Genomic DNA, 69,160 nt, shown 5'->3' with positions numbered 1-69,160 from the left:
TTATTGTTAATAATTGAGAATAAAGTGGTTTATTCGCGAGAAAACTTCAAAATAACAATCTACGAATGAAGTCTGATATGTTATTGACGATATTCGATTGAAAATATCTTAGTTACTCGCTTGAATTAGCCGATGGAAATTCTTGAGTCACTCGGCATTGAACAAGAGCATAAAATGGTGGCCCGATTAGCCTACTTTAAAAGGATTTTGGGAGTAGAGTGTAGCACTTACCTGGTATTTCTTGAACCATCTAAATGTACTTGCGTAGAGGTACACTGTGGGCGGTCCTAGTCTGCCAGCGTTCTACAAAACACATACGCTGAGTGAAACAGCTGGCGTAGGATAGAAAAGCAACGGAGGGGGTGTTACCTCAGAAGGATCAATGGCCGTTTCGAGGGAAAGGTTAAGACTCAAGTTCTGGGACCTGAAGAGCGCGTAAGAGTCGTGTGCCTAGAAGGAAATCACAGCTTTAAATAGTTGTATAAAGATGCGGTTTGGGGCTGGTACAATTTTGGGATGTTAAAATGTAGATTAATTAAGTCTTTCAAACTCTGAAGAAAAAAATCCCAACCCGACCTAAACCTGGATTAAACACGGGATCTCTGGCTTAAAAAAACAAAGTTTGCATATTAGACTTTTTTCGCCATAAAAAAACTAAAAGTTCACAGTTACAGTTACTTGGTTTGGCGCCAATTCCGGTATTTTTTCGGGTGCGCAAGGCATGACGGTGTGGTGATCGTTTGGGTCCCCAGAGCATAACCACTTCATGTCGGCGCTAGAGGGTTAAAAGGAAAACGCCTGTTAATTGAATGCGGGTGAAGAATGGGCTGCCTGTGGTAAATTTACATTAAAGGCATGGGCTGCCTGTGGTCTACTCACCAGACTTTAAAGGCAGGAAGATGAAGGACACGTCGATCGTCGTACTTGGAGGCTGTGCGCGTCTGAAGGTCAAAATCCCCATCTATCACAAGACGACCTGAAGGTAAAACAAAGTATGCGTATAGACCTATTCCAAATAAGGTTACCGTATTTACTCGAATAAGCTCCTCCACTGAATAAGCGCCCCCCTTTGAACGAAAGATATTAATTAGCGCCTCCCCCGAATAAGCGCCCTATAAGTTTTTATGTGACTGAGGAAAATAAGTATTATACATGTGATTCTAAGAAAGCCCTGGGAATTTATTTTCTATAGCCACTGCTATCTATCACCCTTCATAATTACCAACCCACACCGCCCTCACCCGGCCACTACGTATTGGTAAGAATACACGATCTATGAGTAGTCATCAACCAATCATGACGCAGTACTATCCCCTCCCCTCCCCTCCCCATGACGCCAAAAAGGTCCATAATATGATACTGCGATGCAGCCATCTTGTGCCATAACTGCATACCATTGGTCCACAGAATATCGCAGTTCGTCCAGTCAACCTCGAGTCTCTCCGTGATGTCGTACGGATTGCGTGTGGCGCTGAAATACATGAGCCACTCTTTGACGACTAAGTGGAGTCGGCCGTGCATCAGGAGTCGTACCTGGAATACAACCCGGATTCGACTTGCGTGAAATAACTTTTTGAAGATTAAAATACCTTACCATTTTGCAAATATAATAAATACGTTCATTGAAGTTTAAACAATTCAAATGGATTCTTTTTGTTACTTTGCCTTTAAAATAAAACATTCGTTTCATAATTCCTCACCCTATCCTTAAGATGCTAATTGCGCCACCTGCTTCCATAAGGGTCTTGACTTGGGCGATTTTATATTTTGACAGAGATTTTCTGGCTGATTCGTAAGCGCATAATAAGTTCTTTTTGTTGATATTATTTTTCCGCCAAAAAACAAAGCGCGCGCCAGTTTACCACCCAAAGTCACGAGATTCTTCAGTGCAAGTCGTATTATCTTATCAAACCATGATAGAGACTGACCTTATCAAACCATGGTAGAGGCTTACTGGGGTCAGCACTTGCTTTACTGATGTTGTCTGTGAAAAAAGAACAAACAAATTAAAAGTGCAACCAGGCCAAAATCGGGAGAAAATAGAGAACATAATAGAGAGAACATATTCAATCGTAGGCTGTGGGGCAAAGCCGAGAAGTCAGAGACAGACAAAAATTTACAAATGGGTCTGAGCCATAGCCTTTTCGGCCTTTCATAGGGTCCATTTGCTGTGATAGTTTTGATTTGGAGTGACATGTACCAAGGCTAGCGTTAAACTATGATAGTAGTTGTGATGGCAGTGGGTTGGGTGGATTAGGAGTATGGTTCTTTGGCTGTGTGCGTGTGTGACACGTACCAAAGGCAAGCGTGACCATTGTTGTAGCAGGGTCCGTGTCCACGCCCCAGGCCATCTCCAGCGTGTCTACATCTGAAGAAAGCAAGTATACATGGGTATTTAGTCAGCGATAAGCGGGAATAAGAAGTGAGCAATTGTGATTGCATCCTAAGAATCTGGTCATTCTGTATTGAAGTGAGACGACACCTGTCTTGGTGTGCACATACCGAAGTCCAGATCGTAGTAAAACTTAAATGCTGTTAAACTTCGCTGAACTGTCATATGTCCCCAAGGCTTGTCAATCTCGATAATCGCCTCACGCTTAGCTATAGGAACAGAGAAGCAAGTAAGTACTGAGTAGTAGTTGTGTATAGTACCTGTTAAATAATAATAATCACTACTGCAACACGTGACCTACACATTTGTTTACCTTTTCTTTAACCCCAAGAGATTTCTCTCTCTAGAAAGAGTAAACTACGCGGAAATATTAAAAACTGATCAGATTACAAATAAATTAAAAAAGATAAAAAAAGTGTTACTGAAATTGTTCTTTTAAGCGAAGTTATCAAAACCTCGGTCTATCTTTTTTCGGGTTGGAGGGTGGGGGGAGGGGGTGGTGGAGGTTTCAGTACCGTTATTCCAATCCTCATATTTTCTATTGCAGTCTGTCGTACCTCTATCAGCAGCCGTTTGTTCTGCTCCCACCACCGTCCCACTCAGCTTGACACAGGTAGAAGAGAAGATGGGTCTCGGGTAGTCCCTCAGACGATACTGATCAGATCAAAGGTATGAGTCAATATGGCAATTATACCACCTATGGGCCTACCAAGTCCTTCAGACTTTATTAGAGACAAATAAAAGGTGTTAGAGTAGACGTGCATGCATGCCCTGGGCAATCGAATAGCGAGTGGACTAAACCCCTTCCCCTATATACGTTAATGGCCACAAATCAAAGGTGATAGTCTGAAGACAAGATGTGCCTGTCCTGGGCAATCGAAGCGAGTGGACTTAACCCTCTCTCATACACGTTACCGGCCACAAATCAAAGGTGATAGTCTCAAGACAAGATGCGCGAGACCTGAACAATCGAAGCGAGGGAGCTTAAACTCTCCCTTGTACGTTACTAGCCACAATCACAAATCAAAGATGTTAAATTTAAGAAAAGATGTGCGACCCACAAAGGCAATCGAAGCGAGTGAACTTTACCCCACATTATCGAAAAAGGTATTAAGGTAGGGGCGGATCCTGGATTTCTAAATGGGGGGTGGATGATCGCCGGATAGACGGTTTATAACTGATCCAGTGGTTATAAACGCTGAATTGGATTTGTCGCGTCAGCAAAGGCGAAGGAAAATGGACACTACCTTCCGTCCCTCAGACATTTATTTTTTCCCTGTATCCGCCCCAAGGAGTTTGTGATAGTTATATAACTTACGCAGTGAGATGTGAGGGTCCCCAGCACAGTGCGACACCATAACGTGCTAAACTCCAGCCCGCCGGATGGGTACGGGCTATTGAAAATAAAAATGGGGTTAGACATTGATGCCATGGTAATTTGCCGCTGCTTCTACTTCACTGCTTTATCAAGATACGTTTACAAGTGATATGATTGGTTCATTTAGACGTAGCGCTGTGATAGGATTGGTTCGTTTAGACGTGACGTGCAACGTTTTGGGTGTTTACTTGTTTCGACTGAGCATGTTCATCACGTTCACAGCCCTTCTTTTCTTGTGATATGATTGGTTCGTTTAGACGTGACGTGTGACGTTTTGGGTGTTTACTTGTTTCGACTGAGCATGTTCATCACGTGCACAGCCCTTCTTTTCTTGTGATATGATTGGTTCGTTTAGACGTGACGTGTGACGTTTTGGGTGTTTACTTGTTTCGACTGAGCATGTTCATCACGTGCACAGCCCTTCTTTTCTTGTGATATGATTGGTTCGTTTAGACGTGACGTGCGACGTTTTGGGTGTTTACTTGTTTCGACTGAGCATGTTCATCACGTGCACAGCCCTTCTTTTCTTGTGATATGATTGGTTCATTTAGACGTGACGTGCGACGTTTTGGGTGTTTACTTGTTGTGACTGACGGTGTTCGTCACGTGCACACCCTGTCCTTTGTGGGATATAATTGTTTTTTTTAGACTTGACATGCGACGTTTTGAGTTTTTACTTGTTGTGAGTGAGCGTGTTCGTTACGTGCCATCCCTTTCTTAGCAATGAAACGATTGGTTAATACACACGTGACGTGTGGTATTTTGGCTCTTTACCTGTTTTGATTGAGCGTGCTCATGGCGCAAACAGCCCTTTCTTTGCCGTGATATGATTGGTCCGCTAACACCTTCAAATCCAAGCCCCGGAATTCCCATCTCAGTAGGTTTTTTCGCATCGGTGTCTCCTCGTACAATGCCTGGCGAGATACAAAAAGAGTAACCAATGAGTTGGTGTGTTAGTTAATAAATGATAAAATAAGACTGTATGTAAAGGGCCGTAGCAGGGGGTGGGGCACTAGGGGTACGTGCCCCCCAATATTTTCAAAATTATCAGGAAATCACCAGTAGGGGCGTGGCTGTGCCCCCCCCCAATGTTTTCTTAATGTTCTCTTAATGTTATTTCGAGGCCTGCTACGGCCCTGATGTAAATCTGGCATGCTCACCTTAGACCGTTGTATGTAGATCTGAGCATTCTTCTCCTCAAGCTTGCTGTAAAGCTCGTCTTCCCTCTTAACTAATAAAATAGTTAAGTTAGGTTGTTGTTGTTGCTGATGTTGTCACATTTATCTGTGCTGTTTTTTTGTTGATGCTGCAGTTATCATCGCTGTTGCTGCGTTTAAAATAGTTTTGTTGTTGTTGTCAATGTTTTTATTTTAATTCCTATCAGCATTATTGTTATTCTTGCTGTTATTGTTGTTGTTGTTGCTGCTGAAATTGTTTTTTTGTTGTCATTGTTAATGACGTTATTGGTATTGTTACTGTTGTCGTTGTTGTTGTCGTTCCTGTAGGTTGGCGCTACCTGTGAGTAGATTCCCAGGAGTCTTTCTAATCTCGCTCAGTCGGGTTTCTAGTGTGGCCCTTCTCTCGCTCCAATGGCGTGCTTCATCCAACAACAGCTGTAGAAAGGAACAGAAACAGTGGAGTTAGTTTATGGGTAGCCTGTGGTTAAAAATATGTATTTTTTCATGCTTCCGGTTGACAAAATATTTGTTCGACCGTTGTTATCATCAGAATTATTTTCCGTAAATGATTACAAAATAAAGGTCCAATAAAATCTTTTAAAGTTGTCTTTGATGTCAATAAATCGTAAAAAAAATCGAATCTTACGGATTTCAAGGGAAAAAGAAAGGGGGAAAATCTATTAGATTTCGATTTATTTACGATTTATTGATTTCAAAGGCAACTTTAAGAGATTTCATTTGACCATTACTTTGTAATTATTTACGGGAAATAATTCTAATGATAACAACGGGAGAATGGTAAGCCTGGAGGGGGGGGGGGGGGGGGGGGGATATAAATGCGAAAGTCGAATGTGATATTCAAATGAGGCAGCGCACTGCGTAAAGGATGATGGTACGTGACAACAGTAAACAAAGATGGCCGCATAAAACGCAAGACGCGTCCGTATAAGAACTCGCAAAATACTGCACAAGTTCTACCTCTTCCCGCCATATTATCATGGCTAATACCTACAGACTCAGTTCATAATCTTATTTCGCAAGATCTAAGCTAGTTTCTGTGGCAATTTGGTGAAAGGATGCCGAAGAAAGCTGCAAAAGGAAAGAAGAAGAAAAAAAAGAGCAAGCCCATCGAGAATGTCAGTACGGAGCTTGGCAAAGTTCCAAACCGAATTATGGTGCAGCAAATGGCTTCTCCTACACTCAGCCCAGCGGCTAGCAGAGCTGGAACTGCCAGAGAGCGGGTAAAGTCCAAAAAGAAGAAATGAAACCGTTCTACAGTAAATGGACAATGGACTTCGCAGAGAACTCTTTTAAAAAGTTGTGGCTGTTTATGAAAAGAGCAACAAACGTGTCAAAGAGACGTGTTTAAAACATTTTACTTAAATTTAATGCAGAGGCTGCTTTAATTAGTTTATCGTGTGAATTTTGTTATCAAGAGATTGTGAAGAGTTGTGATTTAGAGAGTGTAAAAAGAGTTGATTAAGTTTTATCATCATAAAATATTATATTAAAAAAGCAAATTAATAATATTTGCAGAGTGCTAATATCAGTTGAAAATTAATATGTAAATTTTTATCTATATTCTACTGATTTAGACAAATTGTATGTTTATTACTTGAACACAGCCAAAAAGGTCAAATTTTACTGTAAATTTGTATTACAAAGAAATATTCTCCCCTAGGATGCCAATATCAAATTACCAGACAGATCCCAATGCAAACAACACGTGTGGTACATATCTTATCTAGGCAAATAAAATTTCCAAAGACCTGAGTTTTGTGTTTTTCATTTAGCTTGCAGAGGCCCTTCACGAAGCAGAAATGAGAAAGCAAAGGAGGTTTATGCAGGGCAAGGTTGGCGCGAGAGCATACCAGCATCTAACGCCACAAGAGATCAGAGACCTCAAGCTAGTTTTTGACACGTTTGATACTGACAAAAGCGGGTAAGCTGTCAATATGAGGTGCTATGGGAGTAGTTATAATTAGGATTGTGCCAATGAGTTGAGTTGATGCCTCGAAAGCATCAAATCTCTCCTTCAAACATTCTAGTAGAGGTGTAAAATAGGTTAGTGGATTGGTGGTTTTGTGTCTAAATAATACACAGATCAACTTTAAGAAAAAAATCAAGGAGATTCATGATATGAATGTGCTTGCAGGATCATAGATCTAGTGGTCTGTTCAAATTTTTTTTGAAAGAAATTACAAGAAGCTAGGGGGTTTGAGGACTCTCATTCACCCCCTATTACCAATATATAATAATGTCTTACAAGCAACTAGATTTATACTAATCAAGAGAGTATTTGTCAGTGAAATTGGAATCGTCACATAATTAATTTCAGCCTATACTTGTTGATTGCCTCAACATTATTATTTACTCAACAAGCATATGCTTCAAACAGCCCAATACTGTAAAACACTAAATTTCTACAAAACCTCTCTCAAAACCTCTCTCAAAACCTCTCTCAAAACCTCTCATTGTTTCCAGGTCTATAGATGGCAGAGAGCTGCGGAAGGCAATGCGCACACTTGGGTTCAAGATTTCCAAGGAAGGCATCGCTGGCATGATAGCTGACCTTGATGCAGATCAGTCTGGTCGTATTGAGTTTGACGAGTTCTTGGATTTTATTATTTCTAAGCAGAGTGACGGGCGTGATGTTCATGATGAAATAGTCCAGGTGAGAGTGTTTAGCCTGTGGGGGATTCAGGGGCAGGGGGTGGGGGGTTCGACTCTAAAGACTCTTTTCGTAAAGAGATGACATTAAACAGAGTATCTCTCCAGGCCTGTACCCAGGGTGGTGCAGGGGGTTCAAACGCACCCCCCACAACGACCGAAGGTCCACTTTTGGTTCTTAATAGACTTGCTATCTGTAGACAAAACTGTAAAGCACAAGCTAGATCTGTACCAGACCCGAAATGATCCCAGGACCTGAAACGATCCCAAGCCCCGAAATGATCCCCAAAAGTACCCCAACTGATCCTCGGACCCGAGACGATACCGAGGAGTCCCCAAAATCAACCCCAAGGAATTGCGGTAATGGACAAAGGGAAAGCAGAAGAAATACTTGCAATTCTTGAAGCATAATAAAGGTTAACAGCGACTAAATTACTAAACAACGACTAAATTACTAAACAACGTGACTTAAAAATATTAAATTCCAACACAATACTTCTATTTATTACATTGCCCGGCGTTAAACCCATAAACAGAGTCCAAAACAAATACACAACTTTAAATTGCTACTGAAAGGAATACAGCATAAACATAGCACAGCTTTGCTCAAATCAACCAAACTTTTGACCTTCCATCACACTCTTAACATTTTGCGGCTCCGACACATGACTCCGACACTATAAATCTCATTTCCTGTAAACATCACCCCTAAAAATTAATATTCATCTGACAACCAAACATGTATTTCACCACGAAATCCTTGTTCACACGAGTGAATATTTACTGACACATTTTAGGCAGCTGGTTTGGCCGAGAAGATGAAATGACAAAAGCACACTGAGTAATACACTCGAACAACCCTTCTACTACCGATGCAAAATATTAAGAGGATGTGAAAGCAATATTATGTGAGTTTTGAATTTCCTCATGTAGTCGTGCGTATACCCCGGCATGATCTCACGATATGATAGGTCTTTTATTCACCAAAAACAAACATGCCTAAAAAATAACTTTAAAACATTTCGCTTCCTATGTAAAGCAGCATGTCTCATCTGTAAAAACTTTCTTTTATGGCTTGTTATGTAAAAATGATTTATCCACGCCGGGCTCCTCAAATTACTATCACAGGAATTGTTAGTTGACCCCAATTTCTGACTCAACCACTGTATTTCCCCCGCAGTCATATATAAAAATCTTAATACTATAGTTTTAGTTAATGTAAATTTACTTTTAATAACACAAACAAAGCTAAATGTTTCATATGTTTTTAAAACTGAAAGCCAATCCTTACACATTCCTTTAGTTGTCCATTACTGTAATTCCTTGGGGTTTATTTCGGGGACTCTTGGGGATCGTTTCAGGTCCCGGGATCATTTGGGGTACTTTTGGGGATCGTTTCGGGTCCTGAGATCGTTTTGGGTCCTGTACAGATCACTCTTGTATGTAGCCAAATCTGACAATAAGCCTCCCGTTGTGATGCAAAGTGCAAAGTCATAAAATAATCCCTCTTTGTTCTTTCGGGGGTGGTCAGATTTTTATCAGAGTAACCCCCCCACGAAAAAAGTAGGTCCACTTTTTCGGATGCCACCCCCCCCCCAAAAAAAAAAAAAATCCTGGGAACGGGCCTGCTCTCATACCTTTCCCCTGTATGTTTAGCTAACAGCCTTATCTGTATTATTATTTGGTATTCTAGTAATATATTTGAAATTAGAAATTCAAAATTAACCTAATCATCTTCAAACTCAATTTAAGATTTATAAGTTAGCTAAACTCTCCAGCTTTTCTTCTACACTACATCTTGAATTAATGAAAATAAAAACTTTCTATTCTCTTTCAGGGGTTCAAGATGTTTGACACAGGTATGTACAGTAATGCCCTTATTTGATGCACGAGAAAACAAGATTGTTTGCACGTGTGATGAAGAGAGTTGGAGGATTCTAATTTTAAGGCACAATACACAAACTATGTACAAAATCTTCTCAGTTCTATTGAAGTGCATTGCCCTAACCCATGTTATTTGTACAGTGTAATATCAGCACAAAACTTATTAGAACTCTCTTTACATTTCTTTTTAGATCAATCAGGTCGAATCACTCTAGAGAACCTAAAGCAAGTGTCTCGCATGTGTGGTGTGAAGCTGAATGAGACTGAACTGAAAGAGATGATACTAGAAGCAGACAAGGATGGAGACAGCAGCATAGATCAGGATGAATTCATTAACATGATGCTGAAAACAAATCTGTTTCCTTGATGTATTAGTTCAGCTTTGTGGAAAAGGTGTAGGGTTGGGCGTCCTTTGTGCAAGGAGTGCCATTAGCACAGACAGGAAGGAGACATCCAATATTGGTAGGCTTTAAGATGCCACCATGTGACTGGTTCCTCTCTTGTACAGTATAACAAGAATTGAGCGGGACAGAAAGGAAAAATAGTACAGCAGAAAAAGTTTTATTGACCCAAACTGATCTTTTCTTGGAACAGTAAGACAGCACCTAGATGGGATAAGCACATGTTTCTGTAGCCTGTGTTACAGTTAAACTAAACTAGATTCAGTCCGTCTTTACCTAGTTTACTTTGGCTGTAACGTAGGCTAACGTTTTTGTTGAAACACACAGTTGTACATTGAATATCCATCTAACATAACTTACCACATAGTTGTCCCCTAGTTTTACTTCAAAAGGATCATCCTCCATCTCAAGAACAATATTCTTCATTAAAAAAAGAAAAAAAACTAATGTAAGATAAACATTTATAAAAATTATCCAGTGAGAGGATCTACTACAATTTTCTTTATTATTTCTGACAGGTCTAATGCAAGCTCAACATAAGTAGAAAATCAATCAACTGGTGATCCAAATTATCAGTAGATAATAAAATGTCGGATATGTCTGTTCTATTCTTAGTGCAGCATCATAAAGAAGATCAATTTTATACCTTAAGGCCCTAGAAGTAGATGTAAAGGAATGTCCTAAATGTATAGTTGTTATAAAAAATACATACAATGACCCCGAACATTCACTGCACACTGTTTAAAACAAGACTTGAAAATACCTGAAAAGGTACCTCACAAGAGTTGTTTAAATGTGAGTGGAGATGTGCATGCATTGGTTTCCTAATCCTTTGCTAAATTTACATTGGCTATTAGATTGTGCAAGTATGTTCTTGGACTGTCATGACGAGCCCATGATGGTCACAACTGTAATTGTAAGAATGGTTGCCAACAAAATATAAAGAGATGTGATCAATGCAGAATAAAACAAGCCAGAATGTATCTGTTGTCCATTCTCTATGATAAGGTGAGAAATTGTGGTAAAAAAGGATGCAAGAATTGAAGTTTTGATTGACACAAATTACGCGACTAAAAGTGATGCCACTGAAGCATTTCTGGTTGGATGGTGATGGTCATGTCAATCATATATTACTTGTAGTTCATTTGTTGTATTCCCTATACTGTCAAGGCTGCCATTATGGTAGTGGATGTCACACTTACTGTCGCACAAAAAGAAAAGCAACCTTTTCTTCCTCAAGTCTTCTTCATTAATACTACCTGAATACTTATGCCATACAATGATACCTCAAATTTCAGCCAGAGGTCCGGAGGAAGTGACTCCACATGATCGTAACCTCTTGGTTTTTTATGCAGAGCTTTCAACATCTTTGTGACATTCACCAGCTGATAAGAAAAAGAAATTGCTTTTTAAAAGTGATACAAGAGACAGTTTATATTTCCTTTTGGCATAGCTGTCAGCCTCATAGGAAAAATCTTGAGAAAATACAGTGGATGTATCAGAAGTACCAAAGATAGCTAATGGGGGAGGATACAGTAAATGTTTGAATATTTCCAAGAAAATTAGGCTTGAAAAAAGGAGACTCCCGCCTAATGCGGAAGAGTTGACAGCTATGTCATGGGGTCATTTCCATTGCATTTATGTTTCCACTAACAAAACCAGTGGACACCTGTACTTGCGGGGAACTTCTCAAACCGCAATTATTACTATTGCTCAAAAACTCAAGCTTTATTTCCATTCCTGTGGGCTGTACTTGTCATTTAAAAAAAAATTGGAACGTGATATGTCCTTTGTGCAAAAACGTGTATCACAGTATTTAATGGGCGCATGGACATATGCAACATGTCTAAAATTGTTGATCATATCCTGTTGTAAAATACTTTTATTTGGCCAAGGACAAGAAGGTGGTGGAACCGCTCTTTGCTTGCTCCATACGCAAATATGTAGTGCATATTTGCATGATTCATGCTTCCTTATGATTAATTACCTCACTGCGAGATGTAGCAAAGTCATACTCAAATGGAAATAATACATGGGTATCCCGAGATGATACTATCCTGAGAGAGAAAGGAAAAAGCCTATGTAAATGGGTAAGTAATAAAAAAATGCTGGGTAGTGGGGGGCATAACAAACAAACAAACAAACAAACAATGTTTTAGTGACAATTAATTGAATCAGCAGTAAAGAAAACAGTGGTTAAACATGGATTGGAATTCAACACGTGAGTGCTTAGTAAAGTGACCTTGAGCCATCCGCTATGATCATGTCATTGCTGCAGGTGAACTCATGCAAAGTATTATTTTAAGATAAGCCTACATTATTACTTACCATGCATGATTTGTTGAAGTCTCAAGGCTTTTGAACTGCTGTCTGGTATGAGCCAGTGCATCTGCTACTTTATTCAGTGATACATCCTGAAAAATAGCAAAAAAGATACTTTAATGTTTTGAAGGGCATTTGAGAGGTGAAAAGTGATGATTAGTACCTCAAACATGAAGATTGGCTGGTCATCAAACAGCACAGATGCTGTGGTCATTGTTACCAAGACACTGTCATCTTGAACATCTAATGTTGATCTTGATACTTCAACGCCAAAGCTAAGAAACAAAGAGAATAAAATATAAAATGTTTTTTCAGATATGTATCTCATCCTGATAACATCTACACAAATTCTAACCCCATTTTGTGTTTCCCAACGCACCCTGTCTAAATGATTGAATTTTTTGAAAAATTATACCTCACCATCTTCACAGATGGCTGTGTCTGTCCTTAAGAGACATGGATCGAGGACGTGGATGTTTAGCCTATGGAGCCCAAGAACTGTGTTCCATACTGTAGCAATTACTGCTCATTAAATTTATTTCTGATGAAAATGTTGGTGCTACAGTAGTTCAATTGTTTGGAACAACAGTAAACGCCAAACAAACACATCATTTTTTTTTGTCTGCTTGGCTTGCCCTAGCAGTCATCATTGTTCATGCTAATAGTGCTGATAGTGATGTACATACCTTGTTGAAGGAGATGTCTTCATACAAAGTTTGAATGATGCTAGCTCACACAAAAGAGCCCTTGTTTTAGATGAGCCTGATGGCTTCGGCACAGAGTTAGATGATGAAGAACGAACTAATTCTATAAGCCAAATTACAACATTAGTAAAACAGACTGCCTCATGGTGTGTCTTCACTTTTCTTGCAACCAGCAGTCTAAACAAGAAATAGAATCTCTCTCTCTGGCCTAACTCTCACTTTTGTCTTAATGAAATGAGTAAATGATTCATCCTTATTGGATGCTGTTAATGTTACGTAATGCAAGGGGGTCATGACCTTCTTAGACCAAATAGAATGCCTAAATAAACGAGCTGTATTACCTTTAAAAGTTTTTGCATCTTCAGTTAATTCCTGGATTCTGTCATTTAGGGCCATGTGGAATGTCGGGTTCCACTCCACTTCAACATCACTGACTGATACTGAGAGGGGTTGCTAACAGTGGAAATGCATAGTTAAAATAAACTAAAAACAGCATTCTCTATAAATACATAATCCCTAGAATGTCAGTATCTGGCATACCTTGTTTTTATCCATAGAGAGACTCAGGAAGGGAACACTTAGGCAATGGCCTTCCAACTCGGCTGACTGCAGACATCGATATGGTGCCTGAAACATTTGCCAAGAAATTATTTAATTGCATCCAATATTCTGCTAGCAGGGTAGATGATAGATTCACTATCACCACTGCAAACTGCAAACATCAGGCCCAACTGCATTGCCAATAAATCAAGAACACATTCAAGCCTTAAAAAGCCCTCTTTACCCTCCTTAAATGAAAATTCTAAAATATAATAAAAAATTATGAATAGCTCAAATCTACTTGATTCTCTGCCACTATGACATAACCTTTTTTTTAACTTTGGTCCCCCCTTAAGATGGTGTCCTCTTCCTTCGAGAAATCTTGGATATGCCTTTTTTTAGGAATGCTGAGGATATACCCACATCTCTGCCCACTTGTAATCCTGACCCAAGTCTTATAACCAGCAATACTACATAATACATATTTTACATATGAAGTACCTTCTGTAAGCCAATCATCCTTGCGACCTTGACCCCACAAATGTCAATGTGTGTAGCAGCACCTGTGTGTGTCGCTATAGTAACCATATCACTGCGCATGACAAATGAATCGATTCCATCCAATTGTGTTCCCAAGTAAAAAACATTGATGGCACTGATCCGGAGCTCTGTATGAATCATCACTTGAGAAAGAGACATACAAGAAAATTTTTGAGAAAATGCTTAGCATTATTTTCTATATGATTACAATGATGCTATGTGTATTATAAACCTCCCAATCACATAGTCAAATTTGGATGCAGTGGTCTTCTACACCTCTGTGACGGAGTCACTATTATATCAATTAGTTGAACTGTCTAGAACAATGTTTACGTGCAGGCTCTCAAGCTTGGAACATTGCAGAAATTAATATGTGCTTTTATAACATGCTATAATTGGATTTGTTTACTAAAAATCATTGTTTTCTGTTTGCTAGAATATTTTAGAACCATGACTCAGCAGTTTATGATAACGAAATGGATAATGTAATGCTTCTATTTTTAGTAGCAATACTTATGTAGTAGTTAGGTATACCCAAGAGTATATAAGGAGTTCGCTCATCTAGGGGGGAAGTTGTGAAATAGTACGATGGCTATGCTTATCTAGAGGAAATCTGAGACCGGATAACAGAATACTGTAACGCCTTCGTGGAAAGAAGTCTGGAAAGAAGTCTGCTGTGTACTAGATTGCGTTGGAGCGTAGTCGTTCTAGTCCATGACAACCTCCCTCCAAACCCAAACAGACACACCACCATCAGGACAACTTCCTAGCTACATGCTTGAGCCAAGTTGAGAACTTGTTGGTATCCTACTGTGCATTTAAGGAAAGCACAAAAGAAAAGCATTGAAAAAATTATGTTTCCACTGCTTTGAGGAAGACTAACCATTGGGAGGCTTTCCTGTTCCACCTTCTTCTTGGTCCTTTTGTCGTTGCAAACCATGTGGGACAAATCTGCTTGTGACCTGTACCAGAGTTCTGCACACCTGATGAGACCATTCCAAACACAGGCAACTAGCTTCCAACTGTGACATTACATGAAGGGAGTCCTTTTCTGAAGGGTCTTGCTCTGTGTTGAACTGTTTGAAGAAATTGGGTGTGTTTTTCAAAGATAAAGTAAAGGACAGAGGAAGCAATAACTATGACTATTCATCCCTATAAAAAAACAACTACAACATCAAAAAAGCAAAAACAACCGCATTCTTTTAACGACAGGGTTTTCAATCACTTTCTTGTTAACAGCAAAGGAAGTAACAGCAAAGAAGCCAGAAACAACTAAAAAAATGTGATGTTGTAATAGGTAAACAATGTACAACAACCATAAAAAAAGGCAAAGTTATCACACATAAACACTATGTCCAAACAACAGCTACAGATGCTACAAGACACAATATTATTGCACAAGAACATGATATTATGTCCAAACCTTGATGCTGCAGCTGCCAAGAGCTAGTACCCGCCCCCACACATGCCGATGAGTGCTTGGTAGTAATCCAGGATTGTCTGTCAGAGTGTAAGACACTGACTGGACATCACTTCTGGTCTCTGATGTACTCTTTACAGCATCAACATAGACATATGCATTCTCAAGTCGCATAGTAACACTGGCGGACTGGGCCTTCTCGCTATCTAAAATTGAAAGAGAAACAGGACTTCATTTGGTAATCAAACTATCCTGTTAAAATTGCTTTAAAAATAATAACTGATGTTGAAGAGAACCCATTCAAAAGTCAACCCTAGAGACAAACCTTGCGCCAACAGTGCAACATGTTTTCTTATAATACATGTTGTATTGCAACAGTTTGAACATGCAGGTAGTAATCATTTTGGGGCCCTCACACAGAGAATGTTTTCAGATACAGTACCCTCAACTCAAATTAAATTGGACAAAACCCTCAACTCAAATTAAATTGGCCAAAACAATGTTTGTATGAAAAAAATAGGGCTTTCAGTCCCTTTTAATTTGCCACTAACCCCCCCCCCACACACACACACACACCGAAAAATGATTTCCAATTCCCTTAATTTTTTTTCTGGAATTAGCAAAATTATGTTCCTGAACATTATTGGATTTTAAAAGGCACACAGATAACAATGCTACAGTTTTCAAAAAGGAGATTAATTTTCTTATTACATGTATTATGGTATTTATTATAATTACTACAGTGAAACAGTGCATGTTCAAATACATAGATTAGCAAGTGAAATCTTCTATGCGGTAGGTATTTACGACCCACCTTTGTTTGGCAATGTGCCACCAATAGAGCATGTTGCAAGCACAGCACGGAATAGAGGTTGATTTGTCCTGGATGGAGCTTTAAGGTAAAGACTAGTGGAGCAATCTACCATTTCTATGTCCACACTCACAGGGGAGCTTAGGTGCAGCTGCGGCAAACTAGGAACAAGAGGAAAGGGAAATCATTCAAAGGTTGTCATAGCAAAAAGCAAATCAGGGATTGGGAAACTGATACACGTTAATATCCAGTTCTTCCAATTTGCTATTCAGAGCTGTGTAGATCAGTGGTGTATGTGCCAACCATTGGTACGGCCTGTTCACATTTCCAAAATACTCAAGAATTGTTGGGCCTTAAAATTCATTTGATATCTTTTAACTTTTTACTGGCTTACCATTTACTTTACAATCAAAAACTATCACTGAATGACCATCGTACATATACCTTTCCACATATATTTTCATTGACATTCAGTGGACATACCTTTTCACTGGCTGGCCACCTCCTCTTGGAGGTGAGACATTCTTCCTTCGTGACTTGAAGTATTCCAGCCAGTAGATGCACTCCTCATGAACATAATTATTATGGAAAGACTCAATGGACAGAGAAGAAACCATCTGCATCTGATCATCTCTCTTAGATAGCTATAAGGGAAGACATGCTGTTACATTATAAATACTAAAATTGGGAGGGGGGATACAGGGCCGGGCGAGACCCCTTTACATAGTATTTCAGAATATAGAAGCTGTTGCTTTTTTTCTGTTTTTAATCTTTATAAAATTTGGGGAGGGAGGAGGAAAAACCATGCTCTAGAAAGGGACAGGATAAAGGAGAGGCAAAGGGTAGGTACATAGCAGTGGGAGCAGAAAAGAAAACAGATTGTTGAATATGTGGAACAAACGGTGAGAAGCAAAGGGCAACAAGGAAAAATTATAATAAGTAAAATAAGTGAAAGGAAAAGGTGTTACATACCTTTAAGCAAAATCGTAGTCTATTTAAAGTACAAAGTTTGCATGGCTCTGTCCCAGACAATGTTACCCCTATGGACAAACAAAACCACCACATAAAGACTAAGCAGAAGAACATGGTTTATATTTTTCAGTTGATAAATAATGTAGAAACATTAAGAAAATATTGAGGGCACACCCAAGTTCCTCCTGGGGAGACAGACAGAGATTTCCTTATAATTTTTTTTAAAACTAAGGAGGGGGGGGGAGCATGTACTGTACTGCCAGTGCCCCACCCCTTGCAAATGCCCTGATGGCATTTACCCAGAGGAAGGTGCAGGGGATGCATACATCCCCTTGACCTCCTATTCTTATGAAAACTTGCTGATGCATACATTCCTTCTCACCCCCTCCCCTCAAATCCTGTATGGTAGTCTTGGTTGTATTACTTTATGCACCATACAGTACCTGATACACCAACGTTCAAGTCACAATTAGATACAAGGTCACTATGACCTTTGGAGAATGTGGTGATGATACGACCAAGCTCCGCTGTCAGTTTTCTGAAAATGCAGACAAAAAGGAAGACCAGATTGAAAAAATCCTATGGCCAAACAAACCTCGATAAGTGTTGATATTTTACAAGTAAAACTGTGTCCAGGTGACCACACTAATTTAGCCCCCCATCCCCACTTCTCTGCTGTTTTCAAACTCATAAGTACCTGACAGCCAGCTTTCTGGCATACATGGATGTACATTATAACTATAATTAATTACTTGCGTTATGTTCATTTTGTTTATAAAGTACCTTTTCTCCTGGTTTAATAATGTAATGCTTGAGGTTTCAAGAACAACTTCTACATGCTGGAGAATAACAAAAATTAATTCTTGAGGTCCTGATATATATCCAATTTATGGCATGATCTGATCTTTTTTTACCTTTGGCGCCTTTAAGACCTTTGCCAAAAGCATCTGAAGATCTTGTCTGTCTCCAGAAACATCGTTATTCTCTGAATAGAAAGAATCCAAGATGGTTGAAGTCTTCAGGTCCATCAAAAATATGAAAAAATCCTTTTTCCTTATAATCATAATGCAGTCCCACACATACAGTACATATAGTAACTAATTTGTTAATAAGAAAAATATCAGGAGGACATTTTAAACACTATATGGGTTGCTTGTACATATTCTCCAATTTTATAATGTATGTAAACACACATTTCCTCCCATTATAAAGTATGTACAGCTGGTCCTACCTTCCGCGGGCACTGTATCTGGAACTTTGACTTTAGCAGCCTGACTTGTCAAAAGTGCTGCAAATAGACCCATGGGAAAAATACTTTTTAACACTCGCAGTAACCCTGAGTTTAAACCAACAAACTAAAATGCTAAAAGGGTCCAGCATTTTACTCTTGCAAAGCTGTCAAAGTAGAATATGAAGTAATGCAACATTTCCTAGATTACAAATAGTCTTAATTCTGCATTCTGTGGGTCTATTATGTCGACCAAGAGAACTCACTGGAAATATCATGATTGGATTTGCCTGGATATGGAGGACTTCAAGAAGAGATTGTCATAAAAATACTAAACAAAACAAGGCAAACATGAAATTTAACCTTTTCGCAATTTTGACTGAATCCAAGACTGATACTTGTTCCTTATTTTCTTGTGTTGCAAACAAGATTGTTATCATAGTACAAGGTTCTCATATAATTTGTTTACATTACAAACAAGTTTCCCAGCTGCTCTAGTAGGATGGGCGCTATGGAGAGGGGGGGGTGACTGTAAATCATACAGGGTCAGTAGAGTAGGCTAAGATTACAATGGATACATGAGAAAGGTGGATTGGTTACGCTGCTAGCTATTATTTCCCTTACCATCACTTAACAGCAAGCCAACAGTTTTAAGTCTGACTTGAATCACCTATAATTATAATAATATTTAAAAAATGATCAAACAGGAGCTAAATCTAAATGAGGAATCTGATGGAGCCAATAAAAATGTGCTTATTACAGGGCTTCTGGAATTACGAGCTTGTGCGGAAGCGCGTAATTTGGCTTTTTCCATGTAATCCACAAATTTTCGCGTAATCCCGCCTAATTTGGCTAAATTTTGAAAGACAAAACATTTTAGTGCACAGCTGATGTGTTCTTTTAGGGTTCTTACCTCTATTTCTCGTAAAAAAGAGATATATTTTTTCTTCGAACTGAATTTCGAAAACAAATAAAACGACTAGGCGTTCTTTGCTAAACCGCGAAGGCCTAGGACTGATAATAAAATACCTTTTTTAATTGGCTGGTGGCTAAAGCCAATGAAAACTTGCCTAAGATATTTTCACGCAAAAAAAATAACCTTTTCAAGTTATTTCGTGCTTTTCTTCGGTACAAAAGGTAGTTTGGGCGTAACAGTTGATATTCCGTGTAATTAGCGCGTAATTCAGTAAAGAATCCAGCAAATTTTTGATTTCTAAAGAAAAATGTATTGCAAAATCCCGCGTAATTTAGCGCATAATAATTGATTTTCCGCGTAATTTAGCAAAAAAATCCCGCGTAAATTTGAGTTTTTTTCTGCGTAATTACAGAAGCCCTGTTATTAACAGAGTGTTTGTTCTTGTCTAGGTCGGTTTGCCCTTTGGTTAGCTTTGTTTGCTCTTTGGTTGAACCCTGTTCAAATAATGTTGCAATTGAAAAAAATAGCCTTCTTCATAAAAAGGTTGTAAGTTCAAAAGAACTTGTCAATGAAATTTTAACTGTTTAGCAGTTTTCTGCATTTCCTGTTGACATTTTTTGAAGGGTTGACTCTGCTTAATAATTTGAAAGGTCAATCAAGCAAAGAAGGGGCTGATTACGAACACTATAGAAATAATTCCAGGTGCTTGCTTCGCTTGCTCAAATACTAGGTGTTTGCTGCGTGGCAGTATTTCTGAGGTTCTGCTAGCGCTGAACACCTGTGTGCTGGCTATTTTCAGAAAGAATAATATACATACTGCTGTGCTTAGGTCTCCTAATGGCTGGAAACTTGCTTCCACATCAGCAGCAACTGAGATTTCTGCTAGATGCTCCACACCGTCAGCTTTAGGCTTGTTAGTGTATCAACAATGGAATTTACAAATTAGAATGGCCTAGCATTTCACAACACCAACAACAGGAAACGGGTTACTAGGCAAACAAGTACTTAGGCAATCGTCCACTAGACAGTCTCCCTGAGTTGTCAGGCAATTGTTTGTCCAGTGACTTTGGATGGGTGCCTAACAATTTTCATTAAAAAAGACAGTCTTCAAGTAAAGGGAAAGCACATAGGACAAACATACAGATCTATTTTCCACAGAAACCTGATAGGCAAGCCTTACTCACAAGATGGTAAAATTGTAATATGAATCTTGTGATTTCTTTTCAGAAGAATGTGAAAAGTGATGCTTTACTTTACCTTGCTAAGCTGTGCAACTGCTTTAGGAATAGTCAGAGTTGACTGTAAGCTGTTAAAAGATTAACGATAAAATCACATGTATGGTCATGAGATGGGTAAGGAGCCATGGGATAGCCCAGTGCGGGATGCGGTCGCACTCTAACGGTGTACCAAAACTTTTACAGTATTTTATAGTCTTCTGCTGTGCTTAATAGTCCCTGCTGTTTTTACAGAACTAAGGTTTAGTTCTCTTAAGGTTAAAAATCGCTTTGACCACACCCAATGTGTTAGCTCTTAGAGGTAAGTATTGCTGTTGACCACACCATGCAATGCAACATACCTTGCATCAACAGAATTGGCAAGTATTTCCAAGCCATTGTCAAGATGGCACTTGACAATCTGGCCATTAGTCACTTGAAGAACAACTTCAATACGAGAAACTGACACTGCAACATACTGAAATTAAATGTGTTCTATCTCAGTTAATGTACAACAGATTTGAGTTGATTTGATTTGAATAGATGGCTTGCTTTAGTGTTTTTCACAATTTTGATGCTAGGCCGTGTTTTCACTTCCCCCATTTATACTCATGAGGGTGCATAATGGTGGTCAATTTCAAAGACAGTGAAGTGCACCTTTATCACATCATGTTATAATACTGTAGTAATATAGGACACAGCTGTTTTTGTTTGTGAAGGGGGGGGGGGGGGACTCCTAATAATCCTAAAGATCCCCCTTGATTTTTCAGTTCACTTCTTTGGTGATTGTAGATTTTTTTAAAGTTGGGGATGGTTGTTCAGCTCCTAGATTTCTAGGGTCCCCCTGAAAACCTTAATCCCAGTGGTATGTAAGAGACACATGGCAGAACAACACTGCCATCTAGACCTGAAGTACGCCAGTAGTCCAGTCAATCCATAAATTTTTTATGGCCCAGGTGGAACTTATTGCAATAGAATTTCTGTCAGCGGATTTTTAACAAGTGATACAACCTAGTTAACATACTAAAAGTCCCCAAAAATCCATTTGGTGGAACATCTTGAAATATGAGATTTTTCCATTTTGTAGCAAAACCACAGGGTGCATTGTTAAAACGCGCTGTCAATCAGTACATTTAAAAGGTCAAAGTTGATTAAAGACAATGTTTGGATATCAAAACAAAGCAAATTTCCCCTGTGTAATATCTTTTTTCCAATATTTCTGTATTCCAAAAACCACAGGTTACCCATGCCGAAAACCTGAAAAAATTGAAAATACAAGTCTGAATCAGAAGTCATTAGTCAAAAGTCATTAGCCAAAACTGATTAAAGACAAAATTTTAGTATTGATATAAAGCAACTTGTCCATGTTTTATTTCTATTTCGAATATTTTCTCCACAAATGTATTTCTGCATTCTTCACACTGGCGTCAGTGACTGAAATTTGTCTAGAAAACAAACTTATATATGACAGCAGCTCAGTAGGTAGCCTATTCAAAGCATGTAATACCGCAGTAATCAGGAAGACTTTTGTAATTTCTTGAGGTTTTACACCAGCCTAGAGAAAGCTAGTTACACTTCTAATGAAACTGACCGTCTAGCTCTAGCTTGATTAGTCCAGAATTGCGACAAGTCTGACCCTTACTCTCCACATGTCGCACTACAGTCTAGACCATTCTTCTTGCAGATTCATCTTCTGGTGCTGCAATCCGATTTGCATTTGTATCGAATTATAACCATCAGCGGAATTTCGAAATTTCAGTCTGAACAGACTTACCTCCAACAAACGGATCGCTGCTAGAATGCATTTATGCAAATGCATAAATGCAAATGCGTAAATTGGATTGCATTTGTTTTCTTTAGGCTGGTTTTAAACCTCAAGAAAACACAAAAGTGTTACTGATTACTAGAATAGTCTTCAATAGCTTTATTAGACAACATAGATGCCCAATGGGGTCATATGTAAACGGGCACGGGGCCCATGAAGGACGTACCCCAAGGCAAAAAAATTGAAAATAAAATGAATATATTTAAAAACTTATTGTGGTGGCAGCCACAGTTTCGTGCGATGGACCATGTACAGAGAAAGTCTATGTTGAATACATTGGCAAGTAGGGCCTGATAATGGTTCTTTAGGAAATATTTGAGTGCGAGTAGGCCAGAAAACTTATTGAAAAGTTACACACTAGATTCTATGGTTTACAATACGATTAAAACAATTGATTTAAACGTAGTTGTTCTGCAAAGCGCCCGAGATAAAGTTGGGTTCAGGTTACGAGTATGATTATGATTTACAAAAGTGACAAAAGGTTGAACATTCAGGTTGGTCATTTCGAAGTTACACTAGTTAGTTACACTAAATAAAGATTAGGTCTTTCACCTCTCAGTAGTAGACCAAGGGTAGTAGATTGAGTTTTAGAAGCCGCTCTTCATAACCCAAGTCCCCGATCTTGGATCTTAGAATCCAGCGGGTGGCTCGCCTTTTAACATAGCTGCGACTTGACAAGGGACAGGTATAGAGTACGCCTGACCCTGTAGTCTTTAATAAGGACACATGTCCTCTTGAGCAGACCAAGCATTCTGTTGGCCTTGGACACCACAAATAGAAGGTGGGTGTCCTATGTGAGATTGCTTGATATTGTGCGCCCAAGATCTTTTTCAATGTTGATGCGCTGAAGAGATGTGGCGCCAAGCTGATAGTCCACCAGTGTGGGCGATTTCTTCCGTGAGACTGTCATGACTTAATTAACACTTGGTAGTGTTAAACTTTATATTTGTTTCGTCGCTCCACTTGTTAGACTTGACAGAGCTTCACAGTCCTTCATCGAAGAGATTCTTGGTTATAGCTTTGTTTCGTCTTCCCTGCTAGCAGAGGCCTCTTTTCTCTGTATTTCGCTGGGCTGGAGTTCGCGAGGAAAAGATACCTCTGCCATGGGTCGCAAGTTCGTTTGATCAAACCGCCGTCCACGATTGTGGATGTGAGATCCAGAGAGCATGCTCCGTTAATTAATTACTGGCCACTATTTGAGCCCACAATGATTAGCGCATGCATAAAGAGTATATCCGCTGTGGGATAATAAGCCTGCATTTGAAACGGCGTCCTCAGTAGAAATATCACGCGACGAATTATAAGAGTAGCCATTCAATGCCTTATCTTCATTCAGAATTTTCTCTCTTTTAACTAACGAGTTAATCTTCCGTTTACAGGTTTTGCAGCATCTTCTTCTGGAATTAGCTGATCTAAGTTTACCAAAAATTTTTGTAACATTTTCTTAGAGTCCAACTGTGCGATATTTACATTGAAGAAACTTGCCTGCCCAGATGTCTTGAAATTTATCCCACTCGTCTTTGATGCATTTGCTGTTCAATCTTTTTAGTGACGTTTTAGGTGATTGATATTGAACAGTTGTTTTCTTTTTTCGAAGAGGAGAACTAACCGGAGTTTGATTCATAATTTGCGACTAAACCCATGCAAAGCATATTAGCGTATTGACAGCTTTCGCGCGATGGTATGGGTTTTGGCACGTCAAGCGCAGTCATTTAGAAACGCACACGCATGCACAATGAAAACAGTTTTGACCCATGGCAGAGGTCTCTTTTCCCTGCGAACGCAAGCACAGCGAAATACAGAGAAAAGAGGCCTCTGCTAGCAGGGAATGTTTCGTCTGAGTATATAGTGGTTATCTGTGGCGTCTGGCAGATCGTTGCTGTAGGTCCTAAATAGAAGGGGGCCTACTATGCTTCCTGATGGGCCCCAGAAGTCACTGGGAAGTGACGAGAGGGCACACCTTCTATAACAACCCTAGCTACTGAGTTGCTGTCACATGTAAGTTTGTTTTCTATACGAATTTCAGTCACTGGCACCAGAATGCAGAAATAGATTTGTGGAGAAAATATTTAAAATAGAAATGAAACATGGACAAGTTGCTTTATATAGATACTATAATTTGTGTCTTTAGTAATTTTTGTCCAATAACCTTTGCAATTTTCTGATTCTAACTTGTACTTTCAAATTTATTTATTGTTTTCGACGCGGGTACCCTGTGGTTTTTGGAATACAGAATTATTGGAAAAAGATATAAAACAGGGGGAATTTGCTTCGTTTCGATATCCAAACTGGGTCTTGAAACAACTTTGATCAATGGTCTTTTAAATGTACTGATTAAGACATGTATTGTATTATTTTTCCGTTTTAGCGACACGGGTACCCTGTGGTTTTGCTCCGAAATGGAAAAATCCCATATTTTGGGATGTTCCACCAATGGGATTTTGGGGGACTTTTAGTATATTAACAAGGTTGTATCACTTGTTCCAAATCCGTTGAGAGAAATTCTATTGCAATTAGTTCCACCTGAAACCACAGATTGACTGGACTACAGCAACAAACAGCTCCAAGAGGTCAAAGAAATTTATTAGCATTGTACACCACTTAAGCTGTGTAAAAATGTTGTTTCTGTCCCCATGAATCTAAACTACCTGCTTACCTTGCAAAAGGTCTGGAGAAAGCTTGATATTGTATCTTTATGTGTCATAACTAAAATAATTAAAAAAAATAGTTACTAAAAATAGTTACTTATGTGGATTAAGTGTAACATAATTTCATTTTGTAGCATATCTAATATGATTCTATGTATGGCAACAATGTGGTAACATGCGTAAATGTATCATCTACATATAACTAACCAAAATTGCTTTGTGAATTTGAGGGTGTCCTCCTGGAAGGTTGGTTTTCTCTTCTCTCAACACTCAATAGAACATTTTCCAGAAATATGGTAAATAATTTCCTGCAATTGAAAATATAATGTAAACAATACTACAAGCCTTTAAATCCTCGATAACTAAGCCTAAAATCTACTTACTTGGAATTTGGAAGATCCCATTTTGTATGCAAAGCTACTCTTTCGATTTCCTGTAAAAAAAGACAAGATGGATCAGCAACCAAATGAGATTGTGCTTTAGCACTAGTAACAAGTTGAGCATGTGGAGCAGAGAGGGGTGGGATGGATAAAGAAGTTTATATATAATGTCAGGTCTAGCAGAAAACAAACAAAGGAACTGAGAAATGCCTTCCTGCACCATCACCCGACAAAAGGTAACAGTGGCGTGAGTGTTAATTGTTGCACAATCTTTTTCTTCAAATTTGATCTATGACTAGTTATTCTTTAACTCATGATTCCTATGGGGATCCCCTTAATGGCCAAGTTCTCCTCTAGACAAGAGAGGGAGGGGCTTATTTATTATTTGATATATTTGGATTTCTGGTAGCCCAAAGGTGTGGGGGGGATCAGCTGGTTAGGTTGATAATTAACATTGCATAGCTCTCAACCCAACTTGGACAGAAATCTTGTGAAATCGGGACAAAACACAGTAAATATGTGAAAAAACCCAAGAGAGCCAATGCGGGTGAATACATAATTTGCATTTTCATTGTTTTTGTTTGCATTTTCATTGTATTTATTGGGTCGTTCCATAAAAATCAAGGCACGAAGTCCAGTTGGCCTTGTATCCTATATTTGCTCCATACAGAGAATGTATGAACATTCTCACAAAAATTAGGCTTGTGATGAGATCCAAAATCTTGTGACACCAGCCTAATGCGGGTGAGTTGACAGCTATGAGATTGAGTATAGGAAAGTAGGTTTTATGATTATGTTCACGATGGTCATGTTCACAATGATCATAGACAAACGTGTCTCCATTTTTGTTTGTTTTATACTCACGATAGTTCTGCCGCCTTTTAGTTTGACCTTGATTCCTTTGATAGTGAGAAATCCAAAACTCTCTACTCTTAGATCCAGACGGCAAGCATATCGGGCAACTAGTTGGACTATCCATGCGAAAAGCCTGGAACGAAAAAAAACATCCGTAAGGTTAGAAATTCAAGCATATGCAGTGTACTGAAATGTTATGGAATCATGTTCTCATTCATCTGATTGCTTAATTTATCTTCAGTACTATTAAAGCTATTTTCCTTACTATTTGGCATTTTAGTTCTTAGCCAAAAAATGATAACGGTATGCATACCTGCCAAGGAATACAGCGCATAAAATAACGATCACAGCAACGGTCGCAAAGTAAACGAAAACCATAGTGAAATCTCCGTGTTTTGGTTTGGCTGAAATTTATCCGCCATATTTTGGTGCGCGCTATAGATAGACGCACGCTCGAATGGGAAATACTGCTGACCGTATGTGCAACGAACTAAAAAAAAAGCGCGAATACTTGCTTTTCGTTTTGTTTGGTTTGTTGCTTTTTTTGCAACAGTATGTAATTAGTTTTTGGAATACTTTATCGGAATATTTTACACGAAACATAATATCGTCAGGCGCCAAGGAAAAGTAATTACCAACCTTTACCATATGGACTGCACACCCTCCCCTCCCCCCATCAACCAATGTTTGGTGCGACCTGATCTGAGGGGTCTAATTTTGTCGCCGTGAGGGAAGGGGTGGAGTTTTGTTGCGCGCAAGAGTGGTTTAGTTTGCTGCCAAATCTCACACTGTTTTAGACAATCAGAGGGTGTGTATGTTTGGGCTTTATACAAGGGCTCCTAGTAAAAAAAAAATGCTATGTAAACTGCCCCCACTTTTCTGAGCAGATGTGTGTGTGTGTGTTTTTATCATGAATGTGTGACTTACGGTATCAAGCATTATGGGTAATTCAGACTTTCAGGATTTAGCTTGAACATGACCCTACATTCTTTTATTTCTCAAAAATAACAACAATATATAATAAGAATATATCAAATCATAAAAAAAACATATAAAAATACAATAATTAGTTTGTCCCTGCAAAATTTCATTACAATATTAGAAAAAATCTCAATATGACAATATTCTCAGTACAGCAATTAAAAATATGTGCACCAAGGGTAAAATCTATCTCTTGCTAAATTAAATCTATCCCTTGGCATACAGTTACATCATCAAGGTTCCACTGTAAAAATATCAGGGGCGTAGCCAGGGGGTGGCCTAGGGCCCCCCCTTTTAACAGACAAAAATACAGTAAATGTATGAGAAAGCATCTAAAATACATTAGAAAATGCCTTGAAAGTCCCTTTTGGGCCCCCTCCCATTAAAAATCCTGGCTACACCGCTGAATATGGAAATGAAATGATTGATTGATTATATAAGAATAAGAAAACACTATAGTAATGAGTATACAGTCTACTTTCAATTATAAATATAACGAATGCAATAGCTGATTGATTGTTTCATTGGAACCGTTTCATTGTGTTTGTTGATTGATTGAGAAATTGCGACTACCAGAAACCTGCACCCCCTACATAAAATGTCAACCAAGATTTCCACCAGTAATAGCGAACCACTTCCTGACGCAGCCCTGTAGCTTGCCATTTGTAGCACAAAATGTATCAGACTCTTGCAGCTCGCCACCCATCAAGTCAATGAGTCGCTTGGCTTCAGGGTTTCCTCCTACGGGACTAAGCATACAAATGCGAGGCGCGACCTCTTGAGATCCACTATCAAGGATAGCTTCAACAATGGAAATCAATAGAACAGCAGCAACATCTATAGAATCTGCATAGAGTGGGCCGACTACATAGCCATATTCCTTGTTGTAGGCTTCTCTTGTTGCAAGGTAGCCAACAATACTACCCCCACTATCTGAAGCCATTCTTGCGAGACCATTGCATGAGCGAATGAAATATTTTAGAAAATCTTTGCGCTCATGCCCAAAAACTTTAGTGTCGTAATTAATAATTACATCATTTTTTGATTCATCAACAGTTTCAGCGTGATACGAAGATGTTGTAAATTCGCGTTTTAAAGTTTGGAGCAACGCGACCTTGACTTCGACGTCGTAACCGTTCAATCTCCAGAGAGGTTCAAAGCCAAGTCTCTTGTAATTTGGAACCATTGCATCAACAGAACACAGCGCCATGCTTGGCGGAGGTGAAGCTGCCTTCATAGCAGTATTGAATAGCTGCTTCCCATAGCCGTTTCCGCGGTATTCTGGATCGATGATAAACGTACTTACAAAGCAATAAGACTCGCCATACTTCAAGAACACCACAGAACCTATCGGTTTACCGTTCAGTTCACCTACAAACACGGACGTGGGATCGATTAAGAGTAGGCATTCACAGGTATTGGAGCACACTCTCCACTTTTCGCCATCGATAAGACGTAAAATATAGCTCAAAAGGCCGCTTTCGTCTGGACGAACGGACCGAACTTGAAGCATGGCGAAGTTGACCTGGTTGACTTTTCTTCTTTCTACCACTGATTATTAGACAACACACAGGGAGCCCAACCGGTTTCCGCGTCTATTCCATGTTTATAATTTTTTATTTTGGGAGTTCGACATTGATGTAAAGAAGTAATTGGGTTTTTAATGTAAAAAAAATTGTGAACATAATCGTACACAAATTGACTCTGTTTATCATCTTACCAGGTGCGGTGGAGTGGGGTCCCATAAATGGGGGAGGGGGGGTGAAAATTGGGGGGGAAAGGTGGATAGTGGTTTCAGAGGGAGGGGTGGTTGGTGGTTTCAGGCGGAAGGGGTCGGTGATGGTTTTTATGCACGGGGTTTTAAACTGTTCAAAAAATTTGTTGTCGGTTGCATATATACCGCTTGAAACCTGTTGGTTTAGAAAAGAAACCTTCATACTTATATAAAGAAACATCCGCTCAGAAATAGCATCAAAATGGGGGGGGGGGGGAGCTGGCGCCCACCCCCCCCCCCTGATCCTCCCCTTCCGCCGCCCCTGCTTACAATAACTTTTTGTTAGATTATCAAACTCATCAAAACGACAGACAACCCAAGACTACAACACAATTCGCGGCGCTTCAAACTCACTATATGATTTGTCCGGGAGAGTCCGAAACTAAATATTACTTTTTTTACAATTGTAAATCTCCTCATACATTCTTCACGGAACACTGCCAGTAGCCTTGGTGTGGGCTGTGATAAAAAGACATTCGAAGAATTTTAAGTCGTAATTTTTTAGTCGTAAACATGGTTCACATTAGCGATACTAACCACAAAGGCGTGCGCTGTTTTATGTACTTATGTTTGTGTACATACGTGACATGACAAAACATCGACATAGGACAAGGACATAACGACACATATAAACAAAAACATGTTTTTTTTTATTATCGTCCTCTTATCACTCGTTAGTCGTAAAAATGACGACCGGAGCCATGTTGGGTCAGTTTGCACACCGGCCTAACTTTTGCCCCGCACTCCACCGCTGGACCAGCAATGCTGACAGGTGCTGGCGCAGTTTGCACGGGGCTTTAGAGCCCTGCTACTGTAACTCGGGAACCCTGAAAGATGTTGGAAAAAAAAAAACGAAAACGATGCCAAGTTGCGTGACAATTATAGTTCTTTCGTGCAAAAATATTGTGAACAAAAAATAGCGTTGCTGCAAACAGCAAGAGTGAAACCATACCTGTCTTGGTGGTGGTTGATAAGCAATTTGCGCTATGCGGTCTACCTGTTGAAAGTCACCTGAATAAATAGCCCTTCTTTCCCGCCTTTCTCACGTGTGATTCCAGCCGTACGTACGCTCACGTCAGTGTCGTGTTTTGTGACCTCTACATCTGCGCACGACCCCATAAATCTACACGAGAACCTTTATACACTGTCCGCGTCTGTGTACACCCCGAAATGGGAGTAACACGACAGCCGTCACAGTACTGGTATGTTGAGAATGACTTTTCCCTACACATCACCACCAACTCTCAAAAATCCTAAAAGAGTATGAAGATTACGTTTCCTGTCACAGCAGTTAACAAATAACCGATAAGGGATTTCTGAACCTATAACCCCCGGCATCTCTCCTGGACTGTCCTTCTTGAATGAAATAGAGCGCTTTCAGCAGAATAAGTTTACGGACGAATTAGCGGTGGAATTCAATCGAGCACAGTAAGTGGACAGTCAAGTTAATAAGTGTGTTTGTGGTGATTCGATAAACCAAGCACGATGTCACTAATGACGTAGAGATACGTTAATTCCTTTGTACTGCCTAATAGCCATATCTTACAGTAATTCCTAGGCTAATAACAATCATACTAGAAATACTGGGACATTGACTGTGAGGTTATAAATTTGTGTTTATTGACAGTGTGCTGAGGGGACGCACATTCGCGACGTCGTCGTCCATTCAGCCCATTCTTCGTCAGATAAATTACGCTAAGACGACCGTGTGAATGGAAATAGTGTTGATAAGCGATGGATAACACAGCATCTAGGGGCTAAACGCCCTGCAAGCACCGAACACGAGGTATGCGAATCAAAGCCCGACAAATCCCTAGCTCTCCTACTGCCACTGCTTCTGTTATTTCATTGTCAACTCTCGACCTCTTTTTAAATCACCGTTTGCTCCAAATTTGACTTTGACAATCCGGAGAAGGACAGTTTTCTTTACTTTGCTGATTCTTTGATAATGTCAAAGTTTTGATAAATGTTTGTGCGCAGGATTGTTCCCTTCAGAGCCGTTGTAATGAATACTTGAGTTGTGACCGCGGACTAGATGAACACCAGCGCGTCGTTGTTCGAATTCCTCTCATAATTATGCTTCTTATATCGGCCAAAAGCCTGTTGCTAAATATAGCAGTTGGAAAGCGCATTTTATTTCAAGGTCTATCAAGGAAGTATTCACAAACCAATGTTAGTAACCCTTGTGAATAAGATTTTCAAGATGTTGAACCGTCTAGGTGTTGAACGGGATAAAAGCGGGATGCCAATAAGATAAATATCAGTGGGAGATCTTCACTACAAAAATATCGAAGGAAAACATAAACACTATGGATTGATATTTTGACATCGTTTCTATTTGGTGCTATTTTGATAATAAAGTTCAAGGGTGTCCTGTGGTGTTATGTTAGTTTTTCAGGCCACACAAATTGGGCAGGAACCGAAATACGCTCTCAAAGGGGGTGCCTTGGGCAAAAAGTTTAGACCGCCGCGCGATCTGCGGTCATTTCGCGAACAAAGTCGCGGTCATACATTCAATGTAGACTTGCAGGAACTCGAGTTAAATAAAAAGGATGAAAAACCGGTAATACGTTACACCTGATAATCATGACCGCACCGTGCCCTGGCAAGGAAAGATTGCGGTCTTGCCCTGTCGCTATCAACATCCTGGAGAATGTCCTGATCATTTATAAAGCGTTACATTTCACGTGTGAGTTATGGCTTGTATACGACCTATACTTTGTTTAGCTTTGGTGTATGTTTTCACGAATAGGACTTAGCTTAATAGGGGCGGAGTTGTCCCACAACTGGAGAGGGGGGATGGGTACCTGGGATTGACATAGAATACGCTTAAATGAATACAAACAGTTTAATTATAGCATGTAACTGCATGTAAGAAGGTAGGAGTGAGGGGGGGGGGGGGGGGGTAGCACCCCCTGCAACCTCCCGTCCACCGCCCCTGTTAGTAAGAAAAAGCGGTGATTCCAGACAAAAACATCAAACTCCTTAATTTGCGTTCCCCTTAAGTAGCATCATATCCTGATATCACATCTAGCTAACGTCGGACGCATAATCACAACAATCTATATACAGGGCTGGCAAAGAAAAACTCTTCTAGTAGAAAATCAATGGCATTATTGCCCTGGATAGGCTCGCTTTCCAGCCGTGGTTACGTTGCGCTCTGCTCCTCCACTGAATGGGAGAAGATCGCGGGCGCACCGAAACCACCACGGCTGGAAACCGAGCAATGCCCTGGGACCCAGCCCGCTTTACAAGACATCTGTCATCCATCTGCTTTCCAGGGATGAAATATTTCACTTCAAGGAAGTATTAATCCATTTTCCTTTTCGGTTTGATATCATGCTACATATAATAGAGACATTTAACGTCTCTTGTGTAAATGCTTTTATTATTTGTAGGCCTTTTTTTCTACAAAGAACTGGCAAGGAAAAAGTGGCATCTAAAAAGCACTGCAGCGTAATTGCCCGCATCTCGGAATTAGGTAGTTTCAAGAACGGCAGTTTCAAATACAGTAATAGAACCCCGCTATCTTACACACTGAAGATAGAACAAAACAAGTTTAATAGGGGATGCGAATTACCGGGTAGATTAAAAATATGAAATATTAGCTGCTCATTTAATCATTTTTATTTCATACGAAATTGAATAACTCAAGAATGACAAACAACTCCTATTAAGTATTAAAATCGATCAAAACCTGCAGAAGTATTGAGATGAAAGTTCGTGTCAAACGGGTAATAAAATTCGGTCAGAGAAAATTTAAAAAAAGGAACAAAAAACATGTCGAATTAGGTTAAATTTCTCGATAAACCTAAGTTAATTCGAATCAGCGGGAAATTCGAGTTATTTGAGTTACTGTATACAATTAGGCTGAGTTCCTAGACAAGGACTTATATCCATCGCGACTCGCGAGCCGATAAAACACGTATGCGACGGGCTGGAGACCGATTCTTCGCATCTGACCTTAATCTGAGGAGTTTCAGCAGTTGGGGGCTTCTGAAGTACTTAGAGGCCCGCACAGAGCCAAATGAACCACACAGCAAGAACCAAAAAACCGATGGCCACCCAGTACCCATAGACAAGGGGGGTGGGGGCAGCCATTGATAGCTTGCAAAACAGGCTCTTCAGGACCTTCAGGATCACTGGAAGATTTTTGTCGTGATCTGGGTCGAGCCAGGCGGGTTTCCTGTGTGTAGGTCATTGTCTGTTTTAAGGACTAACACAAATCGCTAATAATGAAACCATAGCTAATAATGAAACCATAGCAGCCATAGCAGTTTCCAGGGCGCAGTATTATTGTTTTTATTACTAGCAAAGTTGGCGGCTTCCGGTCTCTTGCCCTTATTACTTCCGGTTTAAATAATTGGCCCTAATTTTTCGTAATTGGACTGGAACATGATATAAACAAACGAAAACATTTTACGATTTACTAGCTTTGCTCTCAGTTCTTACGAATAGCATCATCAATGTATTTGCTTGCCTTTGTTTGCCCTTTTCGCTACTATTGAAATAAAACAATTGAATTTGAGTTTAGCACAATTGTAGGTATTGTTTGGAGCGTAGCTGTTGGCTTGGGTGAAATCGGCATCTTCGCTCGCGGCCTATTCTCAATCGCGTCTGTTTATTCAGTCGTTACCGTGTTTGCAGATTAGAAAATCTACTTGGAAGCTGTATATTGCATCAATCGTCCACAACTTTTATAATAGGCCCCGCTTCCCCATATATTTCCTTTCTTCAACAACACAATATGCTATCATCAAGCACTGACAATACATTATTGCATAGTTAGCATTCCAAGGCTAATTCGACTCTCTCCAAACACCCTGTCCCTAATACCATGGATTGTCAGAACCCTATCTGACTAAACCAGCCGGTTTCCACCTTTCCTTTGAAGGGTACAGATTTAGTTTAAGCTATCTGGTCTATTGATCCAAGGAAGGCCATAATTTGCCAGAAACCGTGTTTGTCAGAGATTGACCGTGAAATAATATCACTACCAGGGGTCGGGTGTGTGGGGCTGCTGAGTTATGTCCCCCTATCTGATGTCACTTGGCGTATTATGCTGTGAAAGATGATCTACTTCTGATAGCAAAGAAGACCTCTCGCACACAAGCCGACATAACAGCCGAGTTTGTTGCAGGAATTTCAGGTAAGCAATACTCCATTATCCGATTGTTGCGGAACATTTTAGGCCTTTACCAAGGTCCAAGCTCTCTGACGACTCTCGAAGCTTTTCGATGAGCGATAAGGTTATGCTTCTACATGATTCGCTTATCGACATTTTGTAACAATTTCAAAGAGGTCGAAGGATTTCCATCTATCAGACTCAGGTCTGACGTCTGTAGCTGTTGTAGTGATCAGATTCTACTGTGGACTCATTTGTGTTTACTATCATTTACATGTCCTAATGTACATCTTAATACCAACCACTAATTCGCAAACCAAAGCTTCAATTCCGCTATTAAGAGTTCTTATAATTATTATCACCAAGATAACTATTCGCACTATCAATTACGAGCCAAAGCGCACTATATGGCAAGCAATTTATTTTTAGCTTTGTAAGTTTTTATGAGTTTTCTGTTGATATTTTCGATGTGACAGTTTTGTACTAGGGATTATAAAGCCACTGGGCCGGAAAACGAAAACTATGAAGTTAGATTAAAACTAAATTGAGTGCAAAGTACCCTAGCTGGCGTGCTGCTTTTATTGATATTGCGCGAGATAACTGAATGGCGATTTGATTTATGTCCCTCAGGCAAGCTGTTTTTTTTTTTCGCTTTGTGTTAAAACTGTGACATCGCTTGTTGCGCACTTCGATTATACAACAATCTTTGAACTCTGCTGTCTCCTCTAATGATTTCTCTTTAAAAAAACCCATCCCCCTTTAGCCATACTAATGTTCTGTTAACATGAAAAGTCCATATCAGAGCGGGTTTGGATTTTGCATGCCTTCCTATGTCGAGTATAAATCCAATAAGAAAAATAATATTATTTTTTTGCGAGGAATTTGTTAGATGTCATCGAGACTTGCCCTTCTAAGGAGCTCGTCGCTCGTAAATTTCTGTTTGCAATGTTGTTAGCGTTGGGCTCTTAGCCAACTATTCTATCACGCATCTGTGCTTGTTTAAAGCTTTTGAAGAAGTTTGGATGTTGAATGAAAGGACTAGGGTCTAATTGACTAGAAGAAGCGATATTTTTTTCACGAGTAAATAAGCTGGCCAGGGATAATATCAACAGGCAAAATCGAGTCATGTCATCACTACGAAACACCCCTGATCTTTGCTTCATAAATTGAGACATATCTTTTTCGTAAGTTATTTTGTTCATAAGAACTAAACAATTATGATTGAATTTTCTATAGAAAAAGAGCTAATGTCTTTAAAAATAATCCTCACAATTAGGAGATAACAAAAGACACATCAGTTTAGTGTTACGATCGTGTGTAATTTTTTGTTTCGTGTCGTTTTTTTGATCGGGGCAAAAATGCCAAGAGCGATTTCATAAACTATTCACTAAAAATAAGTATTTTTATTTTGGATATCTATGAGTACGTGAGACCGCTGTAACCTATTTTACAAGCATTTCATTCGATGGTCCCTGCTGATTTTGTCACACCAAAATCAAGATTTATGTGACGCTAATCTTTGCCGATCTTCAGTGAGGCCTTCCGGAAATCTAGTGTCTTCTTTCGAAACAATTTTTGCCTTCTTGAGTTTTCTTGGCGGAAATAAAGTCAAAACTTCTTTTTCCTGTGACGTATTATTTATTTTCGCAATCACGAGAAGAAAAGCAAACTTAACAAACAGTATTTTTTTTTTCGCAGGCTGTCAGGGCATCTTTACATCTTTATGAGAGAAAATGATTTTCGTGGAAATGATTTGGACATCAACAAATGAGTCGCAGCAATTTGATTCTTCAAAGTAACAATGCAAATATTTCTTGTAATTTTCTTTTTATTTTTCGCGTATTTTCTTTATTTTTCCCCAGTCTCGCATGACGATGTGGTCGTAGAACATGTCATTTCGACAAATCAATTTTAACTCAACAAATCAGACGCAGCAATATCATTCTTCAAAGTATCGTTCCAAGGATTTCGCGTGTTTTTTTAAGTTCTTTATTTTTTCCTAGTCTTGCATGACGATGTGTCCGTAGAACAGTTGGAGTTAGCCATTTCAAAAGACGTGCGGCTCCGCTCTCAAAAACAAGTTGTTTGGGGGATAGCAGGTTGACTACTACCTGTCATATTACTATTGTGTTTCGCTAAGACAACATCGTTCTCTTCACGGAAGTTTTGCTGGTTGGTTACGCTGGCGGTCAGATAAAACCATCTTACTAATGTTTTCCCAGCTGAATTGAAGATTTGGTTTGCATTTTCTTGTAAATTTCGTAGCTCTCACAGAAAGGTTGATTCATACGTTCGCATTACACCAGTACCCAAGAATGCATACATTTTTAATTCTTGAGCCTAATTCAAAAGTATAGACCGCTCACATTGCTTCTATTAACAGAATTACTAGATTCGAGGGAAAATACTTCTCTAGTTAAAGTTATTATACTCTCAAAATAATATAATTATAATGAAATCATTATTTTTTTAGGAAACGCCAAGAAATTTCCAAGAATTTCTTAAGGTCATGTGACGCTCCTAAATCCCTTGAGCACATAGGTCGCAGAGGCTTAAAGGGAGTGTCACCATGTTTACCAAGAGTCCCAACAACAACACTTGGGTGGACCGAGGTAAATAAAACGTCTTTGTGTTTCTTGGAATGATTGATAGTTTCAGTTTTACGTACCTAATGAGAAGCAGCCTATTCCCTAGAGGTCTATGTGGTTGGTCGCGAGGAGATTGACTAGGGAGAGCCAGCCGAGTGTGACGTCACAATTACATTTAGTCTCAGGAAACCCGATGAGAATGCCTGAGAAGCTATGACGGGTTGTTGTAACCAAGTCCCAAGCCGCATATGACCATTAACTTCTAAAATATTATTTTGGCAGACGTGCGCAATTCTTTCGTCATTTCATACTATATCCCATTTATATCCCATTCACATCTTTATATCTAATTTAACTGACGTTTATATCTCATTTGCATGGGGACCATCGGGAGGCTCCCACTTTTTCTTTTGTTCCTCTGCTCGGTCGTATTATTTTTATCATAATTCTTTTGTTTATTCTAGGGAGCCCAAAGCAAGCTCTTCTCAAAAAGAAAGCAAGGAGCACAATATTGTCTGTTCTTTCAAAACGACAAACACAGGAAAGGAACTTCATCGGCAAAAATCAGACAGAACGCCAGAGTTGGTCTTCAGATTCTACACTTTCGGATCCCGACACACCAAAGCCTTCCCCGACGAAAGTTAACGAACGGTCTTCGCCAACATACGAAAGGTCTCCGAGAACTCCCAACGAAGCCATCCCAGTAAAACCTGGTTATCATTACTCGCGCCCTTCGGAGCTGTCTCAAAAGTCTCCCCGACAATATTCCGAAAGATCGACAAGTCAGTCTAGCGGGACTCCCGAGTTCTCACGAATTGGTCGATCTCCAATTGTGTCCCCAGTCAGTCGTGAGTTTTCTCCAAAGCCCACTAGAACTGTCTTTGAATTCCAGCCCCAAATCACTAGGCAACCCTCGTTTGAAGAAAGAAAGCCTTTGCATTCCCCCTTTTCTCCGACTTCTAGCTTTTCTGAAGCCAGCCCAAACACGCCCCCTAAAACAGCTCCTAAACCAGCGAGATCGTCACCGAAGCCGGCGGCCGAATTTCGAAGCCCTCTAGAGTCGGGATCTAACTTCGTAATAAAGCCGGCACCTGGCGAGCCCCCTCCGAAGCCAGACAAGCCTTACTCGGTAGTCATACAAAGCACCGCTCGGTATCCACCGCCAAAGCCCCGAAGGTCATCGGCCGATGTCACGCCATACACTGTCACGGTGAATTCGGTCAGAGTATTTGAGGCTACACCTAAAATGGTGGAAGCTGATCCAAAGCTTTATTCTAAATGGGAAAGATACCCCAGTCGTGACCTTCCGGTGATGTCTCCAAGCTTTAAGGAGCAATTTGACTGGGAGATAAGTCGAAAGGGTAAGTCCCAAGAGCCCTCTTCGCCAAGGGCGTTAGGATTAACTGGTATACCCGTGTCTGATGGAGATACGACGCCTAGAGGGATACCCTTACCAGCTCGTAGAATTAGCGTAAGCTCGGATAACGAACCAGAGGAGCCACCCAAGCTCATCTCCGACTCTGTTCAGGTGTCCATCCCCTTCGGGATACGGGATGTACCAAAGTCTTCACGGGACGAGGGTTCCTGGGCTTCAAGAGTATCCGTTTGCGTGCCATTTCAAGTCTTTCAAGGCGAAGCCGTGAAGGTTTCACCCGAAGCTCAGGAAGCGCTAGACAATGCTCAGTACTCGCAGCTCAAAGCCATCGCTGAATCTGAAGATAGAGCAGCCCATAATCCCATGCGTGTGTCAACGACGTTTCCAAGGAATGTTCAGCAGATAATATCACCTACAGAACAATCTGTGATTGAGACCGCGAAAGGTCAGTGGGGCCCCGTTAGGGAGCTTGCAAGAGGTCAGCGGTTCGCTGAATTGAATGCGCCCACGGTTCCATCAGCGGGTGTGCAAGCGATGAATATCCCATCTGACGCCATCGATGGTCCTCATCTGGTGTCGGTTGGAGGTCAACAGATGGCGCAAGAGGTGCATATTCCCATGAGAGTCAACGAGCAAATGGTGCAAGGAATGCCGGACGCGTCAAGGGACGTGCAAGATGGCGCCGCTATCGGCAAGCACGGCAAATATTCGGTGTCCGAACGGGCACGTAAAGGTAGAGCCGACTTTAATTTTCCACACTGCGTCGGGGTAAACACATAAGGGATTACTCCACGCGCGCCGCTCGAGTGTCTACTGACACTCTACTATTACTCGCCTTCCTTCCTTGCTTTTTTGGAAAAGAAAATGTCCAGTTCGTTATCCAAGTTTAAGTAAAAGTTCAAGAGCACTTGTCTGTACTTTGTGTTTTGTTAATGAAAGTATGGAAAACATTTCGTTACTTAGCATCTAACTGTGAATTCTGTGTTCACAATGGTTCTGATGTACCCTTTTTTGATTTTTTTTATTCGACGAAAATCGCCGTCTTGTCACGTACATATTGCTCGTTTAGAGTTTTACTGTAGATACACGGGTAAAAATGCCACAAAACCTGGTATAATGGAAGCGGCTCGCAAAACATCCTGATAAAAAGGACAAGTATGTTAAGAGCTTAACAATGTTTGCCATTTCTTTAATTTGACATGTTTATTGGTCTTGCGTCATGGAAGGTTCTATTGTTAAAAGAGTCGCAAAAGATTTATCTTCCACGTTAAAGGAAAAGTTACTCTAGACGCATTTAATAGACGCATTAAACAGACATTATATTTAAAGCGTTTTGAAGGCAATTTAGTTGATATGGGTTTATTGTTCGCCTTTGTCGGGGCTTTTGTTTAAGAAGATTACGGGAGAAAAGAAGGCGCCTTTCATTTGAAAAAGGAGCTTGTTTGCTCACTCGTTGAGCGTTCGGTTATTTCATAAGGGGTTCCGTCCCAGACGTGGTAAATAGATCTTTTTGAACTATTTTATAAAACTATTGACTTGCATACTACAAGTCAAGGGTAAAAGGTGTATACATTTTCTTAATATTTCGCAGTTGATCAAAATGCAATTAATATGTAAAAAAGGTCCAGCACAAGTAAATTTTTTTGCCAAACCAATTATCAAATAACGTTCATTGAAGACGGATTTATCTCCACTTCTTTTGTTTGAATGATATTTTTAGTAAGTTTTGAATACTTTTAATTTGCGTTAGACAAAACATTTTGTATCAGTACAGCGACGTGTCACCTGATCGTCACGTCAGCAAATGATGTGTGAATGAAATTTGCCACTGACCCCCGGCAAGTCGACTTTTTTATTTTGATATTGGCATCTGTGAATAATAATCACCAACTCATAGGAACTCATAGTTCCTTTTGCTTGAGCAGCTAAACTGAACAGCGAATTAGGAACAGTCAGTGACGTGACATGTTCCGAAAGAAGAGGGACACTGAAAAACTACCAAAATCTGAATTGAATTCGGAGAAGTTTAAACCCCAAGATGGCAGCTGTAGGAAAGAAGGGCCCTCGTTCCTTAGAAAACTCAGACTTTCGAGAGGTATGCCGAGTCCATTGATTTGTTATTGTCGGAACACCATAGGGCTTCTCGTGTTATGACAGTAATATTTTATCATATGAATTGTTTAATGAGTTCTTTGTGGTGGGTTATAAGTTGATTTCGATCGAAATCAACTTATCAAACATCTTGCGGACATTTTCCGAATACTTGCGCCGACAAATGCAAATAGGGAGACATTTCTTTGAATAAAAAACATTGCTTTCTTGTGGTCATGTGAATTAAGAGCAAATTAATACATGACTATGACCATTCAAGAGTGTCGTTGTAGATATGTTGAATTTTTGATTGATTTTCTTTTATCAATGATTATACATTAATAAGTGATGTTTATAAAGTGCGCTTTTACCAGAGAGCTTTTACAGCGATGTTTTATGTGAAACCTAGGATTATCTTAAGCTTAATCCCGAGTCAATTTGCAGTATTAAATCATAGAAATCTGCCATTTTGCATATGTAAATAAGCGCGTATATTGATTTAGGGTGGTATCTTGATTAAAATTATTATTTACAGCGAGTTTCCGTTGAGATATGATTTTTATTTGCTTTAAGATCGTTTGAGTTCTGTTATGTTTTGCGGCAATTATATAACTTACATTTAGTTGGTTTTTGCGTATTCACAATATTTTATTTATAAAATTATCTGCACGCTTTTGCCAAATAACTCCTTGAAGAACCCGGGTGTACAAGGTAAGGTGAGACGGTTGCTCACCTTGCCATGTGCCCTGGGTAACAAGGATGGTCAAAATTGGAGCAAATTCTTTATCCGTAGGGGTATCACAAATACCCCACCAAGGCCTTATCTAGCACAGGGCAGGGAGGGGCCAAGGGGGGGAAGCAGATAGAAGTGGGGGGTAAGAAAATTCCGTCACACCCTTACCCCCCTCCCAACGACAACATAAGTAAGCTTTAGTGTTACTTGGCACTCTGACCATGATTAGAAATCCCAGAGTGACAGCTAATATTCACGTTTAATGTCCCGTCTTAGATATTTATAAATAACCTCGTCCTTTTGTTAGGCTCAGATGAAAGGCATAAAAGCTCAGTAGGCCGCGTTTCCGAAAGGACAGACCAAGAAAAGAGAACTAAGGCAACACCAGACGGGGCGAGAGGAGATAGACGTGGCGTGGGTGCCGCAGCGAGGCCCACCCACCACACCACTGCCGAAAGGTAGAAATTCTATCAATTGTAATGTTGTGTTCAAACATTGTTTAAGGCCCTGTCACACGTACGTTTATTTTTTTTGCGAGGCAGGTCGCAAGAGAAAAAACGTACGTGTGACAGATCCTTTAGGATAAGAGAATTCATAAAGATAGATTTTTAAAGTTGAAAAGCTGCGCCATCTGAAAGGTTACTAGGCCCTTAAAGTAAGGGCGACATTGACCAAACATTGTTGTTAAAGACATGTCTAAAGTATGTGCGACGAAACTAGGGTTCTGGTGACCCTTCAATATGGCGCTGGGGAATTTGAAAAGGAGAATTGTCATTGTTCTATAGCCAAATTCGTTGTTCGTCAGTCATCGGAGGAGGCGGTCTGTAAATTCAGGGCCCCGAGCTTAAGCTTGCATCTCGCCGCTTTCGAGTTCGGTTAAAAACATGACTCGTTTTTCCGAAAGAATTGCGTTGGCGAGTGGTTTTTATGCTGAGATGTGATGATTGGCGGATCGGAAAACGCAGCAAATTTTTCGAGTTTTGAAAACGAGGGCGTGCAACAACGAATCTGGCTATAATGCCAAGAGAATATTTTCGCCATATGGCATAGAGAACCCAGTGATCGCCTTTCTTACAACCGACGTTTCTTTTACAGGCCACAAGTCAAGTCGAGAACAGTAAAAGCAGTCTCAACAAAAGATGTTTTAGGTCAGTGCATATTACGAGTGTTGGGCTATCTCTTTCGACTATCTTCAACAAAAATAGCGACAATGTCGGAGTAGCGTTAACAGCATCGGTTTGTTACGATCCACTTTTACAAATCGTTACCTTCGTCTTTGAACAGTGTCTACCCTAACCAAAGGAAGAACGTTTCGATGGTTGATAACACGAGGTTTATCTACGTTTTTCTTCAATCCATCTCAATAAAAATAGACGAAGTTTAAACAAAGAGGTTCGAACGGTTGCCTATCGCTGTCTACAGTAGCCCGCGAAAAAAAACCTAGAAGATATCAGAAGCTTATAGAATTAATTCCCCCATTCCTTTAGCTCCTTATATCTCCGTAGAACAGCCCCAACATTGTGTAAACAGTGCTAGCACATTGATCTAGCGCCTCTCGTAGCATCACGTACATACACAGCGCGTTTTCCTAAAAAAAGGTCTAACTATTGATATCTCTGTTTCGGCAAAGGTTCCCTAGATGAGCCGTGGCGCTCTTGAAGCAAATGCTAAAAAATTAGGATCTCTGTTTCCAGGAAAGCCGACTGGGGACGAACTCGCCATGCTGAAGGCACGGATCCGCCAGTTAGAAGGCGAGCGGGACTCGCTGCAGGAAAAACTGGACATCATGGAGAAGAGGATATCTTCTGGTGCATCAGTGGAAAAGGATAACATCCGGCTACAAGTTCAACTAAACGATGCGACAAAAGACCTTGAAAAGACGAGGAAGAAACTGGACGAGGCCAATGAGGCTTCGAAAAAAGCAATATCAGAAAAGTCAGTACTTCAGTCAAGACATAATACACTTCTAGTGGAAATGGAAAAACTTCAGATATCAGTGGAACGCACAGAGGATGAAAAAACAGTACTACAAGGAGAAAAAAATAACTTGATCAATAAGAATAAACGTCTTCAAAAAGAGATAGACGCGAGTCTTGAAGACGCCGATCGACTATCGGAGGAGAACACGAATCTAGTTGCTGAGAATAAAAGACTTCGGAATAGACTTAATGACTTGTTACATGGTCTTCGGGACGTTAAACGCTCGGTTGTTAGAGTCAAGGAAGAGAACGGGTTGCTGCATGACGAAATTGTGAGTAATGGTGCGGAAATGATGGCAATCATGAAGAAGTGTTTCGGGGGTCTAGAAATGGTTCTGTCACAAATGGACAAACAAGAAACTACAGGTAATAAGCATGGGGGAGGAATTCCATCTAATGATCGTCTGGATAATGAAAATCAAAAGCTTCGCAAGGAACTTGCGGATAGGGTGGATCAAAATGAGATTTTACTTAAGCAAGTAAAGGAACTTGAGAAAGTTAGAGATGAGCAGATGGATGACTTAGAAGATCAATACAAGGAAATTGAGCATTTGAAAGAAATTAATGAGGAATTGAATAATAGAAATGTTGAACTATCAAAGGCTGACAATGTCTCGTTTTCTCGAACGGATGAGGAGGTGGAAGGGTGCCCTGGTTGTGCTAAACTGAGACTTGAGTTGAATGCTCTCCAGGAAGAGTACGAATCGCAGAAGATAAAAATTGAGGAGCTGGAGGTAAGGATAGAAGATTTAAAAGAAGAGAACGATGATTACCAGCAGGAGACGAAGTACCTCAAACAGGTTTTGTCATACAGAGAAGACATGAAGAGCGTACAGGTGTCCCAGAAAGCAACGCGCCAGCTACAGAAATTGGAATCCAACCTGGAGGACGCGGAGAAAAAATGCAAAGACTTGGAAGACGAGGTGTCTAAGCTCTATTCGCAAAAACAAACGCTGTTGATGAATATTTTGAAGCAGCACGAAGAGGAGGTGGAAGGACAGGACAACGCTGGCGACGAGGATGGAGAAGAGGAAGATGACGAGAATGAAGAAGATGAAAATGAAGAGGACGCGAGCGAGGAAGAGCAGCCGAATGTCACTAGTTCCTTTTCCTTTCGCACGCCTAAGTCCAGAGGAGGTACTATCTTTGGGAAGAGGTCGTACTCGATGGAATCAGAGTTCAGTTCGGGGGGCACTAGCTTCTACGATAGCAGCAGTGATGAAGAAAATGATGCCCCAAGTGAATTGAATAATGCACCGCAAAAACTTAAAGATTACGTGTATGTTCTGCAAGACGATCTGAAACACTTCAAGTCGAGTTTTAAAGAGACAAGGGCAGAGAAGAAGAGCATGGAGAGACGGCTGGAAAATTCCTCGGAGGATTTCAAAGCCATGTTGCAACGAATGCAAAAGCTTGATAAAGAAAACGTTCAAATACGAGATAAGATGAGGAAAGAGAAAAAAACGTACAAGTCCCAGGTAAAGTCATTCGAGCAGAGAATCGAGGAGCTGAAAGAAAACTTGCAGGAAACGGAGGAAGAGAAACAGGCCCTTATTCGCTGTATGCAAATGAACGGTGGTGGACCGGAGTTGGAAACACCAGTAAAGAAAGAGCCAGAATCTCCGATACCCATGGATGACATGAGCCGGTTAATCGCGAAAGCGCAGGAGTTCGCGAGGCAAGAACAAGCATCCAGAGGTAAAGTAAGCGATAAGTCTTCCTCAGAGGAGTCAGAGGATAACGATGTCGAGGAAGGTGAAGAGGAACCACCGATGAAGGAATCTGCAGGAGAGGAACAGGTATCAGACAAGGGCAGCTCCTCTGGTAGCAGTAGCAGCAGCGAGGATGAGGAAGACGGCCGCCCGCCTGTTAACAATGAAATGAATCGTTCATGGATGCAGCCGGAGCCGAAAGCACCAGGTAAGATCAAGGTCTTGCGTTTCCCCTTCTACACAGTTCTCGCTTCATTATGAAAGGTAGTCATGCCTTCGTTGAAAAGGATATGAAAGTTGAACGAGCATGTAAGGGACTCAATAGTTTAGAGGGCTCTTGGAGAATTGAGTACTATTGCTAGGTAGCAGTGCTGAAAAACGTAAGACTAATTCCAGTGACGCGCGATTAAACCAGCATTTTTGTTTTAAAATGGCGGCGTTTTCCGGCGAACTCTCACATTTTGGCGAATAATAAGAAAACTAAATCAAACTTAAGGCTATATATTTTTTTATGACTCCCTCATTATCAAACAAATGTGTTATCTTTTGTACAGTATGATTTTAATGCTGTACAGTTAGTCAAAACAGCGACTGAAGTCATCTTTTCGTACCTTTACTCGAACGATTCAACACTGAAATTTTGTTTGTTTTCGCCAGAACACGCGCATGCACATACGTTATTCATCACTGTCTTGCTAGGTAGGATGAACTACCTAAGAGAAAATGGCCCGCTAAATGGGTAAACTACCCCCCCTTCCCCCATCCTCCCCCGCTCAACATCCTCGCTACGGGCCTGGCGCCCGTTTCTCGAAACACCCGAAAATTCTCGGGCCCGAAAACTTTATTTTGCATTTTTGCCATGTTTTTTTTCCAAATGATTACGCTCAATACGGGCTATTTTCGAAGTTTTGCTGAAGCCAAAAAGTTACCCTAAAAGTCTCGGGTGACTGCGAGGTCCCGAGAACTTTCTTAATTATTTAAGCCATGTGAATTTCGGGCCCGAGAAGTTCGGGAAAGATAAAGAGAATCATCCTTTACATGAATCTTTGTGGTAAAATACGAGGTTTGACGATATTTCAACCGGTTTAGATACCATAACTTTTATGGGAATTAGCCAGCTTTTCAAAAGGAAAAAATCGTTTTCGGGCCCGAGAATTCTCGGGCGTTGTTTCGAGAAACGAGCCAGTGGTTTTAGCTAAATGTCGGTTAAGTCATTCTGAGATTTGGTTCGTCTTCAACGCTGCAATTAAAAGCATTGCAATACGATCAATTTCTAACATTTGTCACTCTCCAGTTTCAGTTCTTAAAAATCGGATGGCACACATACAGGAAACGCGAGCGTCACCAGAAGATGAATCGACCAAGGACGTCATCAAGGAGGACGAGGAGGAGGAGGAATCAGACGATGACATCATCGTGAAGCCTCCTCCGCACGCACGCTTCCTGCAAAGGAAAGCCTCCATCGCTAGCATCAATATGGACAGGGTGTCCAGGGAAAAGCAGCACTTGGAAGATGAAGTTGCTAGTTTGTCCAAGTACTTAAACAGGAGTATCTCTAGAAGACGTCACTCGACTGTGGAGATGCCCAAAACACCACCACTAGGGGCTATGAAAACACTGCAATCTCTTCTTCAAAAGTCGGATGCGGAACTGAAGGAATCCAACGCGAAAATCGCGCGGCTTCAGGAGATAAATGCCGACTTCGAGGAGCGATTCAAAGACAGTGAAACTTTACAGGATGACCTCCGAAAAGCTGTGGTTATAGCAAACAACTTTGCAATGGAAGAACGGGAGAAAAATAACGTGCTGGAGGAGGAGAAAGAGGAGCTGCTAAAGCAATTGGAGGCTTTGAAAAAGGAAAACGCCCGCCTGAAGGGGAGGAAATCAAAAGGGAAGAACTTCAAGTCGCGAATAACAGGCGATGAGGATTTAGCTGATAGCGATAATGGGGATCAGGGATTGGAATTCTGCTCTTCAAGGCACTCTAGTATCGCTAGTATAACGAGCAATGTCAGCAGAGGATCCCTCGACTCTGGAGGGAGGCAAGACAGCAATTCAAACCTCTGTAGCAGCACAGTCAATGGGGATTAACCCTTATCACTACCATAAGAAATTCATTCTCTTTCTATTGCTAATAGGATGGAAGAATTGAACATAAAATAAATATTACATCAAATTATCAATACCTGACCACTGCTATCTACCTCATTACACTTAATTTTCGCGTCACCTTAATTTCACGAATTTCGCGATGTTAAAAGATTCGCGAGAATAAAGTGACGCGAAAATTAAGTGTCGCTAAAATTAGGAGGCGCGAAAATTAAGTGAGTACACAAGAAACCTTTGCGGAATATTGGCCGTTTAATAAGCTTTGTGGAAACACCTTGTCTATTTAGTCATCTAATGTACATATAGTACCGTAAGGGGTTGAGTTGGACTTTTATTTATAGATTTTTATGAAAGTAAATTTAGCCAACGCATCTTTTTGTTAAAAAACTGCGTCAGTTTTGATGATTACAGCACATTTTAATTCCATTTGTTTTGTTTGATTTTATTATCCAAAAATCTCGAAATCGCGAAAATAAAGTGATCTGGTTTTTACGAAAATAGGAAAACCGCAAAAATAAAGTGTCGCGAAATTTCGCCATCTGAAAATCGCGAAATTTTGACGTCGCGAAAATTAAGTGTAATAAGGTAGATAAGTGAAGTCACATACACTTGTGGGTGGGGAGGGTGGGGGTGAGATGGACTCGCCACGTGGTTTATTGACACAAACCGAGATATAGACAAAAAGCTTAGAAATGGAAGCCAGCTACCATATACTGCAAACGATGTCAATTAGTATCGTTTTCGACAAACGGCGTTCGTTTTAAACCGCTTAACAAAAACTTTGTACGACTTACACGTAGTCGACCGAAAGCATCTATAAAAATGCACGAAAACGATACGACCCTACCATTTTTTTTTTTTTTTTTAATTTTTAACATCGATTAGACTTATATTTTGCTATTTGCAATTTTGGCACATAATAAATAGACATCTCTCTTTTTCTGGAATCCATGGGGTGTGCACAACATTAAGCAAACTCTCCTAAATTTTTCACTTGTTTTCTCTTTATTAGATATGAGTTCGCAGATAACTCGAATTCACACGAGGATTTTAAAAAAAGTCTGGATTCCTGTTTTACCGACCATTATGTATTTAATTTTACCTCTCACGAATAAAAGATAAAAAAATTAAATTGTCACCCGTTATAAACGCGAAAACGATGACATTATAGTACTATACGTAACTAAGTTGCTTGATAAAAAAAGTTTCGATGAAGCTCTTTCTATTCTGGGACAATTGACAACAAACAGAGCGATGTCGTATTATGGGATAATTGGCAACAAACAGAGCGATGTCGTATTATGGGACAATTGACAACAAACAGACCGATGTCATATTATGGGACAATTGACAACAAATAGACCGATGTCGTATTATGGGACAATTGACAACAAACAGACCGATGTCATATTATGGGACAATTGACAACAAATAGATCGATGTCGTATTATGGGACAATTGACAATAAACAGACCGATGTCGTATTATGGGACAATTGAAAACAGACAGACCGATGTCGTATTATGGGACAATTGACAACGGACAGACCGATGTCGTATTATGGGACAATTGACAACAGACAGACCGATGTCGTATTATGGGACAATTGTCAACAAACAGACCGATGTCATATTATGAGATACTGACTCATTATCAAAAGGTTATAAAAAGAATGTATTTCATAGTATAATTTATTCTCATTTTACATAAAGAACACACCGCAACACGGCTCCTCTATCTGTGTTCTCTCCATTTCTTTTACATAAAAATATATAAATAAAGTTAAAGTTAATTTATGTATGCAACAGCGACAAAATGCATAAGGGTTTTTACAACAGACCGATAAGCGCATGGCGACTAGAAGAAGCAACGTAAGGGGCTGTGAACGAGGTTGGGTAAATTGGTGATGGGACAATTTGGTGCCAATTTCCCAAATTTTGTCCATATGTGGGGGGGGGGGGGGGGGGAGGGGCAAAAGCGTAGTTAATATTTCGTATTTTCTAGAATGGTCGGGACCTATTTTGGACATTGCCTACCATCCTAAATGGTCGATAAAGAGATTACTGGTACTCAGGATTCTGTCCAATAACCACAAGGAGTCACGTGACTTGTATAACGGTGACCTAGCATCCGGGATCTTGGATGATGAGGCCAAGAGGTCGCCTGGCTTTTAATACGGTGACCTTGCATTCGGGATCTTGAACATTGAGGTCAAGAGGTCGCCTGACGTTTATAAGGTGACCTTGCATCCGGGACCCTGGACCATGAGGCCTAGAGATTGCCTGATTGTTATTAAGGTGACCTAGCATCCGGGACTTTGGACAGGCGACGTAGCATCCGGGATCCTGGATCTTGTCGTCTACATCACGGCAACCTCGTTGAGACAAGCTTGACGTATGCTGGATTCCTGTCGATGGTAAAATGGTAAGACTAATGGTAAAACAACTGCAAATGTAACAGTTATATTTGATCCTAAAGTTAAAACGTATTTATCCTATCCCTAAGGCATTATATAATGTAAGGAAGATGTTTTTCAAATTAAAAACACATTTGATAATCAATATAAAATCAAAACGACGGTGTCCTGCAAGTCTTTAAAGAATGTCGGTCATCCACTCATTTGTTATTGTTTATCATTGAAAATACAGAGGTTAATTCGAAAGGAAACTTGCGAATAACAAATACGGATGAAGTCTGATATGTTATTGACGATATTTGATTAAAAATATCTTGGTGACATATCTTTTGAGTGAGTCGGTTTGTGTGTGAGCGAAAAAAGGCCGCGTGATTAGCCTTCTTTAAGACGAGTGCGGGTAAAGGAAACGAGGGGTGAAAAAGAAAGAGACATCATCACGATTTTGCCGCGTAGACTGCATACAAGGCTTTGCGTGGTGCCAATCACGCCGCCATTTTACGCTCCCTCACAATACCGAATCACTCAAAGAATCCATTTCCATCGGCTAATTCAAGCACGTGACTGAGATGCTTTCAAGAAAATGTCATTAATAAGGTATTGAAGTTAAATCGTGGGTGGTTATTTTGAAGTTTTCTTGCAAATAAACCGATGTATTTTCAATTGTAAACTTGGGATTTTTTTTAGAAACAAAGGCTCTTACCCAGGCCCCGAGCAGAGCAGTGACTGTGTAGAATCCGGGCATGCGCTTTAGCTCTGATGAGAGTTGGGAACGAATCTTGGATAGGAAAGGCGTGCTTTCTGCGAAAGAAGCAAACGTGTGGTTATTCTTACCATGTTCTTACAATAAAATTTCTCACTAAAACTTGACGAATGGAATGGAACGTCATTTTAGATGGTTTTTAAAATAAGCATTTGTTCGCCTAATACACTCGTTCCACCATCAACAGCGCGCTCGCTCGTACCGTATGCGTTAGTCTTGCATGCAGGACTGGACATCGGGTAGTTCTGTGGTACAGTTATTTCAATCGGAGGTACTGCGGGTAGGTATTTATCGTCTGGAAGGAGACATACATAAGCACCCGGTTTAAGTCCGGATGTCTGACATGCGTGACAATGTTGTTTTGTTTATGTTTCTAATATTCAAAACTTTTTTTTCATTTATTTTCAAAATATAGCTTTCCCTGTATTATTTGACACTTCAAAAATATAATTGAGCTGTTTTAGTTATAGGATGGATTGCAATTAATCGTGATTTAAGCGGATTTAATTCACTAACTGAGATGAACACTCATTAGAACAGGGTTTCATAGCCTACGAAACCATGCGTCACGCTAGTCGGCTGTGAGTAAAAAGTCATCTCTACTCTGGATGTACATGCAAACTTTCTCCTGTACATTCATCAGATAAATGTGTTAAACAAGATTAATGAAGTCATAAAAGGGATAGTAAGGAAGAGGAAAACAAGATATTAAGATTCAAATTATCTACGAAAAGGACATGTGTCAGTAAACACACTTTCATTAAAATGGAATAACAAACAAATATAAATACCACAGTAAGTTACTGTAGGAAAATATTTTGCTGGTTAATTCTATCTAGCATTCCATCGGGGGGGGGGGGGGGGGGGGGGCTCGAGAGAGAAACATGATGTTCACAAACACGACGCATTGCGACCCAAAAGACTCCTCAGCCGCTTCCATTATCAATCTTCCCATTTGGCCAAAGTGTCAAACACCTTTCCGTTCCAAAGGGTGGCCGCTCAATAATATTGTAACTGTAATCTATAATCTAATGTTTTGTTCTTTATCGTGCAGCAACATACAATTAGAGCTAAACGGTTTAACATTAATGACTACAGACAAGCTGTATAGAAAAAACTAGATGGTCTACGTAGGCGTGGTGTAGACAAGCCATGAATCAACACAAGGTTGAAAAATTACTGTATGTTGTACGCCTCTCTAAAACAGAGTAGTTGTGCTGACGTCGGGACATACATTTTTCAACCTTGTGTTGATTCATATACAATCGGGGTTGTTTTGGTGAATTATGTTGAAGTAATAGTTTAACACGAAGAAAGTGCCCTCACTACTTACTTATGGAACACCTTAGCAGGGTGGAGCTTTGTCGAGAGGCGCCCGCAAGGTCGGGTTTGACAGTGAAGCGACTGCACAGACGTGCGAGCTCGCCTTGTAGTGCATGAGGTAGCGGGCACTTGTTCTGATTGTCATCTCTCAGCTTGAGCTTCTTGCTCGGCGGGGGCGGAGGGCTGTGGACCGACAGAATCCGGATTCAGCGCTTGCAATTCTACATCTCATTCCCATAGATTGATTTGCTCGGCTCGTAAACGCCTGCAAGCAGGCTTAGTTGGAAAAAAAAATAAAAGTATTCACTCACCAAATAGGAGGTCCCTCCATGGCTTGTAGGATAGGTGTAAATGTCCTTTTTAGTGTGTGAGAAAAGTTAGGTGAGCCGAGGTTCCTGGCTACCGTGTCTAGAAGCCCGTGTCCCGTGATCTGTTGGGCAAGGTCCTCCACGAAGCGTGCCGAAGGTGCAGCTGTTGTAGTTGATGCTGCTGACACGGAAGTTGTAGGGGATGTTGTCACTTGACTTCGGGGCTAAACAAGATATTCGAGGTGAGTGGGGGGTTGCTGCAGATGGGTAACAACTAAGAGCCAATGAAATCCAAGCGCATAATGGCACATGACGGAAAAACCCTGGACATGCGCACTTTGAAGAAATGGAGAAAGAAGATACAATGTCTTACAATGGCCATCAGTTCCTTGTATTCCTGACTGATTTTACCTTTTCAAAACACAAATAACGTGAGTCTGAAACGCACATAGCCAGATTTTGGCCTTTTAAAATAATTTTTTCCTTGATCATCCTTGCGATATGTATGAGCTCAGTGACGAAATGCTCAAATTTCAATGTCACTTTACAAAAAGTCGCACCAATTTAAAAAAGTCGCATTTGATATTTTGTTTGCTATTACTCACTAAGTGCTTAGAGAAATTTTCCGCTTTATTTGATCTGAAATGAGCTTATTTGAAGCGTAAAGTCATGTTTTTCCGTCATGTCGCATAATGGTAGTTTTTCAAGTGCCAGCTCCAAATACGGACGAATTACGTTTACATTTGGCTACCTGTGTTCTGGTCTCGTGCGAAAATAAAGGCCAAATTATTCCACACCACATCATGCGTCCTAGTGGATACCTACTGTAACAGGTTTAAGGTTCATCTTCTTCAGGACAAGTTCACACTTCTCGAGAACTCCAAGTTGTAGTCTAAAGCAAAACCAGCACAATGTTATTTTATTGATAACTGTTGATAAACCCGTTTGAGATCATAAGTGACAAACCCCTCCCCCTTTGCAATTTCTCTTCTTGGGTATCTACTTCAGAGTGAATCATCCTTGTTAGGAAGTCCACTCTACCATCCACTCCAGAGCCGTACGAAGCTGTGCGAGCCATGATTATTTGAAAAAGAATACTATCGGTAATGATCTTACCCCGATCACGATAATGTATTCTTGGTAAATGTTATGATTTTACCTCTATCATGATCTCGTTTTCTCGGTAGACGTCATTTTGCTCTGGTTTATATCTAACCCTGTATTCTGTATTATGTTTACTGCCCACTGTATCTCGTTAATGACATTTTGCACTTTATCTTACCGTTTAGATGGATTCGTCAAAATATCCAAGAAGGTTTTCAGCTTTTTCAGGTCATTCCCGCTGTGCTCTGAGGTACAAGAGAAAACAGTCATCAGTTAGATCAGACACAACTCCCGGGTAATAACCCATAGAGTCTCATGGGGATAAACGCGCAAATAAGCGTGTTTGGATATGAATTCTCTTTTGGAAAACTGTAGTACTGGAGGTTATCATATGCCTCTAAACAGTCTACATGGCTTTTAGAAACTAGGGCTTTATTTATTGATGGAATCACTTGTGATAGGTAGGAACAACAAATCACTGAACTCTTTCCCAGATATTGCAATATTGTGAATAAAAGCTCTTTTCTTTAAAATAAATAAATAAATAAATAAATAAATAAATAAATAAATAAATAAATAAATAAATAAATAAATAAATAAATAAATAAATAAATAAATAAATAAATAAATAAATAAATAAATAAATAAATAAATAAATAAACCGAAAAGAAGTCTGACCTTTTTCTCTGTTCATTTTGTTAATCATCCTTGTCAGGGGCTCAATGTAGATGGACAGTTGTCTATGCTGGAACAGAGGAGATACATCTTCTAAAAAGCCCTTACAAATACTTTTACTAACCGCAATGAGGAAAGGCAGCTGAAAGTCTATTTGAGTAGGCTGAAAAGCTTTTAAGTAATCGCTTTGTAATTAAAGTAAGTGGACTTTAAAAGCACTTAAGCATACTCACACTGGAACCAGTCGGGCTAAGATGGGATGCTAGCACTGTCTATTACAGTCCTTTTAGGACTCCACAGCATGGCATAGCATGGCATAGCCAGTTGCCAGTTAAACTTCATGGGCAATGAACTAAAAAGCGACTTCCACTGGAATGAATTGCCTAAGACCACAGTCTCAACATCCCGTCTTGGACCAACTCATGCCAATGCATGTGCTTTCAAAGTTTATTGTAAAATAATAAGGCACTCAAACTGTAAGATGTTTTGCCATGACACAGCTCAGCAAATTGAACAAGGGTAGTTACCAGTGGTTTCGTCCATGAGCAGGTTTGTCCTAGGCATTTACCCTGTTTTACTAGTTCATCTACAACAAGCCTATCAAAGAATGGGCTTATTTCGTCCAAAAATCGATGCGTTACATCCACAGCTTCTGATTTAAAGTTTAGCTACATCATATATAATTTGAAGCATATGATGAGGAAAATTATAGATGCAATAGACTGTGCTTCAGAGCACAGCATGGAAAGAAATAACTGATAAACCCCAAAAACCTATTGAAAAAAAAAAAAGAACTATTGTTTAACTTTAGTGACCAGGAATCGAACTCAGAAGTAGGGAGGAAGAGGCATACAGTATATCTATTGCACAAGCTGTGCTAACATGGATACAGTATGGTCTTATACAGATTTTACACCCTGGGTTGTCATGCATTACCTTTTCAAGATAGGCTTGTTCCTCGGCGGCGCTGAGTGGGGCAGGGCTGGTAACTGAGGGCCCCACCGACCCAGGGTTTAGGATCGATGCTGGTGACTGGACGTTTAAAGTGCCTGGTGTTGGAACTGAAGTTGGTGCTGGGGACTGTGCTATGAACTAAATTTGAAAAAACTTAATGAAAACCAGGCATCATGGTAGAGGCCGTTAATGGGGAGGTTATGGGGAGGGCTTATCATGTTAAGGGCTGGTAATAGTGGTGTGAGGGGCTGGTAATGGTTGAGAGGAGTGGCTAATCATGTAATGGTTTTAGGAAAGAGTGAGGGAGAGGGGTATTGAGGTGTGGCTCTTACCTGCTGGGGTGAGGGGCTCATCATGTTCGGTGCTGGCGACTGGACAGGGATGCATACAGGGGAAGGGGCTACAGGTTGACTAGCCGGGGAGGGGTGGGGTGCTGGAGTCGGGGCACGCATGACAGCAGGGGACTGGACATACTGCATTCGGGTTTGAGCTGCATGCATCTGCTGAGAAACTGGAAAAGAAAAGATCCTTGGTTAAAAGAAGACTTGACAGAATAGTTGACAAGACTTGGTAAGATTTTTGAATTTGTAAATACTCACAGCATTAAATTTAAACACAGTAGCATTTGATAATGGTAACAACAATCAGCAACAAAACCTGTTGAAAATGACATCTAAAAAGTAGTCGTACTCAAATAATTTACAATATGGGAACTTTTTATTACTCACATCCCCCTCTTCCCATTCAAATTCCTGTCTGGGGTTGTTAGTTAAAGAATCCAACATCGATTTGGGGGAGGGGGGTTGGGAGGGGGAGGGGATGATATCAAAGTCACTATGCTACCTAGTTTTTATTTTCTCCTGAAACTGCATTAAAGGCGTTAAAATTTTCAACAGTTTTGTCGCTGATTGAAGGTACTGTAAGATGAGAAACAATTATCACAGACATCACTTTTAAGGGAAATAAAATATCCTCCCACTGTTCAATAAAATGACATGAAAGTTATATTGATGGTTATACCTGAACCTGGATGGGATTGGGCCCCTAACTGAGCTGGTGACGGCATTTGAGGAGAAGGGTGGGGTTGAGGTAGGGAGACTGCTGGCTGTGAGTGAGCTTGCTGTGCTGCCAAAGCAGCCTGTTGCTGGGCACGCAGCTGTTGTTGTTGTGATGCAGCTATCTGTGACATGACATATTGCTGTTGTTGTTGTGGAGTCATTTGTGACAACTGTTGTTGCAGTTGTTGTTGTTGTTGTTGCTGCTGTTGTTGTTGTTGCAGTTGTTGCTGCTGTTGTTGTTGTTGCAGTTGTTGTTGTTGTTGCAGTTGTTGCTGTTGTTGCAGTTGTTGATGTTGTTGCAATTGCTGTTGTTGCAATTGCTGTTGTTGCAGTTGCTGCTGCTGCTGCTGCTGTTGTTGTTGTTGTTGGACCAAGGTACCAGGCTGGACCTATATTTAACAATAATAAATAGACATTAGTTGTGTAAGACAAAACACCATACTGTATTACTACTTGCTTTCAAATGATGACTTGACTACCCTTTACGATGGTAAATGAAACTGTGATAAGGAACACTGTTTCATGCTTCTAAATACCATTTTGTTGTTTGATCTAGTTCAAATTTTAATGTAGGCTGTGTTTACCTGGTAATTACATTTGGTGTTTGATCTAGCTTTCGTTCTAATGCAGGCCTGATAAACTGAAAATTGTCTCATGTTTTTAATTGCCATTTGGCCTTTGATCTAATTCTAATGCAGGCCCAGTTAACTGGTAATTGTCTCACGTTTCTAAATGCCATTTGGTGTTTGACCTGGTACTGAGAGCCAGTGACGTTCGTGTTTGGTTGGCCTGTGGGTTGCGCCATCTGCTGCACCATCTGCTGTTGGGTCATCTGGACTTTTACTGTGCACACACAAAAACAGGAATTCTAGAAGTACACTCAGGGGGAAGCTCAAACAGGAATTCTAGCAGCAAGTTTAGGGGGAAGGTTTAAACAGGAATTCTAGTACCAGATTTAGGGGGAAGCTCAAAGCAGGAATTCTAGAAGCTTATTTAGGGGGGAGTTTTAAACAAAATTTCTGGTAGCAGATCTAGGGGGGGAGGTTTAATCTAGGGGGAAGGTTTAAACAGGAATTCTAGTAGCAAATTTAGGGGGAAGGTTTAAACAGGAATTCTAGTGGCAGATCTAGGGGGAGGCTTAATCTAAGGGGAAGGCTTAAACAGGTCTAGTAGCAGATATATTTCAAGAGCCACGATGCTAAAGACAGTACAGCTTAGTGATAAGACTTAGATTGTTAATACATGATGCTACTTTCTCTACTTAGAAACTATAAAGCATACCAGGCATGCGTATTCCTTGTTGCTGGCCTCGTGGCAAATGGCTTTGACCTAGAAAGAATGTGTAGGTTTTTATTGTGTATTCTATAGAATTAACCAATAAAGTGTAGATTAAAGAAAAAAAACGTACAAAAGTGTACTGCAAGAAATATTAAATCAGAAAAATTTGTGACTTAGCCCATATGTTATTTTTGAAGTTTATACCATCACAAGTCAACAAAAGTCACACCTACCATGTTAAAATATTGAAATGTTTTTTTTTTTATAATTACTTGATTGCATAAAAATGTGTTATTGGTCATGTGTTATTTTTTTACAAGATAACAATCTCACATAAGGACAGTGAATATTCAATTAGTTTGTCAACTTTTATAAGTTTGAACTTTTCATTAATACTGTGTTTGAGTACCCACCTCCAACATCTCTCGCATAGACCAGAAGCTTGGCCACATAATTCATGTATTCATCCTAAGCAAGAAAGAGATATTCAATCATAATGTGCTATAAACTCATCTTTACCAAGGATTATTCTATCCACATATTCTATCAACTAAGGATTATTCTATACACATATAAAATTACAAATAATTTCATTATAAGCAAATGTGACTCAAATTAAAAAGCAAGCATTCAAGCATTTCTATTTACCAAGACATGATCATTTGAGCAATTCTCTTTTTTTAGGAAATGAGCATCACAAACTTGAAAATATAAGCACTTTTGCTGTCCCCTCCCCCTGCTGTTTTTTTATGGGAAAGAGTGCCCCCCCCAGAAGAAAATAATCTGCCAGTGCCCAGCTGCAATCTCCCACAATGCTTTGTTGTTTTCACATGAAGAAATGATGAAGCACAGTTAATCAATATTTTATTTATTAGTTCAATTTTTTGGTCAGTTCTACGAGACTTTGTAAACAATACTGGGAATGTTGGTGATGGTTGCACGGGGATTTAGCAATAATAACGCACGTGTTGTGCTAAATGAACTCTTATACTCTAAAAAAATTGTTGTAGAGTTAAGTACATTTAAACCACCGAGTCATCCTGGCCTTACCCTTGATTTGGCTTTAGAAAACACATCTTTTTCGATTTCCTCAGCGTTCTTAGTCATCATTTGGGGGTTCCCAGACTCCTTAAGAGCGGCATCTCTGTCAAAAAAAATAAAAACGGAAACGAATGTCAAAGCGTTTTTAAAAAGTCACATCAACAGGCAAAGTAAGACAAAAAATAGCAAGGTCTCATTCATTAGATAAAGTAAGCTTCGTGCAAGGATTGATTATGTTCAGTTGAGTGAATACGTACATTTGTGTGGTGACTTTTCGGCGAAATTGTGGCGCTCGCCATTCTTCGTCTGCAGGAGCCGCCATATTGTTTAGAATGAAATGTAGATACCAGTTCTCCTCCATATTGGAAACCACAGGCTTTCGCATATGCAAGTTATAAATGACAAGTTTGGTACCGACTCACGACTCTTGCAATTCCTTGTCATATAGATAAGTAAAGCGTCCAAACGGCGAAGATAACATCAGACAAGGCAGGGGTGGTATCACAGTAATAAAATGCAAAGCTTTTTTAAGGCCGTCTGCGTCTGCTCTCGAGGAGCCTAAGGCTAAGTTCAAACATTGTATTATCCATGAGCCGTACTCAATGCAAATGCGTGCAAATGCATGCAAATGAATCAAGTCGATTGTTTCATCTTCATTTGCATGCATTTGCATTGAGTACGGCTCATGGGTAATACGACGTTTGAACTAAGCCTAAGTGAAGTTGCCAATAAAACATCTGCGCCATTTGCTTCTTTGCCTGTTTAATTACATCGACCAGGTTCATCGTCAAATATGATCAACGCCGAGCTCTAGATATCATATGCGAAAAAATTAAGCTTTGGTTATTCTACAATCAAAAATTACTGCAAGCTTGAACTTAGAATTATGTAACATACAGCTAGTACATTCAGGCCCGTACCAAGGGGGGGTTGCGAACGCACCCTCCCCCCAACAACTTCCAAAGGTTTACTTTCGGTTCTCAATAGACGTGCTATTATTTGTATACAAAACTCACTTTGGTAGCCAAATCCGACAATAAACGTCCCGTGGAGATACTGCAAAGGCATTGTCAGATTTTAATCAGAGAACTCCCCCCATATCAAGAAAATTTAGCCAAAAATAGTCTTTTTTGCCAAACGCGGTCACTTCCATATAAGGAAACTAATATGTTCCTTATTTGGAAAAACTGCATGATTCTTGTCTTTTTTAAGATTTCCGTACCGCAGTTGCTTTGTAATTTTTATGACTTGTATTTAGAAGAGAAAAGCAGTGACTGTGACCATCTTTAGTCAATTGAGAAATTATCTGAAAAGAAACTAAGAGTCCTCGGTACCAGTCCCTCAAACGACAACGTTATCTTCATATAGGCGGCCTGAAATATTAGGTCCACTTTTTCGGATTTCTCCCCCCCCTCCCCCCCCCTCCTCCCTCCCCCCGAGGAAAATCCTGGGTACGGGCCTAACATTTGTGTATTAAAATAGCTGTTTTGGACATTGGGAATGCTCCGTCTTAGTTACAGTGCCTAAGAAGTTTACCCGTTAGATTGCGCACTATGTTGGAAGAGGATATGAATAGAAAACAGCGAGAAACAAGTATTTACGATTTCTTTCCTAACGTGTTTTGGTAGATGACACTAACACATCCCCCTGACAAAAGGATCACGATAAAATAAGGAAACATTGTTTTTTTACCTTTTATTATTCTTCTAATCAAAAGTTCTACATATTGTTGGTAACAAGAGGGCGCTGTTCTAGTGGTGTGGTGATAGCCATTGGGATATAAGTAGGAGCTTTGGCTAAGATTACATTGGCGGTGGTACTGGTGGCGGCGCGGTTGGCGGTGGTACTGGTGGCGGCGCGGTTGGCGGTGGTACTGGTGGTGGGGGTGGAGGTGGTGTTGTTGGTGAAGCCTCATAAATTGGTTGTACTGACGAAACTTGATAATCCAACGGTAGATCCTCGTAGATGTTTTCCACGCTTAGTCTCCCTGGTATGGACTCTTCTTAAATGGAATTATCATATTCATAATCAGCATCATCATCGTCATCGTCATCATTATGACTATTGGTAGCTAATGAAACAACATCCTCCCTCTGAAAACATTACTATGACCAGCGCAAAAGCTCTTTCACTGAGGCTTTGTAAGATATGGCCAAGGCAATCTGGTAGAGAATATTTTTTTTCGACGGCTAAAATTGTAGTACTTGGGAGGCCTGTGGCATTACACCAGAGACCCTCAAACGGGGGTGAGCGTTTCTTCTTCACGCCAAAACCAAGTATTACTTGTTGTTGTTGTTTAAAACAACAGAACACAGCATTGATGTTTAAAACAACAGAACACAGCATTCCCGCCAAAATCTGGAAACATGCCCGTTTGAGTCTGGTGCAAAACCACAGGCCTCCCAAGTATTGCATTTCTAGCCGTGAAATGTCTGAGCGAAGTGTAACAAAACTATAAGAGAGTATTGCATGTGTCAGGATGAATTACAATTCTAATATGTGCAAGGGGGAGGGGGGAGCGAAGACGCCCTTGTGTATAGGAACATCCTATATATTCAAAGCTCTGAAAAGCACAAATGCTGTCAAATCCTTCATGGAAACCTGCGTCATTGGCTTCTTCGTACACTAAAGCACCAAAAAAGTCGACAATGACACTGAGACACGTTACGTTACCTTGTTTATGGCTCTTTTTTCTCGCTTTCTTTGCCACTTTTTTACTCTTTACAGCTTCTATATCATCGTAGTCCAGCTGGTGTGAATTTGAATGATTCTCCTCTTCCTGTGCGTTTTTCCAGCCCCAAAGCTGACTCACCGTCTCGCCGTTCCTACAACAAAGACCTTTATATAACGGGCACATTTGTGTCTCTCCGTTCTCAAATCAGATAAAACTACAGTATGGAAACTCCATATAACAGACACGCTTGTCTCGCCGTTTCTTTGACGGGGTGATCGGGAAAGGGGTACATCCCCCCCCCCCCCCCCTACCAGTAGGTTTCCAAGTTTTAAAAAGAACGGGCCCAAAGAGGAGGGACATTATACGGACTGAAGTTGCATATTTTTAGAAAGATGCTTTCTAAACTAATCCAGCCTCATCATAAACATACAGTTCGATACAATAAAGCTTCCAGTTATCAAGCGAGCCAACTGGGAGGGTGAATAAGTTTTTGGCGGATCGCCGACCAAAATAACAGGGACGGGAACAGGTCCCTACCTGGGAACGAATTGTGAAGTTTACGGATCTCGAGCGCTGTGAGTTAGACAACGAATTTTACTAAAAGTCTAGTAGGTCTGTTACTTGATCAACATACGCAATAATGGACTGCTTTTTATAGTTTGCATAAGGCTAGTTTCCCCCTAGCAAAGTAAGATCACTAAAGATTAGACAAAAAAATATATAATTATTTACATAAGCAATTGCCTTCGAAGTATTCTCAGAAGTTTTTTTATGCGCAGTGTCTACTTGCACGGCTTCCGGTAAAGGAGGAAAAAAATCTAGCTGCACGGCTGTCTCCAGTTTTCTCGATTTTTAGCCTAAATAACAAGTTTCTGGCTTTAAAACACTTCCGCGATTATTTAGAACAGGCAAGCGATGATTTTTAGCATAAAAAGCTATGAAACAAGCGGCCAGCAAATGCTCAAGCCACACAGGTAAGAACTAAGATAAAATATTTTCTGGCGCTAATCTTTGGCTATGGATACTGCTTTATCCACCAATTTCTGGACGATAGCCATCATTAAAAGCCAAGAAACCACTCTTTTAATAAAAAATCACGCCAAGCCAAAAGAGGCCGTGCAAGAGCTCCATAAGCCTTTGGAAACGCTAGATGCACGGCTGTCACGTAAATATCCGGTTCGCTTGGAAAAACTCAATCTAAAATCAAAATATTGAACATCTAAATTGTGAAGAATCGTTTCTAAAGGATCAGTAAAATATAAACACAGCAATAAATGTATTTCTGTGTAAATTTATTAATATAATTAATATAAATTTATTTCAATGTATTTCTGGTGTTTGAAATACACCTACTTCAAAAAATGTTGTCAGTGCAAATGGTAAATGGCTGGGTACTAATTATTCGTAAAATTGAAGGTGTTAAATAAAGTCTTGGCGATCGATGGCGAAAACGGCTAAGTGTCGAATTCCAGGCTTCGTTCACTACTTATGTGCAGAGCATTCGCATGTCGCCTTTAGCAATTTTTTTCAAGCTCAAAGCCATCGCTTGACGGTTCTAAATAACAGCTGGAGGTTTTTAAAGTCAGAACTTTCCATTTTGGCTTAAAATGGCGAGAAGAAAAAAAGGGCCGTGCATCTAGTTTTTCTCTCTCCGTGCACGGCTGTAATGTGGCGAAAACGACTGTGTCGAACTCCACGCTTCGTTCATACCGTGCCAAGCATTTGCGGGCCGCTTGTTTCATAGCTTTTCATGCTAAAAATCATCGCTTGCCTGTTCTAAATAGTCGCGAAAGTGTTTTAAAGCCAGAAACTCGTTATTTAGTCTAAAAATCGAGAAAATGGGAGACAGCCGTGCAGCTAGATTTTTTTCCTCCTTTACCGGAAGCCGGTAGACACTGCGTTTTTTATGCGCGTGAAAGTACTACGAGCCCCCTCCGAATGGGCGTCTCTTGTAGGTGTCCTGGGAACTATCGAGTTTTCCATTATTTGTCGCAAAAGCGGCAAAGCACACGAGCTTTCTTGGACATCAATTAGTAATATTAGTAATTACCCTCTTCCCATCTGCTTTGCAACCTTTTTAGATTCTCTCTCAAGTCTTCTTGCAAGCCTAACAAAAAATAAATAAATAAATTGATTAGCATGGTAGAGTATTTTTATGAGTAACTAGACGCTGCACCAGCGTTTACTCGGGTTACAAAAGGAATCACCGAAGAATGTAGTCTGCATTTTCTACCTGCCGCCTAGCTTTCAGGCAGAGTATACCGCAGACCTCTGAGCATCGCAGGCTTACACGTTTTCGACATGGATAGATTCACCTATAGAAAAGATAAACCTAGACTCGTGCTACCACAGGTAGCCCGAGTAATTAATGAATTCTATTTATTACTTCTCTCGCTTCCATTTAGTCACGAGGATGACTCCGGCAGGAATTGCAATACCAGTCAGAGTAGCAGCACCGAGGGCGAAAAGAAGATTCTCACGGGTCACCCATGTTCCCGCAAAGATAGACTCTGTCAAGAACACGAACTCGTCAATATCGAGAAATGAAATGCACCTAACAACGCCTAGAGCGAGCAGTTAGATTGCATAGGGAACACCTGTGAATAAAAAGCAATCCGCGCATCGCACCTATTATGTGCGCACTGCGTACATAACCTTTTGTATACATGACTGTGTGTATAAAAGAAAATAATCGCACATCACCTAGTGTTACACAACACAACACCTATCGTGTACATGTCCTGCATTGCGCACATCACCTAGTGTGAACATGACGAGTACTGCGCACATCACCTAGTGTGTACATGACGAACACTGCGCACATCAGCTTGTGTGTACATGACGAGCACTGTGCACATCACCTGGCGTGTACATAACGAGCACTGCGCACATCACCTAGTGTGTACATGACGAGCACTGTGCGCATCACCTAGTGTGTACATGACGAGCACTGTGCACATCAGCTTGTGTGTAAATGACAAGCACTGTGCACATCACCTGGTTTGTACATGACGAGCACTGCGCACATCAGCTTGTGTGTACATGACGTGCACTGTGCACATCACCTGGTGTGTACATGACGAGCACTGTGCACATCACCTAGTGTGTACATGACGAACACTGCGCACATCACCTAGTGTAAACATGAAGAGCACTGCGCGCATCACCTAGTGTGTACATGATGAGCACTGTGCACATCACCTAGTGTGTACATGATGAGCACTGTGCACATCACTTAGTGTGAACATGACGAACATTTCACACATCACCTAGTGTGTACATGAAGAGCACTGTGCACATCACCTGGTGTGTACATTACGAGCACTGTGCACATCACCTAGTGTGTATATGACGAACACTGCGCACAACACCTAGTGTGTACATGACGAGCACTGTGCACATCACCTAGTGTAAACATGATGAACACTGCGGCACAACACCTAGTGTGTACATGACGAGCACTGCGCACACCATCTAGTGTGTACATGACGAGCACGGCGCGCATCACCTAGTGTGAACATGACGAACACTGCGCGCATCACCTAGTGTGTACATGACGAACACTGCGCACATCACCTAGTGTAAACATGAAGAGCACTGCGCACATCACCTAGTGTGTACATGACGAACACTGCGGCACAACACCTAGTGTGTACATGACGAGCACTGCGCACATCACCTAGTATGTACATGACGAACACTGCGCACATCACCTAGTGTGTACATGACGAACACTGCGCACATCACCTAGCGTAAACATGAAGAGCACTGCGCGCATCACCTAGTGTGTACATGATGAGCACTGTGCACATCACCTAGTGTGAACATGACGAACACTGCGCACATCACCTAGTGTGTACATGACGAACACTGCACACATCACCTAGTGTGTACATGAAGAGCACTGCGCACATCACCTAGTGTGTACATGACGAGCACTGCGCACACCACCTAGTGTGTACATGACGAGCACTGCGCACATCACCTAGTGTGAACATGACGAAAACTGCGCACATCGCCTAGTGTAAACATGACGAAAATTGCGTAAATAATCCAGTATGTTCAAGGCGAGCATTGCACACATAACTTAGATTGTGACTTCAAACACAGAGTGGTAAAGACAGCCAATTCTTACCCTTTGGCTTTCGCTTTTCTTTTGATTCTGTGAAAAGAAACTAAGTTAATAAATTATTATTTTGTCCCAAAAAGATGGCTAAGTAATATGCCATCACACACACACATATCACATCACACATAATATGACTCACACAAATGGATGTACTTCCCCGTGATAAAAATAGTAGATTTTAGGAAATTTGATTAGTGTTTTTGTGTAAAGATGTTTGTGGGCGAACGACGGAAACCGGAAGAATATATTTTCTACGCAACCGAAACAGGGTTTTTCTGCAAGCCTGCGATATTTACAGCTAGATAGCCTTCTGACGTCCGCTGTTTTTCGAAAAAAGCGATTTAACTGTTGCAAATTATTGACTGGAGTTCAATTTGAAAATCGCAGAAACAGAGCCGTAGCAGGCCTCGAAATATTGTGTGTGTGTGGGGGGGGGGGGGGGGGGGGGACGATACAGATACATTAAGAAAAATATTGGGGGCACAGCCACGCCCTTACAGGTCATTTTCCTATAATGTTTGAAAATATTGGGCGGGGGCACTTGCCCCCGTGCCCCACCCTCTTGATAAAGTAGGAGCAAGATTTCACAAATGCGTTATGAACTTCCGGTCACCTCCCATCGTTCATAGAGTTCTTAGTTCAAGTTCCCATATTGTGTACTTTGTATGTAGACTTGTATTCCCCTCATCGTACACGCCACCAGGTTACACGCCATTACTTCGTAGCTTCCGCTGTCCGACAGTGAGTAAGGTGGGCTCAAGACAAGGTCCATGGCTTCATTGATGTAAAATCTCCTCTGTTGACCGTCAACTTCCATGTCTCCTTTCAGCCAGCGAACCTGCACAGGTCGTAAACCCTTCGATAAAGAAACAGAGTCGAAATGATCTCTGATTACGTTAAAGAAACTTCTAGGTGTAGTTGGAGGGGAGTTTAAGAATTTTTGGATACTAGAAAATCACCATTAAAACACAGATACACATTAATGGGGGTCTCATATCATTTTTATTATAAGGTATACCCTTTAGGGGGAGGGGGCATCGGACGGAAAGCCTTAACTCTTATGCTGACATCTACCCTTTAAAATGACAACATATTTCCCTTACCTTGACTTCAATGCCTATGACTGTAAGGTTTGGGCTCTGAATTGGTATCGTTATCAAAGGCGGTGTCTTGAATTTAATATATGGTTTACTTCCGGGCGGAATCTTATCCGCAGCGTGTCCTAAGCAGTAGAAATAAATAGGACAACTAGGATTTGAATTACACATTCCTTATGTACTGAAAAAAAGCAAATCATTCGAAGCTAATTATAGGATTCTGCTTGGTGCAGCTAATGGATGATGATAGCAGCGTAAGTAAAGAAGAAAACGCAGGAGAACTTGAACAGCAAGAAAATGATGATGATAAAAGAAAAGAAGAAAATGAAGACTGAAAAAGAAAAAAAACAGAAGATGATGATGGTAAAGTTGAAAAACAAGAATAGGATGACGATAAAAGAGAAGAAGAAAAAAAAGACAAGACAATGATAAACAAGATAATGGCGAAGGTAACAAAGATATGAAGATAAAAATGAAAAAGAAGAGGAAGAAGAAAAGATGATGGTGATGTTGTAAATAATGAATAGGGATGGGGGAGTAACGGCTGCTTATGAAAAAGATAACTTACGTTTAACCACAAGTTCAGCGATCTCGATGGTTTTTTGTACACCCTTTTCGTCAAGCCCCTTACAGGAATAAGTTCCGCTGTCAAGAGGGCTGAGGTCAAGTATGTGGAACACCCCTCCTATCTTGGCGATTCTAGTTTTGTCCGGTAAAACTTCGTATTGGACTCCCTCCGGGGTCTTGTGAAGCAAGGATACACTCGTGTTTTGCAAAGATACATCGTTGCAGTTCAGAATTATGGATGATCCTTGCTCGCTCTCACGGACCTGTCTGGAGACTAATGCGATAAAAAAGTTAAAACAAAAACAGAAATAATCATCTTGATACACAACAATTATCACATTAGAAAATCATGCTCAAATTGGATTGATTACGTCGTAGTTTGTTGTTACAGGCCCGTACCTAGAGAGGGGCAAGGCGGGGGCAACCCCCCCCCCCCCCCCGACCCCCCTCAAAGAGAGCAAAGGGTCCATTTCAGAGCCACAATAAAATCCACCGAAAAAGACATCTTTGTTAGTAATAAATAGAACGAAGCCCCTTTCTCAATCAAGATTAAGAAAGTTTAAATAATTAAGATACATCTTTCTACATTATTGTTAGTAATATTGCATTGGTCATTGATTGCGTCTAAAATCCACCCTATAACACTGTAAGTATATATCTTCGGATGGGTCCAGCGCTGAGGTTAGAAACTCTATCAATATGCCAATTTTCATAAATGTCCAACAAATCTGAACGGTCCGCCACTTTTTTAGCAACATTTTCCTGCAAAAAAAAATTGAAGGGGAATAGGAGGTTGGCTATCGACGCTACGGCTCTGTGGACATCACAAGATTTTCTTGCGAAGCGTGTCCGTCTAGAGCCTGGTGTAAGGCCTGAGGAGGGAATCTGGATAATTTTATAATTTCTTACCCTGGGCTTTCGTCGTTGAAATAAATATCGAAATTACCAGCAGGAAAACTGGTAAGCCATTACAGCGGTGCGGCAGTAGGAAAAAATCGAGTTTCATGATAAACCATGTTGTTGATTTGTCGAGATGGACGTGTTCGATTGTGACGCTGTGGTATAGTGCGCGCGTTAGTCGTTTCTTCTACTTGCGTTCTAATTGAATGAGAGTGTGACGACATGTAATCCGTTTGAGTTGTTAGTTCCCGGGGGGGAGGGGGGGGGGGTTCTTCAGGGTAAAAGACTTAGTGATAGGGATTGATAATATCCTTGATTATAATATTGATAATATCCTGAATGAATTCCTGTCAATAGGAAAGGAGCATTTAAAAAAAGCACTTTCAAGTGTTATCCAACAGAATCCTGACTAGCGGAAAATATCCCGCCCTATGGAACGTAGGATTAATTGTCCCTATTTATAAAAAGGAGGACCCAGCAAAAGCAGAAAACTACAGGGGCATTACACTACTCTCGTCACTCGGGAAACTATTCACATCGATTCTAAATGGAAGACTATCTGATTTCCTTATTCAAGAGGGAATAATTAAGGAAGAACAAGGAGGTTTCCGGAAAAACCACGGAACCATCGCTAGCATTTTTATCTTGAAAATCAATAATAGATAAATATGTAAAAAGCAAACCCAAAAAGAAACGTAATTTACTTTTTACTTGTTTCATAGATTTTCAAAAGGCGTTTGATTGCATTCCGCGTCACAAACTCCTCGATAAACTAAAAAATGTTGGAGTTAACGGCAAGTTTTATGAAGTCGTTTCGTCGATGTACTCAAATGATAAATCGGCCGTGAAAATCAATAATTTATTAACACCTTCATTCAAGTGCCTTGTAGGTGTGAAACAGGGCTGTATGCTTAGCCCAACGCTGTTCAATTTATATGCACACGACCTTCCTGAGCAGCTAGACACTTGCAACATAGACGATATTAATATCAATGGCAAACCTCTAAGTTGTTTGCTTTATGCAGATGATCTTGTCATTTTCTCAAAATCGGAAAAAGGACTCCAAAACTATCTCGACAAGGTCCAATATTTTTGCAAGCAAACAGACCTGAAGGTTAATATTAAGAAAACAAAAATTCTCATTTTCAGCAACAACGGTAAAACAATAAACAACATCCCGTTTTACATCAATCATGTCAGACTCGAAAATGTCAAGTCATACAAATACCTCGGACTCCATTTATCGGCATTTGGAAATTTTGCCCTGGCAAAACAAGAGCTCAAAAAGACAGCCCTGAAAGCACTTTACAAATTGAGAAAACAATTAGGAGACTGCTTTAGAGCTGATCCTAAACTCACAATGAAGCTATTTGATACGCTGATAGCCCCCATTCTACTGTATGGGAGTGAGGTTTGGGGTATGGGAACCGCTACAAATGAAAAAGAGCCAATAGAACAAATTCATATAAAGTTCTGTAAAATATTGCTCGGCGTTGGTAAAGGTGCAAGTAATAACGCATGCAGAGGCGAACTTGGAAGGCTTCCCATGAGAACAAAGGCAAAAATGCGATCTTTAAAATTATGGCTGAAATTATGTAATGTAAACGAAACGCTGAAACTTTCGAAAACTGCATACAACTGGATTAAGGAGGCAGACAACATTAATGTTAATCGAATGTCAGGAAATGACCTCTCCTCCTCCTCATTAATTCACCTACAAAACTTCAAAAAATAATAGCAAAATTTATTGCCAAAATCACTGCGTTACGAAGCACATTAACGTTGTAGTTCTTCATCGCATGTGAAACTATCTTAATTTTATTTGGAACTCATCCCATGTACACAATCTGTATAAGGACCAAATAAAAAGTATGTAAGTATGTAGGGATGTTCGTCGAGAAATTCGAAAAAAAAAACCTGAAAAATACCTGCACACCAAAAATTGCTACCCTCAAAATACCTCAATATCATTTCTAAGAGAAAAGCCTATTTTATTATCGGATACCCCCTAAAATACCTGGGGCCCAATTTTGACCCCCCAAAATTACGACGAGCATCCCTATCAGTTCGACATGGGAAGAATCCCCCCCGGGCGTTAGTTACTGGTTGCCTTCGTATGAGGGTATATAGA

General features: G+C 40.3%; 6 protein-coding genes and 1 long non-coding RNA gene across 10 annotated transcripts in view; 3 read left to right on the top strand and 4 right to left on the bottom strand.

Moving 5' to 3' along the window:
• Positions 1–26,724, bottom strand: part of LOC5513682 (protein KIAA0100) — a 59,238-nt gene extending 32,514 nt beyond the window's left edge. Inside the window, exons 1-40 of the mRNA XM_048726196.1 lie at positions 26,592–26,724; positions 26,288–26,411; positions 25,427–25,476; positions 25,251–25,351; positions 25,052–25,101; positions 20,933–21,048; positions 20,614–20,662; positions 20,174–20,266; positions 19,065–19,110; positions 18,444–18,500; positions 18,127–18,197; positions 17,996–18,051; positions 17,656–17,750; positions 17,213–17,280; positions 16,724–16,884; positions 16,244–16,401; positions 15,433–15,635; positions 14,893–15,085; positions 13,971–14,152; positions 13,470–13,556; positions 13,271–13,382; positions 12,912–13,032; positions 12,389–12,500; positions 12,232–12,317; positions 11,891–11,960; positions 11,190–11,288; positions 10,264–10,323; positions 5,287–5,383; positions 4,931–5,001; positions 4,545–4,684; positions 3,711–3,786; positions 2,950–3,046; positions 2,503–2,601; positions 2,297–2,368; positions 1,929–1,984; positions 1,395–1,533; positions 880–976; positions 679–775; positions 370–450; positions 232–303 (exon numbers count right to left, since the gene is read on the bottom strand). Coding sequence (XP_048582153.1) covers positions 232–303; positions 370–450; positions 679–775; positions 880–976; positions 1,395–1,533; positions 1,929–1,984; positions 2,297–2,368; positions 2,503–2,601; positions 2,950–3,046; positions 3,711–3,786; positions 4,545–4,684; positions 4,931–5,001; positions 5,287–5,383; positions 10,264–10,323; positions 11,190–11,288; positions 11,891–11,960; positions 12,232–12,317; positions 12,389–12,500; positions 12,912–13,032; positions 13,271–13,382; positions 13,470–13,556; positions 13,971–14,152; positions 14,893–15,085; positions 15,433–15,635; positions 16,244–16,401; positions 16,724–16,884; positions 17,213–17,280; positions 17,656–17,750; positions 17,996–18,051; positions 18,127–18,197; positions 18,444–18,500; positions 19,065–19,110; positions 20,174–20,266; positions 20,614–20,662; positions 20,933–21,048; positions 25,052–25,101; positions 25,251–25,351; positions 25,427–25,476; positions 26,288–26,411; positions 26,592–26,656 — 3,879 coding nt within the window. The 5' untranslated portion in view covers positions 26,657–26,724. The remainder of the gene's footprint in view (positions 1–231; positions 304–369; positions 451–678; positions 776–879; positions 977–1,394; positions 1,534–1,928; positions 1,985–2,296; positions 2,369–2,502; positions 2,602–2,949; positions 3,047–3,710; positions 3,787–4,544; positions 4,685–4,930; positions 5,002–5,286; positions 5,384–10,263; positions 10,324–11,189; positions 11,289–11,890; positions 11,961–12,231; positions 12,318–12,388; positions 12,501–12,911; positions 13,033–13,270; positions 13,383–13,469; positions 13,557–13,970; positions 14,153–14,892; positions 15,086–15,432; positions 15,636–16,243; positions 16,402–16,723; positions 16,885–17,212; positions 17,281–17,655; positions 17,751–17,995; positions 18,052–18,126; positions 18,198–18,443; positions 18,501–19,064; positions 19,111–20,173; positions 20,267–20,613; positions 20,663–20,932; positions 21,049–25,051; positions 25,102–25,250; positions 25,352–25,426; positions 25,477–26,287; positions 26,412–26,591) is intronic.
• On the top strand, positions 5,809–10,886 carry LOC5513692 (caltractin). 2 transcript variants are annotated; one of them, XM_001633872.3, is made up of 6 exons: positions 5,809–6,189; positions 6,742–6,890; positions 7,433–7,622; positions 9,456–9,477; positions 9,694–9,882; positions 10,082–10,886. In XM_001633872.3, exons 1-5 carry the CDS (start codon positions 6,025–6,027, stop codon positions 9,867–9,869), a joined length of 702 nt encoding a protein of 233 aa, XP_001633922.2. In that variant the 5' UTR covers positions 5,809–6,024; the 3' UTR covers positions 9,870–9,882; positions 10,082–10,886. The 2 variants fall into 2 exon arrangements, with proteins under 2 accessions (XP_001633922.2, XP_032239164.1); XM_032383273.2 differs by having other exon boundaries at positions 9,694–10,886.
• A 530-nt stretch (positions 26,725–27,254) lies between the features above and the next one.
• Positions 27,255–28,832, bottom strand: LOC5513691 (uncharacterized protein F36G3.2). The gene has a single exon (XM_001633920.3). The coding sequence runs from the start codon at positions 28,770–28,772 to the stop codon at positions 27,861–27,863; it is 912 nt and encodes a 303-aa protein (XP_001633970.1). The 5' UTR covers positions 28,773–28,832; the 3' UTR covers positions 27,255–27,860.
• Positions 28,833–33,825: 4,993 nt separating this feature from the next.
• Positions 33,826–46,819, top strand: LOC5513689 (COP1-interactive protein 1). The gene is made up of 7 exons (XM_032383262.2): positions 33,826–34,182; positions 36,632–36,770; positions 37,211–38,854; positions 41,253–41,403; positions 42,041–42,093; positions 42,640–44,844; positions 45,931–46,819. The coding sequence occupies exons 2-7, from the start codon at positions 36,728–36,730 to the stop codon at positions 46,725–46,727; spliced, it is 4,893 nt and encodes a 1,630-aa protein (XP_032239153.2). The 5' UTR covers positions 33,826–34,182; positions 36,632–36,727; the 3' UTR covers positions 46,728–46,819.
• A 1,581-nt stretch (positions 46,820–48,400) lies between these two features.
• Positions 48,401–58,223, bottom strand: LOC5513687 (mediator of RNA polymerase II transcription subunit 15). 2 transcript variants are annotated; one of them, XM_048726070.1, is made up of 16 exons: positions 57,920–58,223; positions 57,672–57,765; positions 57,035–57,089; positions 56,625–56,672; positions 56,095–56,186; positions 55,306–55,732; positions 54,618–54,796; positions 54,268–54,423; positions 53,335–53,401; positions 52,835–52,901; positions 52,378–52,444; positions 51,556–51,776; positions 51,255–51,427; positions 50,124–50,216; positions 49,862–49,959; positions 48,401–49,152 (listed from the first exon to the last, which is right to left on the bottom strand). In XM_048726070.1, the coding sequence occupies exons 1-16, from the start codon at positions 58,045–58,047 to the stop codon at positions 49,105–49,107; spliced, it is 2,013 nt and encodes a 670-aa protein (XP_048582027.1). In that variant the 5' UTR covers positions 58,048–58,223; the 3' UTR covers positions 48,401–49,104. The 2 variants fall into 2 exon arrangements, with proteins under 2 accessions (XP_048582027.1, XP_048582026.1); XM_048726069.1 differs by having other exon boundaries at positions 56,068–56,186; positions 57,920–58,222.
• Positions 49,085–50,037, top strand: LOC125561755. Its single transcript, XR_007307474.1, has 2 exons — positions 49,085–49,169; positions 49,846–50,037. It is a non-coding gene; the product is annotated as an uncharacterized LOC125561755 (long non-coding RNA).
• Positions 58,224–59,342: 1,119 nt separating the features above from the next.
• LOC5513697 lies at positions 59,343–67,211 on the bottom strand. Of its 2 annotated transcripts, none has more exons than XM_032383235.2 (9): positions 67,039–67,211; positions 66,131–66,403; positions 65,569–65,687; positions 65,126–65,321; positions 64,472–64,498; positions 62,723–62,846; positions 62,387–62,443; positions 60,336–60,487; positions 59,343–59,664 (listed from the first exon to the last, which is right to left on the bottom strand). In XM_032383235.2, the coding sequence occupies exons 1-9, from the start codon at positions 67,133–67,135 to the stop codon at positions 59,465–59,467; spliced, it is 1,245 nt and encodes a 414-aa protein (XP_032239126.1). In that variant the 5' UTR covers positions 67,136–67,211; the 3' UTR covers positions 59,343–59,464. The 2 variants fall into 2 exon arrangements, with proteins under 2 accessions (XP_032239126.1, XP_032239127.1); XM_032383236.2 differs by having other exon boundaries at positions 59,343–59,661.
• Between the last annotated feature and the right edge of the window lie 1,949 nt (positions 67,212–69,160).

Source organism: Nematostella vectensis, chromosome 4 (assembly GCF_932526225.1).
Source record: "Nematostella vectensis chromosome 4, jaNemVect1.1, whole genome shotgun sequence".
In the NCBI taxonomy this organism is placed as follows: domain Eukaryota; kingdom Metazoa; phylum Cnidaria; class Anthozoa; order Actiniaria; family Edwardsiidae; genus Nematostella; species Nematostella vectensis.
The sequence above is the reverse complement of the archived record's forward strand: the minus strand, read 5'-3'. Positions and strand labels throughout refer to the sequence as shown.

Coding starts and splice junctions, on each gene's coding strand:
- LOC5513692 (XM_001633872.3), top strand. CDS start 6,025: ATGCCGAAGAAAGCTGCAAAAGGAAAGAAGAAGAAAAAAAAGAGCAAG. Junction 6,190..6,741: donor CTGGAACTGCCAGAGAGCGG/GTAAAGTCCAAA, acceptor TTTTTCATTTAG/CTTGCAGAGGCCCTTCACGA. Junction 7,623..9,455: donor TTCATGATGAAATAGTCCAG/GTGAGAGTGTTT, acceptor ATTCTCTTTCAG/GGGTTCAAGATGTTTGACAC.
- LOC5513691 (XM_001633920.3), bottom strand. CDS start 28,772: ATGCTTCAAGTTCGGTCCGTTCGTCCAGACGAAAGCGGCCTTTTGAGC.
- LOC5513689 (XM_032383262.2), top strand. CDS start 36,728: ATGTTTACCAAGAGTCCCAACAACAACACTTGGGTGGACCGAG. Junction 36,771..37,210: donor CAACACTTGGGTGGACCGAG/GTAAATAAAACG, acceptor TGTTTATTCTAG/GGAGCCCAAAGCAAGCTCTT. Junction 42,094..42,639: donor CTCAACAAAAGATGTTTTAG/GTCAGTGCATAT, acceptor CTCTGTTTCCAG/GAAAGCCGACTGGGGACGAA.
- LOC5513687 (XM_048726069.1), bottom strand. CDS start 58,047: ATGCGAAAGCCTGTGGTTTCCAATATGGAGGAGAACTGGTATCTACAT. Junction 54,424..54,617: donor TGAGCCCCTCACCCCAGCAG/GTAAGAGCCACA, acceptor TTTCAAATTTAG/TTCATAGCACAGTCCCCAGC. Junction 51,428..51,555: donor ATGGAGGGACCTCCTATTTG/GTGAGTGAATAC, acceptor GTCGGTCCACAG/CCCTCCGCCCCCGCCGAGCA.
- LOC5513697 (XM_032383235.2), bottom strand. CDS start 67,135: ATGAAACTCGATTTTTTCCTACTGCCGCACCGCTGTAATGGCTTACCA. Junction 64,499..65,125: donor AATACAAGTCTACATACAAA/GTACACAATATG, acceptor TTCTTTTCACAG/AATCAAAAGAAAAGCGAAAG. Junction 59,665..60,335: donor AAAAAAGAGCCATAAACAAG/GTAACGTAACGT, acceptor ATTCCATTTAAG/AAGAGTCCATACCAGGGAGA.